Here is a 58,966-nt window from a genome sequence, read left to right on the forward strand (position 1 = left end):
TTGGGGATGGTCAACCACCTTGGGAAATTTCTTCCCGACATAGCCGAGAAAACCAAGCCACTTCGAGATCTGCTACACGAGGATGCTAGCTGGCTCTGGAGCGAGCCTCAGGAAGAAGCATTCCTTAACATCAAAGATCTCCTATGCAAGACTCCTGTGCTCACACTCTATAAACCGGATGCACAACTTACATTGTCGACGGATGCGTCTTCGTTTGCACGGGGGGCGGTTCTGCTCCAAGAGGAAAACGGCTAAAGACGACCAGTGGTATATGCATCGAGAGCCACGACACAAATGGAGCAGAGATACGCCCAAGTTGAAAAGGAGGCTTTGGCCATCGTATGGGCCTGTGAACATTTCCGGACCTACTTGGTAGGAAAGGGATTCCACATCGAAACAGACCACAAGCCTCTGGTGCCACTGTTCACAACGAAACGTCTTGACGAAATGACACCAAGGCTACAGCGTCTGAGGATGCGCATCATTGAGTATGACTTTGCGATATCCCGCGTACCGGGCAAAGAGATGTTCACTGCGGATGTCTTCTCCAGGAAACCCCTACCGACCACACGCCAGTCTACAGACTCAAGGCACACCGTGGAGATCAGTGAAACGTTGGTTCACGAGTATGAAATGCTAACAGTGGAGCTCCTTCCAGCCTCTACCTCATTTTTGTCCAGACTGAAGGCAGAGCTTTCCAAAGACCCAACCACATCAAGGGTTATGGAATACTGCGAAAAACAATGGCCGGCAAGGAACAAACTTCCTCCGAACTTAAGCAAATTCGCGAGTCTCGCCGCAGACCTTTCGGTTGCGCAGGAATTACTAATGCGTAACGACCGGCTGGTGATCCCGCCTAGTCTGCAAGGAGAAGTCTTGGAGCGATTGCACAGCGGCCATCAGGGTGTTGTCCGATGCCGAGCAAGAGCCATAGAGTCCGTCTGGTGACGTGGCTTAAGCACGAAAATACATGACTATGTGAGTCGCCGTCCTACCTGTCAGCAATATAGACGACCACATACAGAACCACTTCTTCAGAATCCACTACCCGATCGTCCCTGGCAGGAAATTGGAACGGACGTTTTCCAGTTCAGGGGGAAGAAGTATATAGTCATCGTCGACTACTACTCGAAGTTCTTCAAACTTGAAGAAATACCTCGAACAACCACAGAGGACATTATCAAGGTTTTCAGCCAGAACTTTGCTAGACACAGTTGCCCAAAAGTCATCCGCTCCAACAACGGTCCCCAGTTTGGCTCAACCAAGTTCCGGTGATTCGCCAGAGAGTGGGGAGTCGAACTGTTTGCTTCAAGCCCGTATTATCCCCAGAGTAACGGAGAAGCGGAGAGAGCGGTGCAGACTGCGAAGAAAACCTTGAATTCAGCACAAGCTCTTCTGGTCCACCGAACCATCCCTGGGCCCAAAGGGTTTTCCCCTGCCGAACTTTTGATGGGGCAGAAGTTACGCTCCACTCTTCCAACGGCGCCCCGTACCTCTCTGGCAACACTCCAGGAGGTATCGGCAATGATACAGGAAACGGAAGACAAGATAGGCGTCTAACTATAATAGGCGCCACCGTACAAGAAATGGCAGGGAGCTACACCCACATGCAGCAGTGTGGATTCACGCTGGAGCGGCCGGACCACCTTGGTCTTACCTTGTAGAAACCGACCAAGGAACGATACGACGCACAAGGCACCATCTCCAGCCCGCGATTCCCGACAGCGACAGCCAGCAGGCCGGTTAACGGGAGAACGATCCTCAAGCAACCATAAGACGAAGTGGGAGAATTTCACGACCACCGGAACGCTATGGACAATGAGGCTGAAAGGGGGAGGCGTCGTATAAAGAAGACGAAGTCTGGCGGCATGTGAGACGGTGAGCTGGCTGGGCCATGCGTGAGGGTCTGAGATGCGCGTGACTGGCAGATACGCTTAAGGTTCGGTAAAGGACTCACGGGTGTTGGTTTGCGGCTCCAGGCTTTGACCTTCCTCTCGCCTCGGAACACGACAATTACCTTCTCGCATGTTTCACAGTAATCTGTGGAATGGATTTACGACACTCTTTTTGTGACGTGTACCAGTAGGTGTGCACTGTCATGAGAAAAAAATTTAATTTATTTAATTACGACAGGGAGCCACGAGAGGGGAAGATGGCAAGTCCCGATCCACTAAAAGGGACAGGGCATAAGAGTGAAGTCTTGCAAGGCTTGGTCCATGATTCAGGACGGTTTGAAACCTATGACGAATGAAGAGAACAAAGGAGTCCATCAGGTCAACAGGAACAATATCTGACCTAAACATGCAGGGCAATGAAGAGCAGGGGCGAATTTATAGGTCAGGCTGGGTGGGGTGGAGAGGGGAGAAGGGGGAGTTTGCAAGGAGATACTTATTTCACGGGCAAAATGCAGCCCAGATGTGTTTTGTTGACCTAATATTTGTTATGTCACCAAAAACTAATAATTTCTTCCTAAGAAAAGCTGGGGTATGTTGATTTTTCATTAAGAAAAAGTTAACCTGAAAAAAAAAAACTCCCCCTCCTTTAAAAAAAAAAAAAAAAATCTGCTAATGATGCAGAGCATTTGAGTATGCACCAAAACACTGAGGGAGAGGGGGAGACGAGAATGTGTGTGGACGTCAGAACACAGAGCTCTGGTTGGAATGACTAGTGGGTAGACCTAAAGGTAGTATACGGCTAGCAGTTCAAGAGGAGGAAGAAAGAACTCCCCTCTTGCTCACAGTGCTTGGACCCTTATTTTTGTACCCGCACATCACCACTCTTCCCTTGGAAAATTAGCCCTTTGATGCTCTTCGCTCAACATTCGGACGAAATTTGCCAATCCCCCCCCCACTCCGGCCTGTGGCTTCTACAGTACTACGCACAAATATCCTCCGTGCACCCCTAAACTGACAGTGCTGTGGAAACTATGTGCTCCTTGGGCCAGTCGCACTTGAGAATCTTTTGCCACATGATCACGCTCCCTCGCTTATAGCCACATTCGCAGAATGGGGTCAGGTGATGGACAGGGGGGCGGGCGAGGTTTGTCAACTAACGTCCCAACTTTTCACCCCCGCACGGATTGCGACAGATCTCGCGGTAGCTGACGTTTGTTCTGAACCTATCTTTATCCGCTGATGTAATTCAACGTCTGTCTGGCAACAAAATGACTAAAAACTTGCAAATGAAGCACAGGTTGTCGATTGCTTGCTTCACAGAATGAACAGCGCAGCTCTCCTTCGATTTTGTTGCCCGTGGGACGTGCTTTTTTTTTTTTTAGGTTCTCCCGTCTCTTATGGCCGAAAAACCCCAGTTGTCTGCTCTCGTTCCTCTCCTGAGTGCTGCATGACGGGAGTGCTTTGTGGTGCACACTTGACTCTCAAGGTGCAGCGAGTGCATGGACGCGTGGAGTGGCAACGCCAAAATGAACTCGTGAAGTACACTGGGCACAAGCACTGGGCACAAGCATGTGGCTTTGTCTTGCATCTTGTTTGCGTGCAGAAGTTGCTTCGACAGTATTGCAGAAATTACACTATCCCTGACAATGAAGTACAAAAAGGTTTGTGTTGAGTCTAGACACTGCTGCAAGATTGCCAAGCCAGGAAACCTAAACCGAGCCACCACTAAATGTGTTCTGTTTCAAAATGGCCTAATTGGCAAGACTGAACTGCCACCAAATGTGTTCCGTTGTACAGCACCAAAGTACATCACCAGACATGAGTGTCAAAAAATATACTTACAATGGCTAGCAGCGCCTCATAAAAGTCATGCGATGGCCCTCTGCTTGGCCAGTTAAGCCACACGCAGTGCCGTGCGGGGTACAGGACAGCAGCCATGAGCCGGCCGGTACGTCGACCTGGGGTCCCGCCCATAGTGTTCCGCTGCTGCCTTGAACAAGGTGAAAGCCAGCTCATTGATGTCATGGTCCTCGGGACCTGTGGTGTGTAACCATTGTGTTTAAGTTTGATAGTCACCGACTAATATTTCGTACTCGATGGGGATAGCGCAAAACTCACAATAATCGAGCAGTCCGAAAAAATGAATTTAGCCTAAAAATCATTGTATTGCAATTTTAAGCGCAAAGTTGCTACAGAAAGTGATTGATACAATAGGCTCACAATAATTGAAGCTTGGATATTTTGTACTTCCGGACAATCCAAACAGATTTGAAAACTTTGGTTCTATGTTATGTTTTTAAATTATTTATAAGCCGCTTAATCCGAATGGCGTTTACGCTTAATTCATATCTTTTTTTTTGCTCTCGCGGCCCCGTTGAGTGTGCTTCTGTTCGAGCACCGGTGCACCGCAGAGAAGCGATACCTGCGGAGCGTGATTTCACGAGTGTTGTTTCTCCGCAGTGCACCGGTGCTCATAAAGAAGCACACTCAACGGGGCTCAAGCGGACACACATTAGCGGAAAACAGCGTTCACATTATGTGCTTCAAGACTAGCAATGATGACGAAGACGACATCGAGGATGAGGACCAGCTCACTGGCATCATGCTTTCTGGCCTTTAACCACATAATGTGAACGCCAAGCTGGCGGAATATGCTAGTCTTGACAATGATGTATGTGTTTGTCGTGATGACTCATTAGAGGACATAGTACAGGAAGTAACGCCAGCAAAGTGCAGCAGTGAGAGTGAAGATGACGATGAAGAAAGGGATGACTTGCTACCAACTGTCACAGCCATAGCTTTGAGCACATCGCTCAGCTCCGGAAGTTTCTGTCTGCAAAGGAAGAGTCCCATAAAGAGCTACTTGTGTTGGCTGGTATTAAAAATTTTATTTTGAGATCGTATGTGCTGACAAAACAGTCCACAATCGACAAATTTTTTGCCGGATGAATAAACTTAATGTCACAGCTCTTTCACTAATGTGTTATGCCTGTACTTGCTTATAATTAGGCCTATGTAGAGGAAACTGGCAAAAATCTGCTTTGTATGAGTAGCTATCCATGTAACAAATCATAATGCCGTCCAGTATCATATTTAAATGAATTTCTGATAATTCAAACTAAAATCTGTGACTTCCTAGAGTTTGAATTAATGAGACTCTACTGTAGTTTGCTGTACGGCATTTCGCATTCAGCGAGTCATTTTGTCACTGTACACAGACGAAAGCATAAAAGCGTTCGGACAAGTTACGCATTCACGGCTGCACGATGCTGGCAACTGTAGGGCCGGTCGTTAGACTTTGCCCTTGGTGAAAGAGTCCTGTTTGTAACACTGTGCCGCTGGAGCAAATGCACAGATTGATTGCTACTTCCTTGGCGATACAACCGCTGCCTTCTCACGTCGACACATGGGAAATACCGCAAACAAAAGCAGACACAATCACGACTTCGCAAAGTGAAACCGGAGAGGTCAAGAGCGGAAGAATTGCTTGAGTGTTGACGTGCTATGTGGCATCAACAGCAGAGGCCTACCATTAAAAAAAAAATAATACTAGTTTGCAGTTTCTTTGCTGGATGTGACGTCACGACAACTGACGGCAGCGATTGGCTGGCAGTGACGTAGATTCTTTTGGGGGGAATTTGCCACTGAATTCATAACCTGACATCAAATGTAGTTTCTAAACATGGCAGATATAATCAGGCCAGTTTCCGTCCACAATGCTGCCGCCTAGTCTGTCGCACAGATTATTTCCGTTGCTAAGAGGCAATTGGGGCTTTATGTAAACATAGGCTGGACATGCGTGTAGAAAAAATAACATGAATGACCGACCACATCATTGACTCTTCCAACATATTGCAAAAAAACAAAACAAAAAAACCGACAAGTCAACATTTTTTTTGTTTTTTCTTAATTTTTTAGTGGCTGTCGTGTAACATGGAATGAATGAATGAATTTGGAGTTTTCTGGCGCAGCAGCAACATAGGCCATAGTGCGCCAAACACAAGGTAAGGAGTGTAACATGGAAGTATAAGTACCAAGTAAAATAAAACTAAGGAAAAAGTAGATAACGTAAGGTGTACATGAACTCTATAGATATAATACCAGCCCCAATGGTTTAGCAAAGAAGCCAGTCTTCTCAGAAAAACCCCTCTCTCACTTGAGTCCGTTTTCTAATATTTGAATCTTAAAAAGAAGTAGCCCCGAAAAAGCGGCAGAAAATGCACAAAACAAAGTGACAGTGCCTCAAAAGGTCACACCTGCCTTTTCACATGGCTCTCGGAACTACATGTAGTGCAGGATGCGGAACGGTACCCATGGGCTAGCTGCAGTTGTAACCCAGTGCTTATAGTATATCGCAGCTGCTTGGAAGGGAGAGAGGCCACCTCCTTCATGCCGTGGTACCGGGAAAAGCAATACCAATTAGCCGCAGGCGTCGAGCACATTGTATTTCTGTGCATCCACAAAGCAATTCTGGGACAGCAACGACAGAAAACTTCAGTAACACGGTGAACAAAAAAGAGACCAAAAGAACTGCAGTAGGGTGGAAAGTTGGGCTAGTTGGTAGTTATTCATCTTTGTTTTAAAAGTGCACAAAAGACGAGGACAAAGTAAGAAACACAAACACAAACGAAAGCGCTTGTCCGTCGTTTGTGTTTCTTACTCTGTCCTCGTCTTTTGTGCGCTTAAGAGACCAAAAGAGTAGGCATGCAGGCGAGCGTGAATTGTAGACACAGCTAAAACTCAAGGCACAAGGAAGTAGAAAGAGGGCACTTCAAGAGGCCTTTCGACTTCCCTGCTTGTCGGATTTGAGTCTCGTACCGGGTAGTAAGAAGCAACAATACTGGTTCCCTAGCCTTTCCTGCCTCAAGAAGCCTTGGAACAAAGAAATCCTACTGGTCATTCATTTTGTTTTCTCTTCTTGGGGGGATTACAGAGCACGCTGCGGCAGCAAACTGCCTCGAAGGGGCTCGACTCACACTCCTAAGAGAATGATTGGCAAGCAACTTCTCCATTGTGTACTATGTGCATTCTATGTTTTAAAGGGGATAACTCCGTTGATTTTTTGGTAGACTTCGATTTGGCTGGAAATTTGCAGACCGCATCAATAAGCCTTTTTTAACTGATAACCAAAATATTAAAAAAAATATATATATATTTCCGTGAAGTTATTTAACTTTCAAGTTATGCCGGCCGGGACGGTTCCAGGAGGCGACACTCTACTGGCATCAATGAAAAATCCCTATTTTTCCCTACCCACGTACATCACGGATGTGCAGGCGGACGAGCGACTCGGGCAGCCGCGAAGTGGATTTCCGAACGCCAGCGATCGAGGTAATTTTTTCGCAGCTTCAAGGTTGAAAGTTTCTTTGCAATCTGTGCTCCGCTATAGATTATAGAAACAGTGCCGGGAAATAGCTTCTTTTTTGCCCTTGTTTTCGTGGGAGAAAAAAAAAAGTGTTCCCCAGCAGCAATGGAGGCCAGCCATGTCAAGGAGCTTTTGCGCGAGCTGTGTGGCGAGAGAACTAGTGTCACATGAAACATTTTCACTTTTGCTCTAAATACTTTATAGCCGCGTGCTGCGAGTTGAGTATCCTTCAGCAGCTGGAACAGCTTCAAGAGTGGCAAGCGCAAACTCAAGCCGGCTGTGACCATTACAACATCCGTCCAAAGAGGAGTGCTAAGAACCGAGAAAAATAGTACAGAATCTAGCACTATAGTCAACATTTTGCAAAGTCACATTTGTTACTCCCAATTAGTTCAGAATTTTTTTTTTTTTTTTTTAATTTTTTAGAAACACTATATTTGTTTGGGACGTCGAATCTAGCTCGGGCGACTCTAGGAGTTTCACTCACGCAGCCGATATGTTGAAAACGAGAAGAGAAACGTATAAACGAAGTTCCAGTCTGAGTTTAGACATGACTTTTGACATATTGCTATTCCTGTCTGCTATTACAGAAGTCCATGGATCAGGTGTTGAGCTCCATTAAAGGGGTAGGAAAACGAAATTCCAGCGCTCATTTTCTAGCTTGCACCCTAACCTCAAAAACACCAGTCTTCCGTTGAAAGGCACAAGAAAACTAATTTTCAAGCTAAATAAACAATCTTTCAATGTGCATCTGGTGGATGCATGCGGAGCCTATTTGGGAGGTAATCTAGCGACAATGGGAAACTTGCTACGTAGTCGTGACATAGCAGATTCTTTCGGAGCAGCGCCGCTCTTTGGCATTTCAACGTTTTCCTTCTAGCTTTCCTCCTAGCTCAACTCACAAATCGCGCATTGTACCAAACAATCCAAGAAGACTGAAAAAAAGGACTCCCCTCTTTCTCGGACCCTCGTTCGTGCAACCGGACACATCCATTGTCCCCCTAGAAGATTAGCCCGTCGCTCAAAACTCGAACAAAAGTTGCTTTCCCCACAACGTTCAGCCCTAAGCTGACAGTGTTGTGGAAGCTATGTGCTCCTTGGGCCAGCCACATGCTCGTCGCTCCACGGGTACTTCGAACGGCTTGGTTGTTACGCGCTGACACTACTAACACCACCATAACGCTGACAACGCCACCAAGGGCAAAGCTCATAACCACGCCAGCCTTGCTATGTCACCAATGCGGGGAATCTTTTTTTTCTGTTTTGTGTTTGCGTCGGATATCCCACGACGCATCGCGCTCTCCGTTCACTTCTCTTTGAGTGCTTGCTCGAGTGCACAGTTTGGAACAAAAAATATAGCCAGTCGTTCAAAATGCAAACGTGCGATTATCATTTACGGTTATTATCTGTCATGCTTGACTCATTTCCGAACGAAATTTGAATATTTCGATTTTTGTTTTTGTACCCCTTTAATATACGATAGATCCTTGCCTGGTTTGTCAAATGGTTGGCGTGCAATATTCGCTGCAGAAGAAGTGATGAAAATGTCTAATTTATTATATTGCAAAGAAATTTTATATAGAGCTGAAAAGTTTTTTTTTTTTTTTTTTAATTATGAAAATATTAATGTTGTTAAGGGGAGGCATGCAAATTTACAACTGATGAAAACTGTGCCAAATGAACTTAACTTAAAAAAAATTTACATAGAATTACCCCCTTCCCTATTTTGAATTAAAAGATTTATAATGTCTTTCTGTACCTCACGCACTATTGTATCTTCAAGCAAATATTCTTTATTTGGAGATGAACAGTGTATTTGTGTATTTTATATGCATTTCCCTGCACCTTGATGTTTGGCTTGGTGGTTGCGAAGTTCTTTTAATCGTCATTTTAACACAATCGTCATGACCAGTAACCTGCCATCTGATCTACACGAACGCAGTTCATTCCATTCTATCCTTTTCATTGTTTACGATAATCACAGTCTATATGTCTTAGGTCCCAGCCCAGCATGCACATGTTCATCGCTTTGGAAGGCAAGCAGTGTATGTGCCACACGCATGAACGCTGAAAATGGCATCGACCAGAAGCGCTTTTCAGAAAATGTTTACAGATCTTTTGCTAAATTACTTAAGCACCAAGGAGCATATTCATGCCACAAGAGTAGTCACACGTGCTGACGCCTGCAACAGTAACTTTTCAAAAGAAAATCTAAAACAAATGGCACATTCCTTCAGGTCATATGAGCGTGTGGGGCATCTGTACCCACATTCCGAGCAATTTCCGCGGTGCTTTGGCAATTCACAAAAAATTTATAGCGTGACTCTTCGACCTGTTTTCACCAGCCACCTTCTAATAAAAAAAGAATCGATTTACCAGCGATATCACGAAACTAGCGAGGCGCGGCTTGAGCGTAGCGAGTTGCAAAAGTGGTTTTATGAAATTCCAATTGCTCCCGTTTTTTTTTTTTACGTTCTTATAGTTATGCACATAGACCAAGGCCATACTTTGCGCAAATATATATAATTATCAACTTTAAACAGCACGAATGCCCAGATTTTTTTGCTGTTAGACGCGAGAAAGGCGGGCGCGAGTGTACCCGATTGCCGGCCGCACGCCTTGCTGCACAAAGTGACGTGACGCTTGGGCGGCGGGGAAAACTGGGGAAAAACTAGGGAGAATGATGTTTCGGTTAACTAGAGTGAATCTGGGAGAATGCGATAGCATTTCGGAATCAGGAAGCCATCCGCATTCAGATTATGCCCTTGAATTAGGTAGCTCGAAAAGTCGGAGTTCTCCTTTAAAGGGGTACCCGGCATTTTCTTCATTGTCCCCGATTTGCCTAAAACCTTGCTTAACACACCAACGAACATCGCTAAAATAGTAACCCAAATATTTGGCCAAAATAACTTTTTTTCGCGAAGTTACAGAATTTACAATTAGGGTCATCATCGTGTTTTTCAAAGTGAAAAGCTCTACTGGCAACATTGAAATAGTTACATCATGGGAAGGCAGGGGTTCATTCACTCTTTGGGCTGTAGACTTTGCTCTCAACTGACCACAAACAGTTTCATGGCGTTAAAAGAATGTTTTGGAAGGTTGCTCCAGCTCCCGCGCAGCACGAAACAAATGCTCGGCATAGTTCATTTCTAGACAGCCCACTCGAACCGCAAGCCTGCCATCCCGTGACGCAGGCACGTAGGCAGGGGGGGGGGCCATGGGACCTGGGCCCCACCCCGAAATCTTCCATTTTGCTGGGACCTCCTCTCCCCCTCCCCCTCATACAGCACTTTGTCATAAACAGGCCCCCCCCCCGCCCCCCTCGAAACAAAATCCTGGTTATGTGCCTTCCATGATGTCACGGCAATGAAAAGCACAAGTATACCGTAAAATACCGCGCACATCCGCCCATTCCACATTAAGCGCCCATTACCAAATTTGTGAGATCTGAGGAAATACGTACAGTACATTTATATGTAAAATTGATGACCAGACAAGCGCCCATCCCCCATTTTTTTGCAATTATCTCCAAAGTTTGAGTAGGCGTTTGCCCAGTATTTTACGGTATTTGAATCTTGGTATTGGCGTCATTTTCATTTGCCGATTTCATAATAAATATTTTGAGTTTCGTGATAGCAAATAGCATACCGGAAAGAGTAAAAGATGGCGATTTTGAAAATGTGGTTAGGTGGGGTTGCCCAAAAAATCGCTGGATTTTTTAAGCAGGTCTTTTTTCTGCGAACACGACAGTGGTAGGAACATTACTTGTGTCGAGCTAGGGAAGCCATATTGGGGGCTACCCCAGCTACGTCCACACTGGCTTTCATGGCAGTTATGTGCAATGCAGACAGCTTTCACTATTTCAACCGAGTGCCTAGGCAAACACAGAAGCAGCCACATAAGACAATCAGGAAAAGACGCCGAGTTGTTCAGGCTAAGGAGGAAGGACATAGTGCAGCGAGCTATCTAGTCCAGGCTATTCCTCTGAGAAATGCAGTCGGTGGAAATGTAGGTCAGTTATTCCCGCCATTAATTTAGGTAACTAATGCAAGCATTACACTATTTTGCATCTTTCTCTACTGCAACGCTAGTCATCCGCAGCAGAAACAATGCCCCAAACTAAAAAGAAGTCTCGTTGCATTGTTAACACAGACATCAAGTCCATTAGGAAAGGCCAGCTGTGCCATCCACCTGTACATAAGCGAGCTGGAGTTCATCAAAGCACAACCGAGACTCTCTCGGAAGTACTTGGTTCCTTTTCAGTAGTTATTGAATGAAAACACAGTGCAGTGGTGATTACCATCAGCACAGCCTTGCCACTGCTGTCCCTCGGGTGGCACATGCACGACATGGCCTGCAAGCCACATATATCCCTAAAAGAAAGCTGCATAGGATGCACTTACCGTGGCTAGCGTCGCCACCCAGCGAGCTTGCACAAACCCTCTGCACGGCACGCAGAGCTGTTCAGAACAGAGCGGCACTGGCTAGCCAGTTAATGCGAAGGCTTGTAGTGTTTTGCTGCTGCCTTGGCAAAGCTGCAAGTCACCTCTTTCACGCCTTGTGGTGCCCATCAGCTTCAAAAGAAATGGTGTTGAATCGCGACCAGCTATAACCTGTCGCACAAGGGAGAAAAGGGTGTGAATGTGCAGACTCCTATCTGTTTGCTTTTGTCTAGCGCGTGAGTTTTGTTTGAGAAGAAAACAACAATGACACTTCTTTCACAGTAATATGCAAAACAAAAACGAGAACGGCTCGGTTATTAATAAGTTGTGTGCAGCAGAGGCACGGGTGCGAGTGCGTAGCTCCGCAGAATGTTCTTTTTGCACGGCTGCTCGTACAAAAAGGGCGCTTTTGTGCTCGGGCCTGTGCCTTTTCTGCACACAGCCTATGTTACAGAGTGTATAGCACGCCTTCGAGAGCACTCGCGTGCGGCGAGAAATCCATAATATACAGGGTACGATCGCAGGAAACCTCGCAGGGGTGCAGGAAGCTGCAAGTGCACGGTGCACCAGAATGTGAAACTAGAGGTGGTGATAGAATTTCAGTTTGAGAATATGACGTTACTTGGGTCAAAATACAGAAACGAAAAACGTAACTGCCTTACCGGCTGATGATAAGGGCCATCGGAGTACGACCAACTATTGGTTGTGATCGGGGCATTCGATTGGACGCGGGTTGGTAAAGATTTGAAAAACACGAAAGAATAAAACATGTAGGGACGAAGACAGACAGCGCAGTTCTTTGTTGACATGAAATGTAAGATCAAGCACATTATTCTGTCGGATCAAATGGTTTTGTTGAATTAGGTTTAGCTCGCAAGTCAGCCGTTCTTCGGCGGGCTTTCAGCTTTCTGCGATGGTTGTTTTAATCGTGAACGCAGGCTCAAACAATGTAGGCAACGGCGCCAAATAGATCTGAAACGAAGAAAGAGCTCGGACGCGTGGAACGAACACACATAGAGATCACATACAGGAAAACTCAAACCACTCACCTTTCGTTCGACGACGGTTCGTCAGGCACGATGTTTCCGATGTTTCTCCGGTTTCTCCGGGCGTTGAGGAGACCGCGTCTGTTTCCGTGCTCCTATTGGTCGTGACGTCACCAAATTTCATCCAATAAAGTGCGCGCCGAAGTTCTCTCTAGTCGCCGGTCTCAGAACCGCCTTTTCGATTGGCCAATCGCAACAAAGGCGCGAAAACTCAAATGACGCGTTGCGTAGTGAAAAAATACCTGTTATTTACAATTTGTTTTGTAAAAGTTTAATGCTTCGAATATATTATTTTGAGTAAATATTATATTTACAAGAGCATTTCTTTTTACAAAGCGTTCTCGTGGTTTGTGAAGTTAATCTAGGCTACTCTTAGAAGTTTTCTCTTAAACCGCCTCACAACACTGGGTTGCTTCAATTTTCAATTCGAAACGATCAAGGAAACGATAGACACTTGGGGAAGTTCTTCATCTACTACATCACAGCGCAGTTGGTGCAATAAGTACTTCAAGTGTTTCTGAATTTTTTCACTACAGCTCCAGTGACTTAACCGGTTTGCGTACAGAATTAACTATTCAGGTACCTACCGTTCCGCAAGCATTCGGTGTCTAAGCAGCTCCGTTCTACTGCAAACACCGAGCAGCGGTAGAATCGTCTGCGCGGGAAAATCGAAAGGCCCATTTTCCATCGGTGCTCGCACGACCGCTCTCAGACTCGCGATGAGCAAAACCAAGGAGGTGGCGGCCGAGAAAGCCATCCTGGACTACGTGAAGGCGCAAAATCGACCGTACAGCTCCAACGACATCTTCAACAACCTGCATAAGGAGCACGGCAAGGCCGCCGTGGTGCGCGCCCTCGAACAACTCGCACAGGACAACAAAATCAAGGAGAAGACCTACGGCAAACAGAAGATCTACTTCGCCGACCAGGACGAATTCCCGGACGTCGCCGAGGCCGAGCTGGCCGCCATGGACCAAGAAACGAACGCGCTGGGCGAGAGACTCCAAGAGGCGTCGCGACAACTGCAGGCTCGCGAGTCCCTGCTGAGCTCGCTGAGCAACAGTTTGACGACGGAGCAGGTGGCCGAGAAGATAAAGCAGATGACGGAGGAGAGGGACAAGTTAGTTGCTAGGTTGGAGAAGCTCACCTCTAACACCAGCTTCGTGGAGCCCAAGGTCAGGGACAAGATCTACAAGGACAAGGAGACGGCTGTGAAGGAGTGGCGAAGGAGGAAACGGATGGCAAACGACATGCTGGACGCCATCCTCGAAGGTTACCCCAAGGGCAAGAAGGCTCTCCTTGAAGAGGCTGGTGTTGAGACCGACGAGGATGCCAAAGTTGTGATGCCCAAGTAGCCTCGCAGAAACGAACAAGCCCATGTGTACATTGCCGTAAGCACCGGTGGTTGTAGCGTTGTATATACATATAAACACTGAAAGTCGTCAGAGTGCGAGAAAAGCCGTCCTCCAAGTAACCGGCGTAGGAAGCCGATGAAGACCCTAAACCACTGTTGAGAGACTAGTTGGTGACAGTTTAAGAACTCTGGAGATGCTCGCTGCCTTCCACTGGGCTTTGGCTGTGCATGCAACAAAGTGTTAACAAGAGCTCGCACTCAAGGCGAAACGTCTACTAGATTCTTAACTTGCCACAGACTAGTAGTTACTTTTAAGTCAAACAATGTAAAAGTGAAAAGAACAAGCTTGTGTATTTTTTACTACAAAATTTGCGATGTGTGCAAGTTTCCTTGAACCACAGTGCTGAAAATAAACGAGACAAAGATACACACACATGCCATATAGCCTCTACTTTATTCAACAGAGTCAGGGTCGAACTGGGAGCTACAACCGATGGTACCAAAGGTTATCCGAGCTGAAAGAAAGGCACTCGTAACACAGGCAGACAACGGTTCGGCGACACTGACTAGATCACAAAATCCGCATTCCTACGTACATTACACACCTTTATACTGGCAGTCTTGCTTGGAATGTAGCGCAGTCCTATTGCGCTTTAAACACTTACCCGTTCCACACAAGTTAGAAAAACAAGGCGGTAAATAACAACGAAAATCAGAATGGTAAATAACAAAAAACCAGAATGAATATACGTGGCTGTGGAACTAGGTTATACTTCACATCCTTAACAGCGCAATAAATATGGAGGAATTATTTTACAGGTTGATGCCCGAAACGCATTTCTTATGTCCTGGTTGCTCCTTGAGATGCTCTTGAAGAGCTGGTGTCCTTTTCCAGCTGCTTGCCCAGGTATTCCCTGAAAACAACAAGTACTGTTTGAACACATCCCAACTAAGATCTAATTTATAAAACGGCTAGGGATGTGCAAATATCGCAATTTTCTAATACGAATCAAATATGAATAAGGCGAAAAACTGACTTCGAATATTGAATATGTATCTACTAGTACTAAAATTGCAAAACAAGAGGTAACAGCAGGTTTTATTGCCTTTTTAGAATAAATCAATGCGACTGCATTTTACTGGGCTGCAGAGGGCTAAATATACTTCTAGTAATGCACTCATTACAAATTATCATGCAGGAAAATTAACTGCTCAACGTTTTCAGAAAGTAAGCGCTCCCTACGCGCCGTGACCATATTTCCGCCAGTAGAAAAGACCCTTTCACTCGGGACTGACGTAGCGGGGAGGGCCAGGTACTTCTGGGCGAGTTTGCTTAAATGCGGGTACTACTTGAAGCGACCAATGCACTGCCCCCGCTCGCAAGGATCCTGGCCCCTGTCCAGAAGGGGCTTTTGGGCGTATTCTGTAACTTCCTTCTCTGGGGCAGATTCCCAACTGAGTCTTCTCCTCGTTCATCACTAGATGGTCAAAAGCGTTCCATACACTGGATGCCACCAGTGGATACGAAGACGACGCTGGCATGGCGGTGTCCCTACTCGGTTCCACGTCAGCTGTCTGGAGCTCCCTTGTCACAAGGTCTTCCAGCCAGATCGTATGGCCAGACGCCTGATGAACTGTGGCTTTAAAACGAGGGTCAAGAAACATGGCCAGGCTGGCCACTTCATCAAAATCGCAGTCCACAAAGCGAGTCTTAATGCATTTTTTTAGGTTGTCAGGAAACCCCGAGTTACCTTTGCAACGTTCGAGACAATGCAGCATTCCAAAAATAATTGGAATTTGACACAACATCAGCACTGGTGATCACAGTTGCATCAAACAAGGGCTTCAATGCCTCCACAAACTCCTTTGCATCTCTCCACTCGGCAGAGTTGATGGTGGTGTCCAAAGTGGCAAGCTCAAAAGCGATGGCTTCTTTGAGATCGAGGAGCTTTGAGAGCATGAGGTATGATGACTATTCCATCTTGTGTCAACATCCTAGACAATATGGAGCAAGTCTTTGTTCAGCTGAGTCTGCAGATTGTCCAGTCGTTTCTGCGCACTAGGGCTATGCTTGTAATGTCTAACAACCGGTCTCACCTTCTTGCAGTTTGTTGATAGCCGAGGTACACGTCTTCACATTGCTGATCGCCAATTGCACTGTGAGCGCGAAACTGGCTCGCTCGAACTATGGCAGCAGCTCGGACATTGCGGCCGTTGTCCGTCACAATGTACTTCAAGCAGTCGGTCGGTATCTCCCAGTCGGCGCATAGTTGCTTCAATGAAGCAGCAATGTTCACTGCCATGTGACTCTCCGGCATATGTCGCGTGCTCAAAGTGAACCTTTTAATCTCGAATTTCACGGTGAGAAAATGACATATAAGGCTTAAAAAGCCATCGTCCGCACGCGAGGTCCAGATATCACTCGTAAAAGAGAGAGTGTTTGTTCCGTCATCAAGTGCCTTTCACAGCTCGGCCCGTACCTTTGCTTTTGTGTCATCATACAGGCGCGGGACGAGCACACGCAACAATTGTGTTCGAGAGGGCAGACTGTAGCCAGGCATGGCTTCTTTGAGTGCCTTGAACCCTTAGTTTTCCACAAAGTTGTAACGCTGGAGATCTAAGGCGACCATCTCTGCCACTTTTTGATGAAGTGTGTTTTCTTTCTTCTGTGAAAAGGGCTGCTTTCTCTGCTAAAGTATTTATATCATCCAGTGTCAGTTGACTCTTTAACGGCATATTCGCTGCATCTCTTTTGTACTCTTCCATCAACAAAGGGTGCTGCTTCATGTGATTTTGAAGAGTTGTGGTGGTTCCTGTCGGCGTTCGAAGAACACGTTCGGACGACTTGCACTGAGCTGTCCACGACAAGAGTCTTGTGTAGTACCGCCAAAGAAGACTTTTTCCGGCTTTCTTTTCCTGCTTGCTCGGTAACTCATCATCCGCAGTTGATGCCATTCTCGGAGAACACGCTCGAGCGAGGACGGTATCAGCCACTTTGGTATTAGCACCAAAAGAGTTGCGCAGCGGCACAGCTGGTGTGGTTTGTGTTTTGACTGCGCGGGAGTGGCAGGAGTTGTTGTTGATGGCGATGCAATGTTCCGCTCGCACCTAGCTTTTTTTGTTTTTAATTTTCAGACATTTATAATAGATAACACTCGAGATCTATTTTATATTTCACTCTCGAGGTTTATTTTACTGTATCAATTTATAGAGCACGCAATTACATCACATATTGCTATAAAAGTGCCACACAACACAGGGCTTGGTGAAAAAGAAACTGAAACTGATCCTGTCTTGCCGCCATCGGACAGATAGAAACGAAGCATGCGAAAACAAAGATAACGCATAATACGCATTTCTCACTGAATAAACGTATTCATAGGGGAATGCGTGGCAGGCAGATTATTCGTTAGTTGCTCGAATATTTGCAGTTTGTGCGAATATTCGCCGTTTTTCCCAAATATTCGGCTGTGATCGAATATTAGGGAACTTCTGAATATGCAATTTTCGAATCGAATGTGTTTGGAATAAGGAAAATATTCACACACACAGGCACAAAGTATGGACCTGGACTACACTAAAGAACAGTCCTCAGTAGCAGACGGTAGGCAAATAATGCTCGTTAAATGGAGCGTTTTGCATGGTACTGAACAAATGAGAAACTTTTGCTTGCATCTTGCACAAATGTATTCTACAACTGAGCACAATACCGAAGAACAGGATGTTAAATTGCCCTTCAAAGAGTTTTATTATGGAACTTGTGCAGGAGCCCACAGAACAAACATGGGATGTCATATCAAGATTTAGATTCAAAAGCTTGGCCGGCATGTAGTCGTGTATCACTACTGCGTGATGCACGTACCTAAGGCTAGCAGTCACGCTGCACTCTGGCTAAATTTCGTAACCCCACAACTGAGACCAACTTCTCACTGCCTAAACATACATGAAACACAATTATTAAGACCTTTATGCACAAGTCCCGTCTGAAAGAGGTTTTTATCGACATCCAGAATACTTCCCACAGGATCCTTCAAAGTCGTCCGCGGCTTCGCAACAGGCTTAGTCGGCCCTTCCGAATTACTTGGGTATACAAGCGGACTTGAAAGGAGCACAATAACCAATTGCGGAGTGAGGGGGCAAATAGGAATATAGAAGTAGAATGGGGCTCACCAGTTGTGCACCATCAGCTTCTGGACACAGAGCAGGGCTTCGTAACGCACATTCGGGTCTTCGTGGCTAAGGAGTTGCATCACAAGCTGCTTGCCTCCCAGCTTCTCTATGACCCTGCAGGGGAAGGTGTAGGTGTCCCGAGGTTAGAGCCGGTGGCGAAACGAGGGCAGAATGCGGACACAGTAAAACATTTATTTAGAGCAGAATTGATAAACAAACAATGTCAACAATGTAGTACTGTTGACATTGTTAGCGACATGATCAGTTTCAACTGCTTTACAGTCAGCGTTCCATGCAGAAAGAAACACCAAGACAATACATCAGTTACACCTAGGGTTTCGTGTTTTGGGATAAATCCTAAATACTCCGAACAACACCCTCCGGTAAAATTTTGGTCAATTCGGATTCATCTGATAAGCTCTGAATTTCGATGTGCCAAAGCACACGTGTTTTCTGCACCAAACACCCGGTCAGTTCTTCAAGTTATAGGGTGTTCTTCAGGTAACAGAGCCATGAAATTTTTCTACCATCATTTCGGGATTGCCACTTGCGCTATTCCTGTAGCCTATACTTTCTTTTAGGCAGAGCTCACTGTTTTCATAGCATGCTCCATTACCAGCCTATATTCTTCAATTGCCACTTTAGGGATCACAGCGTCTATGCTGAAAACTGCGGTAAGCGGCGCCACAGTAAGAATAATGCCGGAACAACAAACGGCAAGCAACATCAACAGAAAGGAGACTGAAGTAGACACACTGTTTTCCACGGGGGTAGTAGCGGACGTATTCCCCAACGTCGTGGGCAGCCACGCTCAGCACCAGAGGGTCCTTGCTGGACTCCAGGAGGTGAACCAGGATCCTGAGCGTGCAGAAAGGTATTTATTGCATTCTTCAGCGCTAACAACCCCACAGCATTTAGTTCCCCTTAAGGTTTGACACCACTCAACATAGTGGTTCAGTCGTGGATCTAAAAATCTTTTGCTCTGAAGCCTCGAAGCTCAGCTGAGATGTACACCATGTTACACTCCAGGCACATAGCCAGGGGGAGGGGCCCATGGGGCCCAGGCCCCCCCCCCCCCCCGAAATATTCCATTTTGCTGGGACCTCCTCTCCCCCTCCCCCTCATACAGGATTCTGTCATGGGCGGCCCCCTTTCCCTTCCCTTCCTCCCTTTCCCCCTTCCCTTCTCTTCCCCCCTTCCTTCCCCCTTCCCTTCCCTTCTTCCCCCCCCCCCCCCCCCCCCCCCCCGAAACAAAATCCTGGCTATGTGCCTGCTACACTCATTCTATTAATTTGCCTTAGTCTGTAATTCAAAGACTCAACATTAAGCATTTTCATTTGCTTTCTGAATCTAAGTGCCTCCTCCGCTCGTGTAGGCATAACTTTCTGTAGGGAGTTCAACAAATGTGAGGCCCATAACAAATAACTGCACCTCACACAGTGACTTAAATCTCCAGTTTCGAAGGCTGGACGCAGAGGCTGCTTTTTAAACCTTACTTTGGGCAGACAAAACTTACTGCAGCTGGTAATAGTATGTAACAGAAAAGATGAAACAATAAAGAGTATGGGTAAGTTTTGAAACACTGGAGTGCAAGACCTTTGCTCATGAGAAATTTTGTGTAGAGTATTCACTTGATAAATCTTCAACTTAGAAACTCTAATCAAGCTTTATTAAAAAGCAAAAATCCCGACGTTTCGGAACCAACTCGGTCCCTTGATCACGGGTGACTGTTTTTGTCCCGCGGAACGGCCTGCCCACGAACCCGAACACCCCCGGGTGTTTTCCGGATTACCCTCTTAACCCCGAAACGTAGCTGCTGGGAAGGGTCCCCGTCGACCAGTTTATGTTGCCACGTGTGCATTGAATGTGCCACGACTCCAACAGGAGGCGCCTCCGCCAGTTTTTCTCCGTTCGTGGCACATTCAATGCACACGTGGCAACAAAAACCGGTCGACGGGGACCCTTCCCAGCAGCTACGTTTCGGGGTTAAGAGGGATAATCCGGAAAACACCCGGGGGTGTTCGGGTTCGTGGGCAGGCCGTTCCGCGGGACAAAAACAGTCACCCGTGATCAAGGGACCGAGTTGGTTCCGAAACGTCGGGATTTTTGCTTTTTAATAAAGCTTGGTTAGAGTTTCTAAGTTGAAGATTTATTAATCATTCCTAACCAGACGGATGTCCGTCGAAAATGTTTACATTTAAGTATTCACTTGATTGTAAGGGTATGGGTAAGTTGTGAAACACCGAAGTATAAGAATCTCACTCCTGGGAGACAGTGAGTAAATTATTTACTCGACTCTAATGTGTCAACCTTTCTATACAGCATGGTGTGGAGTGTGGATCATTGCTATCTAGAGGAAGGGATGAGCAAAAGAAAGCCACACATAACGCAGACTGAAAACATTGCCCTGGGATTTCGAGCGTGACATTTGACATGCTCGGAACCCTTGTGCAGACCGCACTTTCGGTTTCAAACATCTCGCGACCCGTGCCTCATCATTCGCTGTAAACCGCAATAACGGGTTGATCACGTGCTGTACAACTGAATAGATGCACCGGCTTTGTCGATCAAAAAAGGCTGCATTGGGTGCGCGTGTATGGGCTATGCTTCGACGCAGGGTCAGAATGTGGCCCTCACTTGAGGAGCTCGTAGTTCTTTTCATTGAGCTTGTCTGCGTTCTCCCTCCAGAACTTCTCCGAGCTGTGCACGGGGCCCCACTCCAGCCGGCCGGACTTGATTTCGGTGGCGTACTCATCAAATGAGCTGAGACAAGAAAGAGAAACGAGGCAGGAACTCATAAAACTACTGGATAGCTATCTTACAGCAACAAGCTCGAAATCAACCAGGGTGTCGAACTGTAACCGTAACTGAACCGTTTATTTTGCCCGAACCGGAACAGAACCCAAACCAAAAATGTTTGGAGTCATTTTGAAGCTGAACCTGAACTGGAGCACAATAAAAGAACCATTCCGAACCGATTTGCCAAACGGTTTCGGCGTGCATTCGCGCTACTATTCCGTGGGCTGTGCAGCGAAAATTTGGAGAGGCTTAACGCTGCATAGCAAGTACTTTTTAGATGTAAATTACCTAACACTGCTTATGCAAATATTTTTGCAGTGTTGGGTAATTTACATCTAAAAAGTACTTGATGTAAGGTACAAAGTAAATGAGTAAGGTACAAAGTAAATCATATTAGCCTAGTTTGCACACTTGCGTTAGAGTGTGACTGACTGCGCTTGTAACTGGTTAAGACGATAATTTGTAAAATCGATTACTTTTCACCTAGAAAATTTGTAATAAATTATTCGTGCCTCGTGGGGTCACGGAATTTGTTAACTGAACAGGAATTCAACATAGTGGTCAAAAACACATTGAACACGGATCGTTGGCCGGTACTTCCATTTTACTTTGTTACGCCAGCACTTTTATGTTACAGGCCTTTGTTATAAAGGCGTTGTACTATTTTCAATATAACATTTTTTCCTTTTTTGCACTTTCAATTTTCGTCTCAAAATGTATTTAGAATCACAGTTGTGATGGTACTGTTATTAATTAATAACAGTCCCAAAGATGGTAATAACACACAAGTCTTAAGCACAGCAGGAATTACTGGCAGAAATAAAGGCTACTCATACTGTATTAAATCTAAACGCTTTCTTCATTACTTGTCTGTTCAATATTTGACTCTGTATTTGCATTTTGTTTCATATAGTGTTCATACTCAATCTGCATTAAAAACCTTGACCCTTATCAAAACACATATCTGGTCACCAACCTCACAGCAAACAATTAGCACACACACAAAACACAGCATACACAACACATACAAAATAAAACATCAGCACAATGCTGTGTTTTGTGTTTACTAATTGTGCGCTGCGAAGTCGGTCCCATGTTCAACCAACTCACCCAAGCTGCAGTTTTGACATTTCTGGTCTCAGAACTGTCAGCCAAAGGAAAACAGAAAGAGAGCTGGGGGTCCCAACCTTATGCCCTTGGCGCTGGTGTTCAGCCTCAACTAATTGTACTATACCAAATTCTAACCACTTTTACCGTCATGTAATTTTCGATGTTTGACTCAGTGTTCAAATTCCATACCGCTTGTACTCGATTTGCATTCGAAAACCTCGACCTCTGCACGTCCCAAATCTAAGCACATGTCAGCTCTACGAGCTGTCAGCCATAGGAAAGAGGGATGCATTGCTGAAAACAGTGCGAAAAGATATGGCAAACGAAGGAAGAACTGGCAAGACCAAGCGGGGTCCCCACCTCATGTCCTGCACGCTGGTGTTCAGCCTCTCCTCCAGGAACTCAATGTCCTCCACGATGTCGGGGTCCTCAAACTTCTTTCCCTGGAGGATCTCCAGCTGCTTTGAGACCTTGCACTGCACCATGGCTATGGCATTGTCCCGTCGGATCTCAGTCTCCTCGGGCTTCTCAATCAGGTTCTGCAAACAGAACATTGAAAATTCATCAGGTTCTGCAAATGGAACATCAAGAGTTTATCAGGTCCTGCATATGGAACATCACAAGTTCATCAGTTTCTGCAAATGAAACATCACAGGTTCATGACCTTCTGCGTAATGGAACATCACAAGTTTATCAATTTCTGCCTAATGAAACATCAAGAGCTCATCAGGTTCTGCAAAGAGAGGATTGCAAGTTTAGGGGCTGCTTGTCTATGGGAACCCCATTCCCATACTCCCCAAATTCCCCCAGATAAACAAACACAGCGTCATTCACTCGAAAGCACCAGCTAGCTGGTGGCTTGGAAATGAGGAGGATACAAACATTATCCAAGGACATCTTTTTCTTACAGAAGTAAACTGCAGGTCTTATCTAGACAGTAAAACTAATAACAAAAAACATTCTTCTAAAATTTTGTTTTTTCTAGAAATGGTGCACTTTGCACCCAAGTGGGATCATTTTGCCAAGCTTGCTTGCTTTCTTTTTTTCTTTCTTTTTTTGTAAGCTTTAGAATGAATATTACCTTAGACAAATATAGCAAGGGAAAACTAGCAGTAACCATCAAGATTGAAACTAACAATCCAAGAGAGAGATGTGATGCCACTGTCACCTCAGCACAGGCACAAATGTTGCATTTGCATTTTTTTTTTCACTATTGCACATGATGTCATCAGCTCGATCAGTTCATTGACTGTCCACTGAATTTGCAGGTCAAGGAATAACTGTATGAGATCAAATAATTTGCACTCTCTCCACAAACAGGGCCAGTTTATCTGCTTCTCTGCAAGGCTTGCCCATTCCTTGCAATCTACCAAAAGAGGGGGAGCACCAGTTCCCCTCTCCCGCACCTGCTTCAGCAAAAATTATACAAAAATTACGAAATAAAAACAGGGAGCATGTCCTCAAGATCACAGCACGAATTACCGGTACAAAGATGCATACCCTAAAAGTCGCCAGGATGATACGCGTCACTTTCTCCTTGCCGGATTCGCTCAGAATGTCGGCCAAGATGGGAATGACATTATACCTGCGAAGAAACGCAACGTAATGAAGTTACTTCGTAGCCGCCATTTCGCCGTTGTAGATGGCTCAAGAGCCAAGGAGAGCCGCAGACGACTCACTTGTGCATCCGTTGCGCTAGGTTGACGTTGAAGGTCATCACCCACAGACAAAAAGTGAGCTGGTACTGAATCTGGAAGTTCACCCTCCCTGCCAACACCGTCACGAGGCTGCAAAAGTGGCGTAAGGGCGAGCAGATTAATAAAACATAATCAGCATGGAAACGCCGTGACGAATGGACAATACTGCTTCCACATGACTTGTCGCACACCGCCATCTATTTGTGCAGGCAATTCCTGTCTCTCTTTCTCTCACAAGGTTTCCTCTTCATTCTCTGTTAGTGTGTCATACAGTCCTCCCTTTGATCCTTGGCTTTCTTTAGCTTCGTCAAACCACCAGACATTGCTTGCCTATGCAATGTCTCAAGCTCGAGTAAAAAGACAACCATTTATGATATGTTGGATGACCTCCTTCCTCCTAGTGAAATGTGGGACATGCTAACTGAGAGGAGGTGAAGGGGAAGGGAGGGTAAGAGGAGGGCAGTATTCTTATGACTGCGGCAACTACAAAAAATATATTAGAGGAAATTTATTAACAAGCACGCCACGAAATCTGGTTCTGCTGACAACATCCTGTGTTGCCTGAAACCCTATATTTTTTTTTTTTTTTTTACCATTGTGAGTTGCAGGCTTTTTGCCTTCTATGGCCATTTTCACAAAAAAAAAAAAAAAAGTTTCCAGAGCAACCTTTTTGCATTGACAGAGCTTGACTTAAAAATAATTACAATATTATTAAATTTTTAACTTTTGGCAAGCAATCATTTTTGCAATATTTGTCACCAAGAAGAGAGGGGCAAAACAGTGCCTGCGCATGGGTTCTCCTGCAAGAACGACGGTTGCTTCCTGCAATTCTTGGATAGAAAATGCCGTACCATCGCGATTCACACGTTTACCAGCAACCTCCGCACGTCTCAATACCCCGTTGTTTAGCAGCGCCATGAGTTGAATTGTGAATTTTACGACAGAGCGAAATGTGGGGCATTTTGGAGGTTTTGTTATACCTTGCAGAATGCGGGACTTGAGCACTCAATGCAGGGCAGTCCCGCGAGTCGCACGACAAGTGGTCACCCTAATGATATGGCTGTCTCTTTACTCCTCATCGTGGGTTTATTAAAAGCCCAGAACAAAAACTTAAGGCTTCTGGAGTGTAGCACCAGAAATCACGAAATGAAACTGTCTCGATTTCATCTTAGTGATATATACTAGAAACGTTCGGTTAGATTTATTGAAAGAGGAGAGGAAACATTTTTTTCTTCCACTGCACATTGTAGTCAATTATGTATCAACCTGGTGCACTCATGACAATCAATATGCCATATTTCAATACAGTGCAGCTACATAGAAAGCTTGGATCCTCAATTCCAGCAACTACGCATAACAGTTTTGCAAAGATGTTTTGATAAGTATTTTTTCTGCACTGAGCGATTACAAAGTTGCAAAAAAACTTATCTGATGCAACCATCACTACTCTCATGATCTGTTTGTAATACAAAATGTTGGAAACAAAACGAAGCTCACGTTGAGATGCCGTCCACAGCAACGAAGACCAGCCTGTACTCATCGATGCGCAGCATCATCTGAAGACACCTTGCCACCGACTGAATGTACTCGTTGTTCTGCAAACAGGAGAGCACGAGAAGTTCACCCTAAGCTATTCCTCACTTTAAAGCAGTATTAATACAAGAACTGAAGTGATCCACGGTCCATGGTTAGTTTCATCATAGTTTATCAAAAAAAAAGATGCCCACCTCCCCCTCTCCACAAAGAAATGAATGCTTGATTTATTATTAAAAATGTAGCAGGAACACCTTCCTTTGAAATGTATCTCGACTACGTAAGGGGAACTGGCCACGGCTGTATGTATACATACTGTCATGAATGGAAAGTTGTAAACAAATGTAAAACTGAAAATAAATGTTTAATGAGGCGAACTTGTATCAAGCATCCTGCGTCGGCGAAAGAAGACTGCCTCGAAGCTGCCAATACAGCTGCATTCACACACACTGTGTGTTTAAAGGCTCGTTCACATACTTGCAACCACTTAGAACCGGGTGCCTTGGAATCTCATAACAACTCTTACAACAAGAGAACACACTGGCGCCATCTATTGAGTAGCAGTGTAAACTTGGCGGTCCGGCATATTAATGCAAAAGCAGTAACTGTCTTATGGAGCGAGCTGACGTCATCAGTTTGATGCGCGAAAACGGCACATAGTTTCCCCGATCCTTCAGTTCTATTGGCTGGCGCGCGTCGACGGGGCTCCCCTTGAATGCTGCGATCGTCAGTTTCCACGACCGCTTTCCCCATGGCGCTGCGTGTCCATCAGCGCGGAGCGTCCACGGTCACCAGGGGAGCACACGAGCTGACCGGCGACGAAAAGTTTGCAGCAGACGAAAAAGGAAGCGGACAAGCGGCCTGCATGCTTTCGCATTCACAACTCATAAGGAATGCTTAGGTGTGCCTCAATCTTTTTTTTTTCTATTTCTCTCGTGCATTTTCTTTTCTTTCTTAGCTCGAAAAACTTTTGTTAACGTTATCAACAAGCCTTTCTCATAGGTATTATGCACATTTGACCTCGGAAATCCTGCAAAACCTTCGTTCTTGTGAAATGCAGTTCCAGGGTCACCACATAGATGGCGCCAGCAGGCCAGTGTGTTCTCTCGTCCTAAGAAATTTTAAGAGGTTTCAACAGGTCTTGTCTCTCTCGGTCGTACTCGGTTGCAAGCGTGTCAACGGGCCTTAATATGTTCTGAACCGAAACACTCGATTACAGCCGAGAATGGGCAGGAGCCTTCCAGAAAAGTCCAGAGTTATAAAAAAAAAAAAAAAAAGATCCGGGCCGAGCAGGGCTCAAGGCTTGTCCCTCCATATGGGAGCCGCATTTGTTGCCAAATCCCCAATGCATGCGGCAATATATATCCTCGATTGCACAACTTCATAGCAAGGCAGAGCGTAAGGTGCTTCTGCAGCATGAGCACACACAGAGCAAGACCTTCATTCAAAACTATCTGCCAGTGCTGAAAGCTATCACCGATACGCTGAACAAAACAGGGTTGTGTGTGGCAAAGCATAAAAGTAAAGTGTAAGCAAGGTGTCTAGAGTGAGGAGAGTCCTTACCGGCATCCTGAGCTGGTCCTTGAGCCAGGTGAGGTAGTACTGCAGGTCGGACCCTTCCATGGGCTCCCGACCCCAGCAGGCTATCTTGGCAATAATCCTGCTCGTCTGCAAATGCCAACGATCTCACTTGCTATAACTACAGAAGTGAAAAGAATTCAACACAAACACACTGCAGGAGTTTATCCTATGCTTTCCGCATTTTCTTTTAACTTTGTAGTAGCTGTATCAACCAATACCCTCAGCTGCTAACAATATACCTTTTATCTTTTTATAAGTGCCACTTTGTGGAATTTACAATAACTTTAAATTCTAAAGAATTCCCCACTGTCTACTCTACACTTTACTAGGCTTTTGAATTTAGAGGTGAAGCAGCCTTTCTACGCTGCCGTCCACCGCTGCCTCGTATTTAGCCCTAGACAGGGTGGCTAGGTTAACAGATTGTCTATTTTTTCTCTCGACAATTTAATAATTCCCAGACATTTAAAAACCCATTTCGAGCTTGAGCAGAGCTATGTCACAACTGCAACGGCTGGCCATGCATGTTTCCACACACCATGTTCATGATGAAACCGTCTTGACGGTTCAGCAAGTTGAGGAAGAGTGTCCAGACGTTGTCCTTGTTCTTGCGCGAGTACTCCTTGAAAATCTCCACACGAGTCTTGTCTTCCTGGAATGGCACAAAACCCGCTAAAAATTAGCATCACGAAAAGGTCATACTTGACACTCCGGAGACACATTCACATGTGGATGTGTTATCGATGCTCCTATACTTGGATGAAGTGCTCTCAGGTTGTGCAATGAAATCTAGTATATACCATGCATGCAACAAGCATCGACCATCCTCAATCTTCCGTGAGCATTTACACCCTAGAAGTAACTTTAAAAATTTTAGGGGGGTTCCATGTCCCCTAAGAAAATGGAAAACGAAAGGAGATTGTTTTTGTCGTTCAGCACGCGGACCATAATGTACATTTCTTGCACTGCAGAGTAAAATCTGCGTTACATATGAAAGCAAAGAGATTTTTCGACTGTAGAAACCTTCTTCTAGTCAGTGTGTAGGAATGACACGGTGGAAGCACAAAATCACTGGAAACTATGTTTGTTTCCATGCTGCCCACGAGAACCAAGCAGCGATAGCAGACGACAGTGTCAAACGACCTTCTCTCTTGAGCTTCTCAACGTTGCTGCTACGGGCCGTCGATTTCGCTGGAGTCGCCAATACACCAACTCATGTTTACAAACAAACTGGAGTGCCCCTAGTGGCACGTCACCGGCGCTGCACATGCGCGATGGGGTGTGGACAAGAAGCGCCACATCCTTCCTGCATCAACAAACCATTGGAATGTGATGCTGTCGGCATTGGTGCGAGTCACCATACTTTTTTTTTTTTTTCGGAGTTGGAACTCTTGATTTTATGTTTTCCTAGCCAGTGGCGTAGCCAGGGGGGGGAGCTTATGGGGCTTCAGCCACCCACCCTCCCCCCCTCCGAAATCCAGCCGACCCTATAATATTCACATGCATTTTGACCCCCCTTCCCCCCCCTCCGCACCCCAAATCATGAACATTCCAACCACCTCTGTCCCCCCCCCCCCCCCCTCCCCCCCCCCGAAAACAATTCCTGTCTACGCTACTGTTCCTAGCGATGTCTTACTACTTCAGAGGCCTGACCAAAATTAACCAGGCCGATTACACCGCAAAACTTAGTGTAAATAATGTGACATGCAGCAATTCATTATGTGTGAATGCCGCAGAATGAACGGCAACTCCGGTCCATACTTTCAATTTGGGGATTATGACTGTTTTTAGTGCAGTAAGCGTCTTTGAATTGCAAGGTGTAATTTTTTCTCGTTATTGTACATAGTTTTAAAGATATCGACGTTTCAAAGCTTTGTTTGGGGCGCAGCCAACAAAACCAAAACTAGCCACTCGAGGCCCCGGCAACACCGGAAATCAGCCGCTATGTGAATGTGCCGTCAGGATCGTTCTCGTTCAACGAGTACGCAGGCCGAGCGGCACCTACCCGTGTTGCGCTAGCCGTCTAAAGATAAGAGGTAAGCTGATTTTGTTTTAATTCTGTATACGCGGTAGTTATCCAGCATATGTAGCAAGAGTTAGTGCGTATACCCAAAAGCTAGCGACTGGAAAACCCGTGAACTCGTACGGTGCCGTACTCGGCGGCCGCCGCCGTGCGTGCGCTGTGCCGTACTCGTCGCTTGTACACCCAAAAGCTAGCGACTGGAAAACGAGTGAACTCGTTTGCTGTTGTACTCGGCAGCTGTCGCCGTGTGTGCGGTCTTCCGTACTCGTCGCTAGGCCTAAATTGTCATCGGGGCTCCGTGGATGGAGCGGTGTTGCTCTACGCCGCGCTGCCAGCGACGTACAGTACTGGGGGCCCTCTCGCTATCACGCTGCGGGTCAGTCCCAGACACGAAGCTTTGAGGCTCTCCGGCGCGGGCCGCGGCGCCCGAACACACGTGTGCTGGGCTGTACACGTCTGTTTTTTTGTTCTTTTTTCCTCGGGCACGTAAAAGCCTAAGTCCAAAGTTCACTCGTTTAACAGCGTTCACCCACATCTTCTCCAATTTCCGGTCCGTTGGAAACTTGTGAAAAAGCACCTAAAAGCACCTCCGAGTTGCGCAGCGGGTTGTTTGAGCAGCCCACAGCGCTACAAGTTGCACTCGGCATCTTTAGAGGAACAGCTGGGCAGTCTTGGGCGCACCGAGTTGCTCACTAAAACGAGTCTTGAAGTCCTCACAAGCAAATAAACAAAAGGCTCTACCAAAGCTTCACGGGCTACAGATAAAAGCAACGGCTAAACACACCAATCACAAGCCGAAGTAGCGGTGGTAGCGGCTCAAAGAAGTGCACTCTGCGCAATGCCCGGACCGGAGGAAAAAAAGATAACGATACTGACGTCACAGCCCGATGTTGCTTTAGCGATCGGCAACCCGCTGGCCGCCCGCTAAGGAGCAGCGGCTCGCGGCAGGTCGCATTTTAGAGCGCAGCTCTTAGGGGCCCATTCCCGGCTTGAGCGGCGTCGGCGTCGCCGTCGGCGTAACCAAGGTCACCCGACCCCCCAAGGTCATCCCAAGGTCACGTGACCCCCCCCCCTCCCCGAGGTCACGTAACCACCCCCCAGGGTCACGTGACCCCCTCGCCGAGGTCATTGTCACTGATGACGTCACCGGCATCCACATCGTCATCATCACTGATGACTCATCAGTGACGTCACTGATGACGTCACCGACATCCGCATCGTCATCATCGCTGATGACGTCATCGGAGTCCGCATCGTCATTGTCACTGATGACGTCATCAGTGACGTCACTCATGACCTCACCAGCATCCGCATCGTCATCATCACTGATGGCATCATCAGTGACGTCACTGATGACGTCACCGGCATCCGCATCGTCATCATCACGGATGACGTCATAAATGACGTCACTGATGACATCATCGGCATCGTCACGTGACCCCCCCCCCCCCCCCCCCCGGTCACTTCACCCCCAGTACCCTTCCCTCCTCCTCCTCAAGAGCTGCGCTCTAATTCGGTGTTACAGGGAGTTGTAAACGGCTTTCACTTTTTTATTATCGGCATTAGTTGAGAATGCGGCGCCCCACGGGCGAAATATTTTGGGTGAGGTCGTATTTTGTGTCACTACAGCAATACCAGTAATTTATTTTATTTCGAGTTTTGGCCGGAGTTGCCCTTTAAGTCTGATTTGCATGATGAGATTCTACTTGCTATTTTCAGTCGCAACGTTGCTCAGGCTGCAAAAGCATAGACGGTAGCCGTGATGCTCGATGTCGATACTGCAAATCGCAAGCAGAGTCAGACCAAGTGATTTGGGTAGAACAAGTCGGTGATGGCCACTGGTAACGATGATCAAGATAGTGTGTTTGCATCTACTGTTTACACCGAGCCTACTTACACCAAACAACCTTTAAATTTACGGTAAGTGTTTTAAGGCCTGCACTTCCTTTTTGTCGCAACGTTTGGTTTATTGGCCGCCATCGTTTGAACGAGCAGACTACAGTTTTAACAAGTCCGAACTATCAGACGGCTGTTTGAACGTCCTAAACATGGTCCGTGGTAGTGTGGAAGACTTGACTGTTTTCCTGCATTCATGTCGAAACAAAACAAATAATCTGCTGGCTACAAGTATCCGTGAATTCAACCCAAAGTGTTTCCCGCACAAGCAGTCACAGTCTGACAGCGTCTGGTTTTCTCTTTTCACGGCACCTATCCACAATCTCGGACGAACCGACCAGGCAGAAAGCACATGAAACCTGATCTTCACACCTTTCCCGGCTCTTTTGGTACAGACCCAGTTGCGGCGTTTTGATAAGAAGGCAGGTTTTAATCTGGTTTCTTCCAAAACACAGGAACGCTCATCCCGCACGGCAGCTTCCGCCCACACCCCTAGATCGGAACTGTGATTAAACAGTCCCCACCATGGCATGATGTAAGAGTTGAGTTGGTGTGTACAGCAAAAAAGGGATGAGTCCTTTCAGCAGCCTGGGGATGCTATGCGACTGTGGCGAGTGCTTTTGTCAGATTCGAGATGACTCAACCAGGCTCTGAACTCTGAGCAGATCATGGAGTCACCACCTCCGAGCAGCTGAGGCGACTGCCACTGAAACAGCACACCCCTTCCAGTATGTTAGTCACGTGAAGGTGTAGCAGAGCTTGTCAACAGATACTTTCCATATCAATTGAAGAAAAAAACATTTAAACACCTGTTGGTACTCAAAGTTCTCAATACTTAAGTAGCCTCAAAAGTACATAAGCACTTCTTTTCTTAACTTCGCCTAAACCGGGGAGATTATATTCTTAGGATGATCTCTTGTAAATGCTGCCAGGAACATCCATCCAACTGTTGTGCTTAGCCTTTTATAACTACCATGCACGGAGTGTCCAGTGGCATCAGAACAGGGGGAGGGAAATCCCCGCACCCCTTCCGTTGCCCCTTCATTTTTTGAACCCTAGGATTACCTATGAAGAAGCAAAGGAGCATGTTGTGACGGCCTTCAAAAGAATGGCTCAGATCATGTCACGATCCTGGCAATCCACCATGTTAGAGAACACTGGTGCCACCTGACAGAATACTGGGTTCGAGGATTTCGAGGATGAAACAATGCACGGATTAGAAAGGAAAGGGAAGAAGTGTCTTAGAACAAACTTGGGGTAAAAAAAAGATGTCACAATAGGAACAAAAGAGACTTTGGGGGAGCCCAATCTAGGTCACTGCAGCTCAATGAAGCCTGTAGAATCTTGTTTCCTTGGTCGAGAAAGTGCCCGCACTCGCTTGAGCATGCGTTTACGCATTTTTACACCAGAACCTTCTGCACCAGCAATTTTCTGAAATGGTGGTTATGAAACTGATGGTGCAACGGACACAGAGGGTGTAGGCATTGCTCGCGTCGCAGCAATCTAAATCTGATGTTACCGTTCGCTGAACGTGCCAGCGAACAAAGGTAAGAGCAATAGCACTTACTTTTCTTTTTCCAGTTGCTATACAGGCCTGAGATTTATACCCCAATCTGTGAATCGAAATGGATATTCTAATCCGTAGAGTGAAAACATTGGTGAGCACTTTGAGGCTTCTGGAAGGGTCCTTTTCAAGTTCCTTCCACCAGCTCAGACCACCTTTGTGATTTGTCTTAACAGTCGCGCCAGAAACATTTTCGGGACATCAGCGCAACGTATGAATGAAAGGGCATAAGGGTACCTGAAGCATCTCGTCGATCATGATTAGGATGTACTGGACAGTCTGGTCTTTGGACACGTTCACCAGGAGGTTGAGCAGGGTCTTGGCCGATTGGAGACGTTGCTGCTTGAGCAGAGCGCTGCGGCTCTCGGGTGTAGCCTTGTCCAGGGCCACAATGACCGTGTACTCCTCCTGGCTCATCATGTGGCTCCTGCCATTGGAAATCGCCACGTCCAAAGAGACACTCTACAAGTGGTGCACAAACACTCCTCAAGGTGTGGACAAACACTCCCCGAGCTGTGTAGAAACGGTGGCAAGATAGCCGTGCCTGTCAAAGGGGTCAAAATTCTGCAAGGGCATTTTTTACGGGGTGCGGCAGTACGAGCTGGTACAGTGGCATTCAAGACAGCCATGACAGCGTCTGCGAATGCTGCCACAGATTGCCCGAACCAGGTTTTCTGTTTGTTTTTCTTGAACGAGGAAAGTTCATCTGTTGATATTTTTACTCCAAGCTTCCATCAGCTAGCTGCACCTCTGTAATAAACCGCAGAGCAATACGTAGAGAAACCCGACTTTTGCGGACCACCTAGAGTGGGTTCGAAGCAAAGTGCACATGCTGTATTCGTGGTTCAATATATAAACCATGCTTAAGCCCATTTGTCACTGACTGCATAGACAATCAGCATGGATAGTGACAAAATAAAGCTACCCAAATAAGCACGACTAGTAACATGTATACAATTTAGGTTCATAAAAGGTTAAGAGATGAGAATGAAACGTGCACTTACTGTACGTACGACTGCCAGTTAATCCTCTGTTGACGTATTTCATTGGCTCGCTGGTGAAGAACACTGGTTGCAGCCAAGACACCTGTGAAAGGTAGAAAGATGTTGTTAGTGATTCCGGCAAAGAAGTAAAGCAGAAGAGCTTGTGGAAGTATGAGCAGCTTGCGTGTTTACGAAAATATACACGCTTGTGGCGTAGCACTACTAAAAATGAATCCATTAATGACGGAGTACAGTCCCCCACACTATGAAAGACCCATTCGCCGAGGCAGTTTATGTGCCAGTTCTAAGCACGCTTTGATCAAAGGCACTTCGTTTATTTCCCTAGCCCAATGATAAAGCGAATCCAGAACAGCCGCCTAAAACCCCTCAGAGAAGGGGCACAAAACACTTGGCTCTCATCATCGCTCGGTGGAGGCGGAGACGTTCACGATGTCAAACCTGGTCAAACCGCTCGCTATGAAAGTGATTTTAGCAATTATGGAAGTTACTGACCTCCTTTCTCGATATCGTCGGGCAGAGCGGTCAAAACGGAGCCAATCTTTGTGGTGAGAGACATTTTTTCGTGTTGGAGATCACCGACAGCAGCAGACGTCACGTGAGTGAGGAGACACCCGCTAGCTCGGCAAACTGACGGCCGGACGTGAGTGAGTTCGCGATTTTGCGACGCTAAAGAACTTCGGCTGTTGGCTTTCCTCCAGCCTAGCAAGTAAAATACAAAGATTGTTTAGACAACAACCGATGTTTGGATGTTTATGCCGGGAACGTCCGCAGAAAATCAAACGATAACAAACAAGAACCCCGAAAGCAGATAAGGGCTTGACGCAACGCCTGTTTAGCGTGTCTGACCGCAACTCAAAGTTGTGGCGCTAGTTTCGAGAAAACTAGTGAGCCTCCCTAGAGAAAACCTGCTTTGCTTCCGCCATCTATGTTGTAGAAAAGGTACCAACCTCAAACCGAAACCAGTGCCTTTCTGTTCGGAGTGATGGGTGGGAATGCGAGAGTGCAGTCGCTACCAACGTTTATCTACAAACGTTGGTCGCTGCAAGCTGTAGTTTATATTTACGATGACTTCAAGCAACTCGGCTGGCGTAGAGATAGTTACAGACGGCGTAAATTTCCGCAACCAGCTGTCTACAAAGCAGCTGGTTGCTGATGCTGTCCGAGCAGAAACGTGATCCGTTTGAGCATGGTATTCTGCGTGAACTAAAGCCACTGGATCCTGGGAAAGTAGCGCCATTGCCTTCCCTACCTGCTAGCCGGACACGAACGGATACTAACATACAGACGACCCAAACCTCGCAAGGCGATTGGCTAATTGGTCTGGGTTGCCATGGAAATCGCCATCTTGGTCCATTTAAATCTTCGAAGCTTCCAGGGGGTCGTTCTAAACCAGTCGCGCCAAGATCACCATGGAGCATCATCGTACTGGAAGCGTTCTCCGCCAATATAAGAGTCCTTTGCACTTTGTATGCGATTAAGTTATTAATCATGCAGATCTCTATGGATCTCTTACAATTATATTGTTCTTCTTGCGTATTTCAAGACAGTAAACTTATTTTTCAGTGCCTACAAGCACCGACACAGCATCTGGTGCTGTTACGAAAGTGTACGCTTGTTTCGCCGGTGTGTGGTTAGCGAAATCTCGGCATACAAGAAACGTCTCCATGAAGCTACCCGTCACCAGCGAATCTAGATCGGCTGACCAAGAACGGAGGGGTCAAGGAGAAATTGCTCATTTCATGGACCAACATGAAATCACTGGATCCTTTCCCAGGATCCAGTGACTTTAGCGTGAACCACTGAAAGGGTACGGCTTAAAACTAGTCTGTTGGAATATCCAGCAAAAGTTTTCGTGGAACTTTCGATTTCGATCGTCACAGGGGCGGATCCAGGACTCGATTTTGGGGGGCGGAAAATTTGTAGGGATACTATTCTCTTATTCTTTCTTGTGCACCGGGGTGTCCACCAATGGCAAATTGCCCTCCGAGAAGGGGGGAGGAGGGGGTCGACTTTGCTTGGGGGGAAAGGGGGGGGGGGGGCAGTCGCCCCCCCCCCCCCCCCCCTTGGATCCGCCACTGGATCGTCATTACAGGTGGATCAGATATTAGCCTTGGTGAGGGCGTCGAGAACGAGAGCTCTCTCGAACAAAATACGACGGGGCAAGTTAGCTGACGTAGGTAAATGTTAAACATGATGATGTTGCCCAATCTTCGGGTAAAGTCGCTTCCTCTGATGCTTATGCGGAGGGCAAGTTCGTCTGCTTCTTGCGCAGGGGGGTAGCGGTGACGTCAGAACGCCGAGCGCTGATTGGCTGATCGCGACCCCCCTATCTGAGCGTCGTCTGCTTTTTTGCAACGTCGTCTGCTCACAACGTCGTCTGCGTCTGTCTTACCTTTCCTGCGACTTTCGGAAGTGCAGGCGACGATCTTACGCTAAAAATGTGCGTAAGAATAACTTAAGAACAAATTAGTATACACGAAACGAAATTTTCGCAAGTTTTGCGCAGGTTACGACGAAATCCTACGACAACTCCGAAGCTGTCTTACCCACTTCTTACGATCAAATCAGCATGGCCGACAGCGTCGCGGTCGCGACGACCCACGGACGTTTATTTTTCTCCGTGCGCTTCTCACGCGTCCCGACTTCATGCAGCAAAAAAAAAAAAAAAAAAAGTAAAAAGTACTTGAAACAGACCATGACGAACAAGAACGCTGGATCCACAAACACCCGGGAAAAGCTCCATAGGCCACGAGTCCACCGAACGCGACCAAGCGAGCACGGCAGTTAGGCCTAGCAGGCACTCCTCGACTCGGCGACCGTCTGCCCACGACCGGCTGGTGAGCTGAATCGAATATGCCCGCGCGACCCTTGTGAACCCTTCCCGTATTATACTTTGATCGCTGACCTCAGTTTGAGATTAAGAGGTCAATTTCTTCCTCTTGTTATCTCCTTGTTTCCCGAGGAAACGGTGACTCTCGCCGGTGAAAAAGCGGTGTATCTCCGACAGACGCAGGAAAGGTAAAGCAGCCAACGCTTTGACTAGCAGACGTAAAGCAGACGACGTTAACTGCGCCAACCCGCCGACGCCGTTAAAAATGAGGGGTCTCGCCGCACACGAAAGGAGGGAAAAAGTATTTGGGAGGGAACTTGCGGACACTAACACGCTCACTCTCGGTTCTTGGCAAACAAACCTAGGCGCCTCGGGACACCTCTCCAGTGACTGCTTTGACTTCCCCCCTTGATGCGCGTCTGCTAGTTGTTACACAAAAACAACGTACCGCTCGAGTTATTTCGTCTGCCCTCTCTGAAAGGCGAAGTCGAGCTCGCTCGGAAAGACCTGCACTTCCGAAAGTCGCAGGAAAGGTAAGACAGACGCAGACGATGTTGCGAGCAGACGACGGGTCAAAGGAGCAGACGACGCTGAGATAGGGGGTCGCGATCAGCCAATCAGGGCTCGGCGTTCAGACGTCACCGCCACTTCCTGTCTCATGCGCAGAAGACGAAAATGAGCCCACTTGCGAGGCGTATTGGGCAGTCAGGTTTCTGCTGGGGGAGTTTTGTCGACAAATGTTAAATTTTTCACCCGCACAGGGATGGTGATAAACATCTCGGGGGCCGCTGATGCGTCTGTTCTGAGCATTTCTTTACACACTGGTATATTTCAGCCTCTGTACGGCAACAGAGAGACTTAAAACCTGCCAATAAAGAACGGTTCGTCAATTGCTTCCTCCATGAAATAGGAGACGCTCACAATTCAAGCTCGCGTTTGATTCCGCTGCCCGCGGGACGCGATTTCTATCAGAAAATCTACTTTTTTTTCTTTCGGTTTCGCGACACATCGTAGCAGACGAACCCTCGTCGTCTGCTCCCGCTCCTCACCGGAGCGAGGCATGACGGAATTGCGTTTTGGTGCACTCCCGATTTTCTCGGTGCAGCGCAGGGTTCTAGTCAAAGGGGGTGTCCCAATAGCTCGGGGGGGGGGGGGGGGGGGGGGGGGCGAGGCGAGGCGAGGCTAGATAAAATATAAAACTGTTTCTTTTCTAGTCCACTAGCTAAATTACAGACGTCTATTAACCAAATGCTTATACCCGTAATGTATGTTTCCCTTTCTCCTTTCTCATACCCGTAATGTATGTTTCCCTTTCCTTTAAGTAGGAAACACCACCTGAGAGGTGGTGTTTTCTACTTAATCTGAAAAAAAAAAAAAAATTATTTTATTTTTTTCCTCTTTTAGATTCAAGCGGGGGGTGTCCAGGAAAACTAGGGGGGGTCTAGGGAAATCCCTGGTGCAGCGAGTGCATGCACACGTGAGGTGCCAGGGTTGAAACGAACTCAAAGAGTGCAATCACTCGTCAAGTGCCTACTGATACGAACCCGCTCCAGGCTGCGAGTGGGCACGCGTGGGCACGCGTGGGCACGAGTGCCGTGAAACGAACTCGCTATAATCCAACGAGGACCTCGTTGAGAGAATCGCATTACAATTTACAACGCTGCGGGCTGCATAACTTCGAGATCAAGATACGTTGTTAGAAAGACTGAAAGAGAGGACTTTCAGACGTTTTTAGGGGGGAACGCGAATATAATAGAGCCAGGGGTTTCCCCAGGAATTGAAATTAAAAACAATCTAAATTTTTTTTTTTTTTTGGGGGGGGGGGGGGGGGGGGGGTGTCGAAAGGGTGTCGAAAAGGCAAACAGCGCACAGTAAACGGGACTAAAGGAAGTGCAAACAGGACAAGCGCTATTCTATTCGAGGGTGGGCCAGCGGTCGAAATAAAGGGGGAGGGGGGAGTAAAAAAAATTGAAAAAACAATTATTACCAAGATATTTCTTTATAGAAGGTTTATTATCACTACCTATACCACGTGATACATTCATCCAAAATTTCTGTCACGAAATATACGGCATCGATGTAAAATGATGCACTGGAAAATCGGGCGCCTGCACATAGAAAGCTCACATTCTTAACGGAAGTGTATTTTAATCGTGGACGCATTCCTGTAAACTTTCTCGGCGCAGCTCCGTTCCTGTGAAAGGTTATAACAATGCATTCTTGAACATTTCAAAGAAAGGTTTACCACAGGTGGACGCAGTCGTCCTTCGGTGGTAAACCTTCACTGGCAATGTCCTTTATTTTTATTTCAGCATGTTTCCTGTTTTTATGGTCGTTTTTGAAGGTTGTAAAACAGTCTGTGTATAATAGTGTGTTCGCCTGAACATAGAAGGCTGGCTCGCCAACGCCAAAAACCAAATGGTGTTTCGAAAACCAGGCACAGAAATATAGGCGAGAACGCAGGGGCAGATCCAAGGGGGGGGGGGGGGGGCGACGGGGACGGCCGCCCCCCTCCCCCCCCCCAAACAAGGTCGACCCCCCTTCCCCCCTTCTCGGAGGGCAATTCGACATGGGTGGACCCCCCGGTTCACACGAAAGAATGGAGAGAATAGTATCCTTGCAAATTTTCCGCCCCCCCCCCCCCCCCCCAAAAAAAAAAAAAAAAAAAAAAAAAAAAAAAACGGAGTTCTGGATTTGTTTTTGCGAGAACGCCGTAATTCTTTGATGCCTCCGACGACCGCCGCGAAGCGGCGCTTCAACACTGACTGCAGTGCAATCTCCCCCTTGAAAACCTGTGTCGCCTGCTAAGACTTCCTCTTGCTTTGGGAGTTGGGATACTTTATTCCCTCAACTTGCTACATCTGTAGGCAGTCCCTCGTTCAAGAAGGGCTTTTTTTCTTGCGCCCAGACCATCTCCCCTCCTCGCACTTTGGCTCTCACCACGGAAGCAATTACCCAACCCTGGTAGTTGCACAAACCACACACACACAAAAAAAAAGAAGATTGAAGAAATTTGTTGTTCTTTGGGAAACGTCACTGCCCAAAATAGAAGCAAAACGAAGAAGACGGCCGGCATGGGTGGACAAAAACTAGGGGCGGACCCAAAACTCCGTTTTCCTTTTTTTTTTTTGGGGGGGGGGGGGGGGGGGGGGGGGGCGGGGTGGGGTGTTACGGAGGTTTCGAGCAGTCCCCGCTCGAAACGTCGTAATAAACTTCGAATTAGTAATTCCGACAGTACGCATATCTTTGACTTATTAACTTTTCCCGGTCCATTGTTTTTATATTTACCTTACTTCACCTATATATATTTTTTTTTCTTTTTTTTTTCTTTTTTTGAGGGTAGGCCGGGAGGACGAGGGTGGTACGGTGGGAGCCCCATAATGCAACGCGCGCAGTGTTTGTTTCAACGTGAAACGTTTTTGGCTAGTTGCTCAGGATTTTTTGAAGCCGCATCTCGTGAAGCCGTGGCCTGTGACGTCACATGATGTCACAATTTCCCCGCTAAATTTAGCTGGAAAATCGACACCACATGACCTTAACACCAATTCAGTTTCCCCGCTAAATATACTGAGGAAAATGATGTCGCATGACTTCTTGTCACGAGACTTATACACAAGGTCGGTTTCCCCGCGAAATTTGGTGGGAAAACTGACGCCACATGGCCTCGACACCAATTTAATTCCCCGCTAAATTTAGCGGGGAAACTGAATTGGTGAGGTCATGTGACGTCAGTTTTGCCGCGAAATTTAACGGGCAAACTGAATGCGCAGTGTTGCATTGTGGGACATCCCAGATTGGATAAATTTAGCGGGAATTAAATTGGTGTATAGGTTTGTGACGTCCCATAATACAACGCGCGCGGTTACGGCGACGGTGACGCCGACGCCGTTATACGCGGAAATGGCCGCCTAAGAGCTGCGCTCTAAAAAATCGCCTTTCTTATTTTATTTGTGATTGGTACTGTTTCACGTCGATGATAAGTTGGGTGACGTGCTTCATATAACGCTCACAGTCACACCTGTTAGAGTTCGCTGATCTGACCCGCGTTTGAACTTGCAAGATCGACTCAAATGTTGTTGCCCACTGCGGCTCCAGCCTTCAGAAATGTGCGCGTCTGATGTGCCGTGAAGAGCTCAAGGCGCGGATATTATTGAACTGTCTGTTTCCTGTGCCTTCTATAAGGTCATAGAGCGGCCTCTACATTTAAAGTCTTTTCTGCACTGGGCACAAACACGGGGAAAGGAGAGGGGGGTTCCCCGCGTTTGTGCCGTTTTCAGCAACCTGCGATGTTCGTGCAGTGCATTCAAAAGAGCAACGGTAGCCCGATATTGTTGCTCCAAATTCCTGAGAAGAAAATACATAAAACATTCATAAACGTATTAAAGCAACAACGTCTACAGATACCGCTAAAACGTTATAGAGCAGAAGAATGTCATTTTTGGATACAATTTTTGGAACGTGCATTATTGAGCACACGAACTCTTCCTCGGGTCGAGAGGTGCTTCTAAGCGCAAATGTCGCGAGTCCTTCTATTCGCCTGACCGGAAACTGTATAGCCATAGGCAATTTAAGAGTGGCAGGGCGTTGAGAGTACCAGGCATTATATTTAGAGTGTGAGTTTGCACAGAAAGTTTACAAGGGGATCACCATGGAGATTCTGGATTCTGACGTTGTGCATCTAAGTCTTTTTGGGGTCGTGCCTCTACTCTGGCAGCTAAAGCTGTTATTTACAGGGCTCTAGCGTGACAATAGACCTTTTTGTAAAACGTGCAATCTCCCCCCCCCCCTGGCGCCGAGAGGGGACGACGAAGGCGACCTTTGGAATGACGGAGGATGAACTCGTTGCCATGCGGCATTCGAAGCATAAATGCCGTGGCGGCTCGCGTTCGAATCTGTTTGCAGACTGTCTTGCATGATGTTGTATAAGCAGTGTGACTCCGGCTTTACGATGAACCGCAGCGAGGCCTACGAGCCATCCCAGTCAATCCAGCGCTGTGAACATATAAAACCCGACTAGGAGCTCCGCGCGATGCTATGCCCTTCCCGATTTTCAGCGACACTTCCATGGCATTGGATTGACTCTGATAGCGAGCAGCCTACGGTCCACAGCAAGGTGAAACGGAGCATAGTGTATAGTACCACTAGAGTAGTTCGCTACAGCGTCTCTCTCCACCCCCCACCCTCCTGTCTCTCTTTCTCTTCCGTGAGAGCAAGACGCATGCAGAACGCTCCCATAATTCCTTGCGCGCTCCACGCGCGGCCTTATGGTAGTTTTGCAAAAGGTCTATTGCGTAGAGTGACACCTCCTTCGCTATGAAGTCAAACGGAGGATTGAATGAGTCGTGTCTCACGCTCGTCGATGTTGTCGATTTGCGGTACCCTTCCCAGGCTGCCGTGCATGGCGTGCCTGCCGGAGTCGTCGGGCGGGCTGCCGACCAACAGGTGAAAGGTGTTCTTCAGGAGCGAACTGAGCCTGGACCGCAGAATGGTGAAGCTGGTGACGGACGGACTAGGGGCCGGACACCGACCAGCCAGACTGCGTCCGGGTGATCGGGGACACCGGCTTCACACCATACTGTCCTCTTCTTCTGACTGACGCGCTCGTAGCAGTCTCGATGGCTACCGCGCTGATGCCGGCCAAAATCCACGATGGCAAGCGCAGAATCTCACGAGCAGGAAGAAAATAAATGAACCAAAGAAAACTGGAATGTCTAGGGTGCCTTCATGTCGATTTGCTTAGGGTGGTGGCATCTCGCCATTTTATCCCACACGTTTATTTTTATTTTTTGTTCAGAAGCGCGTGAAAGAGCGTGTCTCTGTACGCGTTTGTGGCGCTAACTGTGCTATGGCGACATTTCGTTTTCGTCGATTTCTTTGTATTTTCCCCGTGAGCGCGTGCTGTCGGCATCGGGTACTACAAAGGGTGGCATCACCCTAAACAGAAGGACATTGAGGCATTCTAGGAAGGTCATGAGCACGACCGGTTTTATATATAGGGGTATTCACACGAGGGAGAAATCCCGCGAGATTGCTCCCCGGCGCGCGCATCACAAGACGAAAACGCGAGACTTTTGCACATCCCAAAAGCCTGATGTTTCGTTGTGAATAAAGGGGCGACCAGGTCACCTGAGGCAGCCCGAGCGCACCACATTTGCTTTTGCTTATTTAGTACTTTCCCTATTTCGCTGAACCGCCACCGCGTTTTCTGGCGCTGGCAGACGCTTTCGCGTATCTGTGTGTGTCCGCTCCACGACCGGCGACGTTTTGAAGATAATCGCCTGTATTTTAAGGACTTTTCTCATCGTTGTTCCGATTGTAAAGAGCTACACGCTGATCTAGATCGCACTCTTCTCTGGTCAAAAGATAACAAACTTTCCCTAAACTTAAACCAAATGCACTACCAAGCACCAACCTTCGACCCCTCCAACACTTTTCCTGAACCGAGTGGAGATCCCACGAACAGCGCATATCCACCTCATCATCGACCAGCATTTCGATTTCCATCGCTATGTCCAAAACGTCGTGTCCGGCGAAAGGTGACTCCTTGGCTTCGTCATTCGGTCCACAAGAAGAGCCAGTACCGATGTGCCCAGATTGCTGTTCACAGCACTGGTGTTGCCCATCCAGGAGTATTGCTGCTCGGTGTGGGATTCGGCAACCAGGCAACTTGTTGCCTCCCTCGAGTGAGTGCAACGTCGCGCTTCCTACCTTAGTATGAGGCGCCAACTTGGCCCCCGAACACCATCCTATCGAGCACTGCACCTCCTCCGTTCAGTCGGCAGGGACCCGCTTCAACATCGACGTCAAGTAGCGACCACGCGGCTACTTTTTTGCTACCGGACTCCTTGCTTCCTTTTGCCTTTTCCCTGCGGCGTATTCGAACTGGAGGACTGCAGCCCCATTTAACCCGTGCGCTTCGTCACTAGAACTCCTTCGCAGAACCCCGTGCAGTGTAACTTTAGAGGTCCCCCCCCCCCCCCCCCCCCCCCTCCCTCACGCCAGTGACCAGTTCAACAATTCACTTCGAACATTCATCAGGAGCGTCACGGCCCACCTGCGGAGCATCTAATTCGATTTGTGTTCTCTCACAACTCACGGACACTCTTCATTTAGTTTTTTTTTTTTTTTTTTTTGACATAGAGGCACTATGGACACCTTGGTATGGGCTAATGCCCGCTTACAGTTGCATTACCCTCCTGGGTTGAACCAATAAATAAACAAACAAACAAAAAAACAGTGATGTAGATAATCACTGTCCCTGAACCTTCGCCTCACGGTTGAAAGTGTACAGTCATGCAGGTATTTTAAATAGCTCCACGCAAATGGGTGTTTCTTTTTTTTTTTTTTCTGATGAATGTTTGATTGGTTGTTAAGGTTCAAATTAATGCTGACGTCAGGACTCGTCCATGAAGCAGACAGGCGGGCGCACATCAACGGCAAGAAACCGCCGTTATTATCTGTCTGTTTGTCACTGTGGTCTCATTGAAAGGAGGGCATTTCAGAAAACATTAAGATCGGTGATAGCTCGTGATAGGGCGAAATGGCAGAAACAAATAAAGATAACTCAGCATTTTTTTTTTTTTTTAATATAACGCTTTGGTCTTTTTGTTGTACTGCTTCCATAGCGGCCGCCGCGCTTTTGGCGTAGAGCTAGGGCGGCGCCTAGCGGAACACTCGGTCCCTCCAAGCCGTTCACGTGATATTTCTTGGCCTGCGCGCTCCCATAGGGAAACGCGGAGTGACCTGGTCGCCTCTACCTAATAAAGCCGGTCGTGTTCATGAGATTGCTGATATGTAAGTACACAGGCAAACGCGTCCCATGGGCAACATACAAGAAACTATCAGCATCATCATCTTCACTTTACGCTGTCACCATCATTACAGTGAACTAAAGAAGTTCACTTTACCATCATTTATTTCACTCTGAACACCTATGTCATTAAGTATGGGCGTATGTTCTTATTGTCACATCACCCATAGAAGCTTAAAGTAACACGCGTGCTCAGTTCAACAAAAGGGGTTACTAAAGTGTCCTCATTTTGTGTAAACGTTGCTTTGTCTTTGCGCGAAAAAATCCACCAGATGCCAACGGCCTTCCGCGCGCGCTGATGACGAAACGTAGAAAAGTGAGAGTAACTTTAACGCAATAATTTTTATTATACGTATATTGAAATTATACAAGAAATCTGAGGAAGTAGGCATCCACCCCAGCCTATAGCCACAAACTCAAAGTACTTACGCCGCTTTCAATCAACTTCATTGGTCGGTGACCAATTGGCCGCAAGCCATGAACATAAAAAAAAAAGTTATAAAAAATGTGCGCCAGAGTTAAGAGCTGTAACGGACGCAGACACATATGCGGGTCGCAACAGACACTTCACACGGTTGCAGATCTTGCAGCCCGAGCTACCAGCATCTTCGACATAACAGAAGCATTATTTAAGGAGAATTTATTCGACGTCACGGGATCTGTCATGGTCGGCTTCCTGGACGTGCGCATGGGGGCAGGACATTGCCCTTCGCGATGATCCGACGCGTCTCTGTTCTCTTGCGTACTTCGTCTGCTCCGAGTCACGAGAGGCAGTTCGGATATATGGTGAAAATGACGGCATCTTTGATAATTAGGACATTGCTTTCAACCGCTCTTCTGGTTTCTGTTTGCGAATTTTGCACGGCTGCGGTAAGCACACCTATCATATGCTTCTGCTTTTTAAGTACTTTTCTTTATGATTCGGCGTTTATTCTTTTAGATAAAAATGTCTATGAAATAAAACCGACGAAGAAATCACGCGGAGATGCAAAGAGCGTTGCACAAAATGTGCTCGCCTACGTTTGCCTGCATACTTTGTTTTTTTTTTTACTTGGGAATATTATTACTCTTATTCAAGGAGCTATTGTAGAAGTGGATACAAAGGGCCGGCCTACGGATCCCCAGGTGGCGGGTTCGACTCCCGGCCGAGGTGCCCGCAATCTGACGAAGGTTTATTGCGCTTTCGGTTGCACGTCAAAAGATCCCCGGGTGGTCGAAATTAATCCTCAGCCCTCCGCTGGAGCGTGCCAGATGCCCGTCGTTGGTTTGGCACGTGAAAAACCCGAAGTTTGACTTTTAGGATACAAAATAGCGAAAATCATTGGCGCACCAACAAAAGAATTAGCTAAAGTGCAATTCAGTACCATCTACAACGTGATAGAAAGTTGTCATAGTCATGACATTCCCTTAAAAAAATTGGCAATGAGTTTCAATTGAGTTTCTAATGTATATTAGAGTATAAGAACACATTATAAACTCATTTGAAACTCATTGATAATTTTTGTAAGGCAACGTCATTACACTAGTAAAAATCTTATACGTATAAGAAATTTCTAGGTTCAATTAAAGCATAGGCTATGATCAAATAATATAAAACATATAAGAACCATACAAGACTATATAAGAACCTATAAAAAACCGGTAAGAAGTTTCTTATAATTTCTTATGTAATCTTATATTGTTCCCCTATGTTCTTATAAGATCCTATATGATCATATACGTTTATTGGACCAAAACATTGCTTATACATATAAGATTTTTCACTAGGGTAGTTAAGTTATTCCGTCCTTGAATTGCCCGAGGGAAGAAAGAAAATCTAAAGTAGTCATTTTTGAACCTTTATTGTGTTAATGCTGGACAATGATTCACTCGTGAGGACATAGACAGTATAGGTTTTAAGTAATGCGTGGAACAAGTCGTCTGCTTTTGGCGCAGAAATTGCGGTGACGTCAGGACGACAGCGAGCTTTGATTGGCTTTGATCGGAAGGATAGTGGGTAGACCTCAATGCTAGATGCCTTGAGGTCTACCTACTATCGGTTTTCAATCAGCCAATAAAAGCTCGGCGTCCTGAGATCACCGCAACCCCTGTGCAAGGAGCAGACAAACTTCCGCTCCGCATTGGAGCTATCTATATGAAGGGAGACGTTTATGATTTTATAGAGAGCTTTCAATCTGTCAGTTATAGCTTGTGCTTGTAAAGTCAAAAGTATTTTTTGTTTTTTTAGTTTGGTGGACAGTGATCTAGTATTATAAGCGTTAAAAATAAACCGAGCAGCTACCTTTTCAATACTATCTACCAGGGATGGGCAGTATTTCAAATACAAGTATTCAAAATACGTATTTCAAATACTTTGTGTATTTTGGATTTGTATTTAATTACAAATTGGGTAATGTATTTGACCTGTGTATTTAAATACTAAAACGGGGGTATTTCAAGTACAACTGTAATTAAATACAATTTTGTGGGCAAAAATACATCCCTCAAATTTATTGTTATTGTCCAGAGCAGGAAGAAAACTACGTTCTGCACCGAATGCAGTGTCTCTCAATCAAACATAAGCGTTTAGTGACTTTGTGATTACGGTGCTAGTCCAGGGCAAGAATAGTGACGAAATCGACGTTCACAGGCAGACTGGCTATATAAGTGCCTGTGACAACTTGTGATGCTTTCCAGCCTGATTTCCATCCGTATTTTTCCCTGGAACATTCTAAATGCGCAACTCGGCCAGATTTTTGTAACTGGTGCGAGTTGCAACAAAAAAAAAAGTTCTCTAGCTAGTGCTGCGCGTCTTGGCCGTCTCGGTTCTTTGTTGGTCTATACCAAAATGTAATCGCCAGAAAAAGCTGCTTGGAGCTCTGTACTTTTTTCACCTATTGCGTCCAAGCTGATTACATTTTTTTTTTTTGTGATTATATTTCTATTACGTTACTAGAGCCTCGCACACTAACTCCCGAGTGTGCAATACAAAATTAAAATGAGATACCCAGAAACCCGGTGCAGGTGCCCTGAAGTCGCTGACGCAAATTTTGATGAATGTATTTGGAAAAGTATTTGGAGGGAGACCAAATACATTTGGTTGTATTTGTATTTTGTACTTAAATGCTTTTTAGGAAATGTAATTAGATTTGTAATTAAATACATTTTTGACGAAGTATTTTGTATTTGTATTTCGATACATATTTGCATGTATTTTGCCCATCCCTGCTCTCTACTTTGTTAATTCCATACGTAGTAAAAAGACACCCACACAGAACTCGCGTAACTTAAAACGGGTCTAACAAAGCTTATAGGCTAAGAGCTTAGTATAACAATCGTCAAATTTTAATTTTCTTCTCAGCACAAAAGTGTGCCTCTAACTTTGTTAAATGTTTTTTTTTCTCTAAATGCTTGTTCTAGCTGAGCTTGTTATTAAACATAAGCCCTAAATATTTATGTTCGTGTACACTGTTTACCCACAAAGAAAGTAATTAAATTGGATGTTTTTTTTCACATGATATAGGTAGTCATCACAGCTGTTGTTATAGTTTAATTCCATTGGCCTTTTTTTTTTTTTTTTTTCTCCAGCATCGGATAGCAGTGAGTGTTTCCTGCAATTAAATTGTCTTCGGTTTGGGTGGTTCTCATTTGAACCCGTTCGCATTTCTACCTTCTTGTTTTTACCTTCTCATTTCAACCCAGGGCAAAACAACTTTCGCGTTTCTCCCTTTCTCATTTAAACCGTCCTCAAAACAAACTTTCGGGTTTTGACCCTTCTCAAAACGACTTTTCTCGTTTTAACCTTTCTCATTTCAAATTTTCTCAAAACATACTTTCTGGTTTTGACCATTGTCAGAAAGACTTTTCTCATTTTAACCTCTCTCATTTCAAACCCAAGTTAATCCAACATCATGATCTCGCAATCTTTCTGCGGTATTTATGGCGAATTCGGGTAATTAATTGCCTTCGAGCCCTCGCCTGTGGCACCGGCGACCAAAAACGCGCCAGCGGCGCATCACGTGACCCTCTCCACCCGAATGCAAAGCACAATGAACTGGCGTTTTTATTTGACTGGGTCGCGAGTGAGCTCTGTTAACTTCTTCGATCATTCTATGGTACCATGAGCACGCTGCATACGCCAACAACAGAAATTACGACTCTTTGAGATGTGTGTAAACAGAAGCGGCTTCACAAAACTTTTCAAAATATTGGCATTACCACAGTCCGTACAGCCAACAGAATATTAAAATATAAATCAATGAAAGGGCATATGTATAAATCAGTGTGGTTCTGCCCGCACGCGCGTCAAATCTCAATAAACTTCGTTTGGATTTTGTTTGGATTGAAATTGTAATGCGTGTTCAAGTTTCAAACTGCATCACTATGCATACTTTTTTTTTCAGCGGTGTAATAACTTACTATTACAGAGTTGTAAAATAAAGTGAAGTTTGATGCAGCCCGTGTCTCAGAGCAAACATACCTTGCTCAGGCTAGATAAATTCTTCCAAAAATGTTGACCTTCTTCGAAACATAAAATATCTTTCTCTTCGTTGTTTTTGCTATCTTGTCTCAGAGCACAAAAGGGTGCCTGTCTCGATGGCTTCGTTTGCCACTCGAACCCGCTATTTGCCGCCTCAGCGAGCATTGTTTCGTTTGGTTCCCTATCCTGATTCAAATGTGACGATACCGGATACAGCCTGGCAGACAAGCAGCCCGATTTCTTGGAGCTCGGGAAACCTTCTGCTGGTAAATTGCCGGTACACGGCTGAGAAGCGCAACCCGAAAAGCTTACACCCGCCAGCCTTTGACCACGCGAACGCCCTTGCCGAAGATATGGGAAAACTTTTTTTCAGGGAAAATGACCACCCGAACTGGCCATTACAAGCAATAACACACGACTAGCACAATGATCCATCCGCTCCACACGACATCTTAACGACATACCGCGACAGAAGAGAAATGAAGTACCGAATCTGCGCTAGCACTTTTGAAACCACGTCACCATGTGACCACGTAGCTACGTCAACAGACTCGGGGTGGCACGCAGGCATAAGGAAAATTGTTTCATGTGCTATGCAAGAGATGGTGCCGCTTCGCTTTATCTTCAACCTTCATCCTTCAACTGTTTTTCCCTCTTTCTATACCTCACTACGGTGTTCAAATGAGACGGGTATAAATAAGAAAGGGTCGAAACGCGAAAGGTTAAAACGAGAAGGGCGTTTTGCGAATGGGTTCAAACGAGAGGGGTTCAAATAAGAATGGGTTGTTTCGAGATACACCCCTTCAATTTTACCTATATTATATATGATACAGTCGTCTGCAAATGAAGCACCAATGTCAGTCATTATATCATTGATGTAAACCAAAAATAAAAAGGGTCCAAGCATTGACCCTTGTGGTACACCCTCGATGAGACGGGAAGTTTGTTCGAATCGAGTCTGTTATAATAAACATACTGCTGTACGTGCTCAGAGTCACAATCACGGCATTACTATGAGTCCTATGCGGTACTCAAGTTCGTCTGCTTCTTGTGCAAGGGTTCCGGTGGCGTCGTGACGCCGATTTCTGATTGGCCCTGTTTGGAAGAATAGTGGGTAGACCTCCAGGTGGTAGCGGCCTTTAGCTCCACCCACTATCCTTCCACTCGAGCCAATCGGGGCTAGGCGTTCTGAAGTCACCGCAACCCCTGCGCAAGAACCAGACGAATTCTTGCGCTCCGGATTAATTTAGAGCGGATCGCGAACAGTGAACAAGAGTTTCGGTGTTTCTTTTATGTTTTTTTTTTTCAGCGATCTGTCGAAATCACATAAACATTAATTTATCGGCGATATATATATATATATTAGAAAGACATATTTTGAATTAACTGTTACGCTACGAGCCTATATGGGACCAATCAAACAACGTTCAAAGCGCACCATCATAGTGTTTGTCATGTTTCTGTACGTTGTTGTAGCGTGAGCTACACTGGCCGAGGTCGGGCAGTTTCGCGTGGCTCGCATAATGAACCGTGCTCCGGTCTGCGCATGCGCGAGGAGCAGTGACGTCACACAGAGCACAGCTGGCGAGCCGGAGCCGCCGCCGCCGCCGCCGCGCGCTCCGCCGCCGCCGCGCCCTCCTCGCCTGTCTTCGCATTCCAGAGGAGTGACGTCATAGCCGCGGCAGACGCACTGGCGCCGCCGCGTGCCCAGCTGTGCGCCTCCGTTGCGCAGTAGCCAAGTCTGACGCTGCACCGGAGCTGCTTGATAGCGCCTCTCATTTTGTGCGCATAAGCTCACGCTACGTATATCCTGGCATAGCCGAGCTAAGCCCACAGCATTTTTTTTTATCATCGTTGAACCAAGCCTAAACAAAAGACGGCCTGGTGACTTGCGCGTTTGATGTTCCTTTATATAGGTCCCATTAGCTCGTAGCATCGGCTGCGTCTCGACTATGAAACGATGTATTGTATGCAGTTTGCCCCAAAGAAAAGTATACTTGTGTACATAAAATTTCTAATATCTGCTGCGCACAGACCCTTGCGGAGAGTCATGCGGACTCCGAAGACGAACAAGCGGTAAGTGTTTGGTGTTTACTTTATTATCTCTTCATAAACAATATGTATCATATATATAGGATATCATATATATAGGATATATATAGGAGGGGGATATAAACGAATATGTGCAGATGAATGAACCGTACTTAATCCAATGAATTAAAGAATCCAAGTTTTTCAGGAACCCGCCGAAAGCCAAAAATTGGCGGAGCCAGGATTTGAACTCTGGGCCTCCCAATGTCCGGTCGGGTGTGCTAACCACTACACCACTCCACCTTAGCTTTCTGGCGTTTCCTACCTGTCTTATTAATGCACAAGAAACGAAATGTGTCCAATCGGAGGTGTTCTGGAAACACACGCCGCCGCGTGGAACGCGGTACGACGCTTAGTGTCACGTGGTACGTGCTCGTTTGTGCTCCAGAAATCCTCCCACTGTTTGTCTCGCCCCGTGCCCCTCGGAGACCACGTACGATGACGTGAAGTGCCCGTGTTGTATGTTCAATAACGTGGCTCTTGATTCTCGCAGATGATGATGATACCGTGTCTCTAAAAGCTCATAAACAAAGAATACTACATGTACACGGGGCGAGACAAACAGTGGGAGGATTTCTGGAGCACAAACGAGCACGTACCACGTGACACTAAGCGTCGTACCGCGTTCCTGTGTTTCCAGAACACCTCCGATTGGACACATTTCGTTTCTTGTGCATTAATAAGACAGGTAGGAAACGCCAGAAAGCTAAGGTGGAGTGGTGTAGTGGTTAGCACACCCGACCGGACATTGGGAGGCCCAGAGTTCAAATCCTGGCTCCGCCAATTTTTGGCTTTCGGCGGGTTCCTGAAAAACTTGGATTCTTTAATTCATTGGATTAAGTACGGTTCATTCATCTGCACATATTCGTTTATATCCCCCTCGGAGACCACGTACGATGACGTGAAGTGCCCGTGTTGTATGTTCAATAACGTGGCTCTTGATTCTCGCAGATGATGATGATACCGTGTCTCTAAAAGCTCATAAACAAAGAATACTACATGTACACGGGGCGAGACAAACAGTGGGAGGATTTCTGGAGCACAAACGAGCACGTACCACGTGACACTAAGCGTCGTACCGCGTTCCACGCGGCGGCGTGTGTTTCCAGAACACCTCCGATTGGACACATTTCGTTTCTTGTGCATTAATAAGACAGGTAGGAAACGCCACAAAGCTAAGGTGGAGTGGTGTAGTGGTTAGCACACCCGACCGGACATGGGGAGGCCCAGAGTTCAAATCCTGGCTCCGCCAATTTTTGGCTTTCGGCGGGTTCCTGAAAAACTTGGATTCTTTAATTCATTGGATTAAGTACGGTTCATTCATCTGCACATATTCGTTTATATCCCCCTCGGAGACCACGTACGATGACGTGAAGTGCCCGTGTTGTATGTTCAATAACGTGGCTCTTGATTCTCGCAGATGATGATGATACCGTGTCTCTAAAAGCTCATAAACAAAGAATACTACATGTACACGGGGCGAGACAAGCAGTGGGAGGATTTCTGGAGCACAAACGAGCACGTACCACGTGACACTAAGCGTCGTACCGCGTTCCACGCGGCGGCGTGTGTTTCCAGAACACCTCCGATTGGACACATTTCGTTTCTTGTGCATTAATAAGACAGGTAGGAAACGCCAGAAAGCTAAGGTGGAGTGGTGTAGTGGTTAGCACACCCGACCGGACATTGGGAGGCCCAGAGTTCAAATCCTGGCTCCGCCAATTTTTGGCTTTCGGCGGGTTCCTGAAAAACTTGGATTCTTTAATTCATTGGATTAAGTACGGTTCATTCATCTGCACATATTCGTTTATATATATATATATATATATATATATATACTTTTCAGCTTACATTAACATATCTTGCAAACTGGGACCCTGTTTATAGATAGACGCTGTAATCGCGCCCCAGTATGTTGTGCTGTTTTAGGACCCATCTTGACTGGTTCACGTTCGGAAACTGGTACTACCAAATGCGCGAACGCTGTGCAACCTCAGTGTCCATGCCGCGCATGTACAGTGTGCGACACAGCCAGTACGAGCATACTGCCAGAGCTTTTTTTCTCATTTTACTCATACAAAGTATACTACGCAGAGCGGAAGTTCGTCTGCTTCTAGCGCAAGAGTTGCGATGATGTCAGAACGCCGAGCTCTTATTAGCTGTTTCAAGAAAATCTAACGGGTAGACCTCTCAAGGCACCTAGCATTGAAATATACCCACTATCCTCCCAATCAGAACCAATCAGAGCTCGGCGTCATTCTGACGTCACCGCAACTCCCGCGCAAAAAGCAGACGACTTTCTCTCCGCATAGTCACTATACTCCGTTTCACCTTCCGTCCGAGCACAGCGGACGCTAGGAGCCGTCCCAGCCAATGCGGCGTTGAGGGAGTGTCATGCGACCTTGAGCTCCCTGCGTCGCCCCGCCTTACCGGCAGGTCACGCGACTTTCTCCCGGCGCTGGATCGGCTGGGATGGCTCGTGGCGTCCACTGCGCTCGGACTGAAGGTGGAACGGAGTATAGCAGCTCAAGAAACGCAGGGGTGGTTTAATGTTTATGCTTCTTCTTGATTCGTGATTCGGCGCTCTTGTTGGCTTATACATCTCATTAACAACGAAACGGCCATTGCGGTGGCGTTACTGCCGAGCTCGTACCTTCCGCGGCACATATTTCGCAGCAACAAATTTTTTTCTCGGCAAAAAAAAAAAAAAAAAAACATGTAAGAATGATGTAACGTGCAAGCCATGTGTGCAGTTATGGACAAGTCCCACTAGAGCGACACAAAGAAACAACCAACACCGACAAGCCGCAAGCATCTGCAGCAGGCTTGTACAAGATACTCACTCAAAGCAGGGTGTAAGATAGACAGGTGGGGAAACGAGCGCCAAATGAGCGACCGGATTGTGTCCCCCTCGGTTTTCTCTTTTTCTGTGACGCCATCTATGTAGAGCACCGCGAACTCTCACTCCAGGTGGGCGAACGCTAGCGACCGGCTAAATTGACGGAGATGGTTTCTCGTGGATTTTCAATGGAGGACTGTCGTGTACTCGGTTTATTTTCCGCCCTTTCCCATAAAGTTCCATGCAAATCCGATTGCGATTTTTTTTCCTCTCGCCGCAGCGCCATCTGTCGCAAATCGGCGGTACCGGCAAGCAGACGAGTACACAATCCGGTCACGGCACGGCGGTAGGCTTCTATGGGTCGTTTCCCCACCTGTCTATCTTACACCCTGACTAAAAGTGTTTAAGTTAAGTTAATGAGTACCACGAAAAATAGTAACTGAGTACAGTACTAAATATTCAAATTAGTAAAGTAATTGAGTAAAGTACAAAATACTCCAAAAAAGTAACTCGTTACTTTCAAGGTACTCTTAAGTTACAATTTTCTCTGCAATTGATTGTCAAGCACAATGAAGTCAGAAAAAATTCTTCCTCCCAGCTACTATGGAATCTCCTGGAAATCTCTTAGCTAGACTTTGGCTGCCACTCAGACTTCTAGGAGGTCCCAAGTAACTACGAATGAAACAATAATAAAAATGTTTTTCTTTTATACCCACAGGTGAGGGCAGCGCGGGGCCCATTTCGTCTGCAGAGGGAGTTTCTACACAGAGGCTCGCCTCCGACGCTCCCCTTGTGTCGGTGTTCATTTCCGCTTCTCCCGTCAGTGCACTGGCGGTGCCGTGCAGTCGGGGGACGGGACTCCAGGCCAGGGGAGAGCGGGCGCTACCGTGGTGGGCGCCGGCGGTCTACTAAAACTCGAGTTTTAGTACACCGTGTATCCAAGGACATAGGCGCGCAGGTGCAGTGGCGGTTTCTTCGTAGCGGAGGGTTAGCGGAGGGGGAAACACGTTCTACTAAAACGTGCTAATGTTGCGTACGCCGCGAGCTACGGCCGGGCCGCCGGATTGAAGCCGTGTAGTCAAGTCTTACGAGTCTTGTGTGCGAAGAGAACCCAGTGAAACCAACGAGCGGTATGTGCGACTGCGTGCGGATGCAAAGGTATTTCTGAAGCTGGAAGGCTTTCTTTTATATGCTTTCACTCCATAACCTAGAAAAATCAACTCCGGTTTACTGTCGACTCTTACCAGACACTTGTAGAACCCACCCTCTCTCCGACACAAGCGCCCTCCCTCTGGCTTGTAGCCTTGTACACATATTATGCTTTCGCCCGCATACCCTCCAACTTCGGAATCCCTGTTGCTCTTGGGCTTGGCCACAAACAAATTGTAAGAAAATGGGCTTTGACGTTTTGCCCAGTTAGAAGACACGACACACGTCCGCTCGGCTTGAGGCTGCGACACCTGCTTCTCCTTGTCACCTTTTTCAGCAGAAGCTCGGAAGTGCACTGTAATAGCTGGCACGAAATGTATCTGCGATGGCAGGGCGCCTAGCCAAAATAACTGGAGTTCAATAACTTCCAAGCTTCCCGCCTCTAAAGAAAAATAAAAAAAAAAAAACAGAGAAAGTAATTTAAAAGTAACTTTAAAACGAGTACAAGTTACTTGAAAAAAGTATTTAGGTTAGAGTACTAAATACTGACGTTCGAAAGTATTTGCAAGATACCAAGTTACTCCCAAAAGTATTTAAGATACAGTAACTTGAGTAGAGTATTTCAGTTATGTACAAGTCTGATCTGCAGCAAGCACGCCAATGTATCTTTGGCAGGCTCGCAATCACTCGTGCTTACTTCACGAGCACGACGAGAGACCGCAAGCCTGCCAAAGGTACCATCGCGTGCATGCTGCACGTGTTTGGGGCTCCTCGGTGTCGGTTGTTTCTGCCTGTTGCTCTAGTGGGGCTCCTCGGTGTCGGTTGTTTCTGCCTGTTGCTCTAGTGGGGCTCGGGCGTAAGTGTTGGTCCCTACATTCGAGCTGAAGAACGCGACCGACCGTCCCCTAACGTCTCAGTGGGACAGCCTGAACAACAGCAAGGTGGACCTGTCCTCCCGTGGCCTGCGGCTGGTCGAAGGAGACCTGGCCGTACCGGCGCACTCCGAAGACACTGCCACTTCTCCCCTGCACCGCAAGGGCACCGCGTTTTTCTGGCGAAGGTGGCCCGGAAAGACCGTCTACTACGACTTCCACTCCTGTCAGTATACAAAATCCTTATGTTACAACTTCCTTTTTTTTTTTTTTTGTTATGACAGATTTCTGCCATCCGCTTGGGCATGTCCGCATTTCCCTTCATCAACCAGAAAAAAAAAAAAAAAAAAAAAAGTTAAGTTAAATATGTTGTACGAATAATTTGAAAGCGGGTAGTTCGTCTACCCATAGCGTCTGGCGACTCTTCTGAAGATGGCCAATCGACTATACTCCGTTCACCCTTAAGCTGAGAGCAGAAGCTCCGCCTTCAGCGCGAGCTCGCGGCTTCCGCAGTGCCTTGGCTGCGCGTGCCTGCGCGTTCACACTTGTGTTAGCAAGGACAGAAAGCTCGCGCTGAAGGCGGAGCTTCTAGTCTCAGCTTAAGGGTGAACAAAGTATACCCCTTTTTCCATAAGGGCGCATCCATCTTGAATCGCGTCACTTCTGGTATGCGTTAAAACATCGCGACATCGCGTTCATCTCTCCACGCCGCTGTGAGGTGTTCACAAAACATGCGTGATTGTCACACATTCTTGTTTCGCCTCACCTATATTTTTTGCGCATATTCCGCGTTAAAATGCTCTATTTTCTTTCCGTCCCGCATACCACATACGGTACCTACGTGACTGAGAACGAGAGGAAACGGGAAACGTCTTATCTTCAAAGACAATCAGACGATCGCGCGCCGTCACGATGCTCATCCAGATCAAAACGGGTAGGGATAGATCCTGCAGGAATGCATCGACTCTGCAGACTGTCTGAAACTTTGGTATGACCAGCACGTTACGGCCGCGCCTGACTCGCGCTTTGAGCAAGCTACGTTTTTCTCTTCATTATCAGAGCTGACTGGATTCGTAGATTTATACTCTCAAACGTACTTACCAATTCATTATTTACAGACAAGCGCTTGCGCACATGGGTTGTGATGGTTGTGGGCATTTTGCATGCGCAGGAGAGAGAGAGAGAGAAAGGAAAAATAAAAAAAAAATTTGCCTTTCCATTTTGGTGAAGAAGGAAGACCAGCGAAGCTGTACTATCCTATGGTGGGAATAAAGTAATGGCCGGCCGCAAGTCGGCAAGCCAGAGTGGATAGGCTTGATAGGCTCGAAAGGTTGCGCCATCTATGAGCGACGGCGGCAAGCGGACAACTGGCAAACACAACACTCTGGACAGCTACCGCCATCTATGAGCGACGGCGGCAACCAGAGTTTTGTGTCGACATTTCTTTGCGGGGGACACGATCCTGGGGAAACTAGCCCTTAACAGCTCCGCTGTAATTATTGTAAGGGTAGAGGGAAATTATCCCGCGGAGATTGGCTGGATGGCTGACTACTCCACACTTGGGGAAGGGGAGGAAGGGACGTAAAGGTTAGAGACAAAAAGCTAGGAATCAATAAAAAAAAAATATTCCGTGCGGTGTTGTTTGTTAATTTAAATGTATGCCCTACAAAGCGTTTGGTTCAGTTTTGTATTTGGGAGAAAACGAATGAGTGAGATCGGTGACCTGGCCCTTTTTGATGTTGAACTCTATGGTGCATGCGCGGGAAGCTTCTCGGAGGTCGAGACATGTGCACATGTATCGTACACTCTACACCAGCGCCACCTCCTACGCGCGACGCACGATGTCTCCGCTGTACATGGGCAATGTGGGCCGCGCAGTATACACCCGCTCACATAAACTTTCTGGCGTCCGTCATGCGGAGGTGGTTACGCGAATCGACATGAAAACCAGAATGGGGGGGGGGGGGGGGGGGGAATTGGAGCTCCGATGAGGTCCGCCTTCGTTCCACATTTTGTATTTCCGAGTACTGAGTGCTCCCTGAGGAACGAAATGACGTCAAATCGATCAAAGTATTACTGAAAACTACCGAACCAAGAGTTCGGCCACCGCGGAGTCTCTTCTTGAACGAATGTACAAAACTCAGTCGCATCCTAGGACGGGCCGCCGCCGATGCTTCCTGTGGCGCAAGAGAGCGTGACACAAGACTTCCTGCTCCGCGCGTCGCTGTAGGCCCACCTTGAAGGTCACGTGACGCTCTTCCAGGGCTAGAATAGCTGAAATTCTGAAATGGCTCGCAGTGTGTTTTCTGCAGTTAAATTTAGGGCCGAAAAAAGTGCAACACGATTGTTTTCTTTTTTTTTTTTAATTGAAGCTTAGTGTAATTTGATTTATTATTTTCTTTTTCGTTAGCAGTTAATCTAAAAATCCACACTCAGTATCACGGGAGCGATCTATACCCCATGTATATGGCCATAAACTCAAGTCATGCTTTGGTGCCTGGACGTTTTTCCTTTCTTTCTTTTCTTTTTTCCTTCGAAGCGAAACATCATCGTCAGTATTTGAGGGAATGAGGCTAACAAGGTGAAAAATACGGTGGTATCGACAAACACTGGACACATATACTCTTCCGAACAAAGGTTTAGGTGACAGTTGAAACATCGGCAGCAGGGGGAATGCGACTCAATTTCACTCGCCTACATACAAGGCGTACGCTCCAACAAATAAAAACACGAGATGAATACAAAAACAGCTGCACAAGCGAAGAAACTATACGCAGACAAAGCGACGATATATCGTCGGACACTGGCTGTGTTGTTCTTGTCGGGAACGATCTTCTCTTTCCTGGCAAATGATATTCGTGTTCAGCAGAAATCGTGCCGAGGAGCCATTACACAACCAGCTTCCGGATTGCCGCATTGTTCTGTCAGGGCCATAATAATGCATATGGAGTTACCCCCGGCGGGTGTGCCAATTAATATATAGATTACCGAGCACAGCGAGCTGAGGACGCCGGATGCATGTACCGGATGTTACGTCTGGGCATGTCCAGATGGTACATCCCGAAAGACCATCTGGGCGAGATGGTTGTTCAGTAACTTGTAATATGAGATGACTCTATTAAAAACCATTGATTCATCGAGTGATTGATTGATTACGCGTGACGGCTGGAAACATGACACAAGTCGCGCTGCAAACTCGGCGACGATCCAGCGCCGGCGTGTATTTGCTGAATCGGGCTTCTGCGAGATGCGCGCTGTAGCGCCGGCGTCTATTATACTCGCCGACAACTTAAGAAACGACGGGCGTGGCTTTGACATGATCACGCTTCTTGCTTCCTTCTGTCGCGTTCCAGAAGCGAATCTCACAATCTCGTTGACTGATGAGCGATAATGAAATGCTCAGGATATGCCACAACCTGCCGGAGACCGTCATCGTTATG

The 58,966-nt window shown here is 46.7% G+C and overlaps 2 protein-coding genes and 1 long non-coding RNA gene across 3 annotated transcripts; 1 reads left to right on the top strand and 2 right to left on the bottom strand.

Annotated features, from left to right (window-relative positions):
• Positions 1 to 1,057: 1,057 nt before the first annotated feature.
• Positions 1,058 to 11,717, bottom strand: LOC115311098. Its single transcript, XR_006078390.1, has 3 exons — positions 11,664 to 11,717; positions 3,738 to 3,932; positions 1,058 to 2,238 (listed from the first exon to the last, which is right to left on the bottom strand). It is a non-coding gene; the product is annotated as an uncharacterized LOC115311098 (long non-coding RNA).
• Positions 11,718 to 13,194: 1,477 nt separating this feature from the next.
• On the top strand, positions 13,195 to 14,426 carry LOC8032213 (homologous-pairing protein 2 homolog). The gene has a single exon (XM_002409095.4). The coding sequence runs from the start codon at positions 13,468 to 13,470 to the stop codon at positions 14,101 to 14,103; it is 636 nt and encodes a 211-aa protein (XP_002409139.3). The 5' UTR covers positions 13,195 to 13,467; the 3' UTR covers positions 14,104 to 14,426.
• A 107-nt stretch (positions 14,427 to 14,533) lies between these two features.
• On the bottom strand, positions 14,534 to 34,330 carry LOC8042650 (V-type proton ATPase subunit H). Its single transcript, XM_029967807.3, has 13 exons — positions 33,969 to 34,330; positions 33,477 to 33,558; positions 32,710 to 32,899; positions 27,528 to 27,641; positions 26,975 to 27,079; positions 25,376 to 25,473; positions 23,861 to 23,968; positions 23,682 to 23,766; positions 22,542 to 22,720; positions 20,910 to 21,035; positions 19,029 to 19,130; positions 18,273 to 18,386; positions 14,534 to 15,016 (listed from the first exon to the last, which is right to left on the bottom strand). Exons 1-13 carry the CDS (start codon positions 34,030 to 34,032, stop codon positions 14,944 to 14,946), a joined length of 1,440 nt encoding a protein of 479 aa, XP_029823667.1. The 5' UTR covers positions 34,033 to 34,330; the 3' UTR covers positions 14,534 to 14,943.
• Between the last annotated feature and the right edge of the window lie 24,636 nt (positions 34,331 to 58,966).

Source organism: Ixodes scapularis, unplaced genomic scaffold (genome assembly GCF_016920785.2).
Source record: "Ixodes scapularis isolate PalLabHiFi unplaced genomic scaffold, ASM1692078v2 PGA_scaffold5__190_contigs__length_132052651, whole genome shotgun sequence".
Lineage (NCBI taxonomy): Eukaryota > Metazoa > Arthropoda > Arachnida > Ixodida > Ixodidae > Ixodes > Ixodes scapularis.

Bases quoted from the DNA above. Each gene is read 5' to 3' on its own strand.
- LOC8032213 (XM_002409095.4), top strand. From the start codon at position 13,468: ATGAGCAAAACCAAGGAGGTGGCGGCCGAGAAAGCCATCCTGGACTAC.
- LOC8042650 (XM_029967807.3), bottom strand. From the start codon at position 34,032: ATGTCTCTCACCACAAAGATTGGCTCCGTTTTGACCGCTCTGCCCGAC. The intron at 32,900-33,476 runs GTAAGTGCACGT...TTCCAATGGCAG, and splicing joins AACTGGCAGTCGTACGTACA to GAGCCACATGATGAGCCAGG. The intron at 27,080-27,527 runs GTGTGTGGAAAC...TGGCATTTGCAG, and splicing joins ACGGTTTCATCATGAACATG to ACGAGCAGGATTATTGCCAA.